Source organism: Orussus abietinus, unplaced genomic scaffold (genome assembly GCF_000612105.2).
Source record: "Orussus abietinus isolate OABI.00-Male unplaced genomic scaffold, Oabi_2.0 scaffold109, whole genome shotgun sequence".
Taxonomy (NCBI): domain Eukaryota; kingdom Metazoa; phylum Arthropoda; class Insecta; order Hymenoptera; family Orussidae; genus Orussus; species Orussus abietinus.
Window position 1 is genome coordinate 242,058 of NW_019395023.1, and position 72,089 is coordinate 314,146.

The 72,089-nt window shown below is 43.2% G+C and overlaps 1 protein-coding gene across 1 annotated transcript; it reads right to left on the bottom strand.

The window, feature by feature from the left end:
• Positions 1 to 20,690: 20,690 nt before the first annotated feature.
• Positions 20,691 to 58,558, bottom strand: LOC105704517 (protein vestigial; the record flags this gene model as incomplete). Its single annotated transcript, XM_023433605.1, has 5 exons — positions 20,691 to 21,389; positions 48,225 to 48,451; positions 48,977 to 49,097; positions 57,523 to 57,681; positions 58,348 to 58,558. Coding segments are annotated over 5 exons (765 nt in total), but the record flags the coding sequence as incomplete, so codon positions are not given.
• Positions 58,559 to 72,089: the final 13,531 nt, after the last annotated feature.

Genomic DNA, 72,089 nt, shown 5'->3' on the forward strand with positions numbered 1-72,089 from the left:
ACCTGCTGGACTCTGTTCGCAACTCGCGTTTCTTGGACCTGGCGAACGCGCAAAGTTGGCAACGACCCGTTGCATACCGCCGGCCGAAGTAGTACGAACAGAAGCTGAAGTGCAGAACGCCAGGCACGCTACTTGCGCGACGAATGCAGCCAGAGAGAACTGGAGCACCGCGTAGGGGGCGAAGATGGAGCGCGGTTGGTCCCGAGGACGAGCGAGGCCATCCTGGACGAGGACGCCGCATCGACACCGGATCCTGATCCAGGACCACCGGATGCCTTATGCTGGATGGGTTATGCGATGCTCGGATGCCGCCGACTGGACCCAACGATCCATCGCACTTGGATTCCAAGAGCGGGGATTTCTGGCCTCCGATAAACGGTGACCATCGGCGGTTCCATTGTTCGCCGTGCATTTTGGGCTAGGTACAAGGAGACGCGTCCAATTAATCGAATGTCTCTTGATAAGGCAAAGGACCAAGAGAAACGAAAGCTGCAATCCCTATCCCCGACTTACTGCAGATATAAATCTAGACACCGAATTAAGGTGAAGTGAAACATCCTTCAAATCAGTCGATTCGAATACAACACTTTTTTTTAAGGGTAGTAGACCAAACTGTCCGAAACTTTGACATATCACTCCTGATCATCTAAGAATTGTCCTGACACATTGAAAATTTGGATTTTTCAAAAAAAATTTTTAACTCAGTCCAGACCAGAACCAAAATGGCGTCGAGCTCTGATATTTCGATCAATATACAATTATCGAAGGCTCTGATATGAGAATCGAAAGGGTCAGGACAATTTTACAACAATTTAGAACACTCTGGTAATCGATAAACTCGCATTTGAACGGGATAAAGGCAAAAAAAGTGTTGTATGCGCTTCTATGCTAAAACGATGGGAATACGAGGTCTCGGAGTGAAAATTTAATTGACCTGGAAATCACAGATGGCGCAGGGGGTCCCTCCGCAGTCAATTAGGGCCCCAGAAGGCATGAATCCAGAGGATTTCTGGAGTTTTACTTCGATTTCTTTATAATTATTGTACGAAAACGGCAGGTGGAATATGCCATTTGGTACAATACCCAATATAATTCGACCCAGCTGTCAATATAAAAACGAACGTCGGCAACGTAGGCATTTAGAAAAATCTTCTTTATCGACGTTGATCAAGTTCCTCGACGTGTTTCACTTCACCTTAATAGGCTTCCTCGTTTTGCCTACACTTTTACGAAAACCGTACACTTTGACGATCGTTTTGACGGAAATTACGCAGACTAGTGATGGGAGTGATACGACCCTAGTAGCACAAAACATTTGTCCTATATTCTCTATATATTTAACGAATATCGTACATTGTCTAAATATTTACCAGTCATTTGAAATATTTGCAAAACGTTTACTTTAGAATATTATCCCTATAATATTGATATAATATTAGTTCCACGTGTTTTCATAATATTTTTCTACCAGATATTCAAAACATTTCGTTTCATTTTAATACAAGTGATTTTTCAATATTATACACCGAATACATTGTAAACGTTTTAAAAATACTTAAAATCAGAATCACACGTTTTCCTCCCGTAATGAAATTGCGGAACGAAAATATTAGAATAATATCTCGTGTTTTCTTCATACCAAATGAAGTGTCCGATAATACTCGTGAAGTAAAAAAAATGTATTTTTACTACGTGTTGATAAATGAAAAAATATAATTTCCATATATGTTTATAAATTATTGATACTAAATATGTCATTGAGGTTTTCAAGAAATATTTCAGGTATCTTCGAATGAGATTCTGCAAGAAATCTTAACGAAATCTGTCGCTCGAGATACTTGGCAAAGATTACAAAGAATTATTTAGAAATGATTCCATGCTACTAGGGTGCAGACAACGCGAACAAACCTAATGTTCCCCTCATCAACCATGAAGCTCTTGGAGCTGATAAGAAACTTGGGGTATCGCCGTTCCCAGGGGCAATTTACCTCGATAGACCTCGATTAATCCATCTTTTTTTAGATTTTTATAGCCCCAGTGGAAATCAAAGTTGCAAAGACCGGCTCGAAAAACGGCTCAACGAAGCTCTGGAAGCCGGAGGATGGGGAATCCTGGAACCGGGTCCAAACCAGGTCCGGGACCTGACTCCGGGCAACCAGAATAAGCCGATAAAACGGAAGCTCCGCCGTCGATTCAACACGCGGAGAGCGGCTGTTGCCGATTCTATCGGGCTTAATCGGCAACTGATCGCATGCAAATCCACGCCCTTGCTCGCCGTCCTGGCTCGCGAGGGAGAAGAGGACCCGACTTTCGTCCCAGGAGTCGCGCGATCGGCCGCGATAAAATCTCAATTCGAGGCCTGTCCCCGATCCTCGTTGCGAGTCGCAATCTCAATATCCGGTTATCCGCGGCGCATCTCCGCCGGGGCCGCTTTGGTGGACGCCTCGAGAAGCCGCCGAAGTCCACCGGCATTAAATTCGACCAGGATTTCCTCCCCGGCCCCGAGTTTCGGGATACGTGCTGGGGTAAAGAGTGGCGCAAGACCTGCGTTAAATTTCCAGCAATGCTTTCGAGAAATGCCGGTACGGTTAGTGTTAAGGTGAAGTGAAACACGTCGAGGAACTTGATCAACGTCGATGAAGACGATTTTTCTAAATGCCTACGTTGTCGACGTTCGTTTTTATATTGACAGCTGGGTCGAATTATATTGGGTATTGTACGAAATGGCATATTCCACCTGTCGTTTTCGTACAATAATTATAAAGAAATCGAAGTAAAACTCCAGAAATCCTCTGGATTCATGCCTTCTGGGCCCTAATTGACTGCGGAGGGACCCTCTGCGCCATCTGTGATTTCCAGGTCAATTAAATTTTCACTCCGAGACCTCGTATTACCATCGTTTTAGCAAAGAAGCGCATACAACACTTTTTTTGCCTTTATCCCGTTCAAATGCGAGTTTATCGATTACTAGAGTGTTCTAAATTGTCGTAAAATTGTCCTGACCCTTTCGATTCTCATATCAGAGCCTTCGATAATTGTACATTGATCGAAATATAAAAGCTCGACGCCATTTTGGTTCTGATCTGGACTGAGTTAAGATATTTTTTTGAAAAATCCAAATTTTTAATGTGTCAGGACAATTCTTAGATGATCAGGAGTGATGTGTCAAAGTTTCGGGCAGTTTGGTCTAATACCCTTAAAAAAAAGTGTTCGAATCGACTGATTTGAAGGATGTTTCACTTCACCTTAAGGTGATATGGGAGTGGCCTCAGAAAGGTCTCCTTTATGAAACTTTTTCTCGAACTGAGCGTTCATAATCGTTTAAGAATTTCCAACGTGAATATGGAGGCTGTAAGGAAGGTTCCGATACCCATGAAATTTCAGTTATTATGTAAACTTGTTTACAGTACGTTCAAAACATGAAGATTCAGTTCTTATGTAAATTTGTTTACAGTACGTTTGAAACATAAAATTTCAGTTCTTATGTAAATTTGTTTACAGTACTTTTAAAACTTTGTATGAAAATTGGAATTTCATTTCCGTGTTCATGTTATAAAGTTTGAAATGACTTGGACACCCAGATCGAAGAAACGTTTCATGAACGATTGACTCTTCGGATGTCATTTTCACGTCCTCTTATAGTGTACTCTTCTTGCTTAAATAAATTTATTAATAAATGGGATTTATTAACGAGTATCGTTAATACATGGAATTTATTAACGAATAACATTAATAAATTGAATTTATTAACGAATATATTAATGGAAATGCCGGTACAATTAGTGTTAAGGCGATATGGGAGTGGCGTCAAACAGGTCTCTTTTATGAAACTTTTTCCCGAACTGAGTTTTCCGAATCGTTTAAGACTTCCCAAAGTGAATATGGAGGCTAAAATAAAGATCCTGATACCCATAAAATTTCAATTCTGACGTAAATTTGTTTTCAGTACTTTTAAACTTTTTATGAAAATTGGAATTTCATTTCCGTGTTCATGTTATAAAGTTTGAAATTACTTGGTACACCCAGGTCGAAGAAACGTTTCATGAACGATTGACTCCTCGGATGTCATTTCCACGTCCTCTTATAGAGTACTCTTCTTGCTTAAATATATGCGTTAATAAATTCCATTTATTAACGATAAATTCCATTTATTAACGAATCTTATTAACGTTCTGATACCCATGAAATTTCAATTCTTACGTAAATTTGTTTTCAGTACTTTTAAACTTTTTATGAAAATTGGAATTTCATTTCCGTGTTCATGTTATAAAGTTTGAAATGATTTAGTACACCCAGGTCGAAGAAACGTTTCATGAACGATTGACTCCTCAGATGTCATTTTCACGTCCCCTTATAGAGTACTCTTCTTGCTTAAATATATTCGTTAATAAATGGAATTTATTAACGAATCTTATTAACGTTCTGATACCCATGAAATTTCAGTTCTTACGTAAATTTGTTTTCAGTACTTTTAAACTTTTTATGAAAATTGGAATTTCATTTCCGTGTTCGTGTTATAAAGTTTGAAATGATTTGGTACACCCAGGTCGAAGAAACGTTTCATGAACGATTGACTCCTCAGATGTCATTTTCACGTCCTCTTATAGAGTACTCTTCTTGCTTAAATATATTCGTTAATAAATGGAATTTATACAAAGAGAGGTTAGGATGGAATTTATGATTTCGAGAAAAAAGTAGGAGTTTATCCTCGATGGAGTAGGTTACGCTTCGAGTTTACTCGGCAATCATGATAGAAATCCCAGCGAACCGTAAATCTTCTGACATTGACTTATACTCATAGGGAAATCGATTTATTGTTAACGGAGGGTTATAGGGAGTAGGTAAACCAACAAGTGTGCGATGTGACGCAGATGTTAATTAATTTCAGGGAATCCAATAATGGCAACTATGTACAGATTGAAGTGTGAATAGCCTGAACTATGCTACCCCGCGCTAGAAACTCTACACCTGCGTAATTAATAGAACTCGCCACGTGCAAAAGAAACCTTTATCCCGGTGCACGTGCGATCTAGCTTGAGAATTTTCCAGATTTATTTCGCTCCGCTTGGGAGAAGGGAAAAAAGAGGGAATTTCTTCCTTCGACGGTGGAAACAAGATGGCCGACTTCGCGGACCGACGCGTCCGTTTCACCTAACTCGGTTAATTCTAATTCCAATGTATTTCGACTTCTAGAAACTTTTAGGATGATTTGTTACCGTCCTTTCGATCGTTATCAATATCTTCGTCCATTACCTAACGTCCGATGGCATCCGATCCGTCATTCTTTCTAAATGCTGCCATACTTTGTTTGGAGCAACGCCAATGCACGTTGAACATTCCCGAAGGATGTACTCTCTACACGATCACAAAATATGTTGTCCCAGCTGAACCGTTCTTGTCTCGTGGACGTCAGTGATACATGAGTCGGCTTTCCTTAAATTAATATAGGCTTTCTCCTGATGATATTTACGTGTCCGATACCGATCGGTGTCAAAGCTCGGAGTGAATGCATATCGGACAATCTGGTGTTCTTATCTTACTCGTAAGATTGAACTGGCCATTTCTCTTCCTTAAATAAGAGCGCATTGCGTAGAATAAAATATCCTATCAAGACTGGATCATACAAATAACCAGTAAACATTCCTTTCAGAAGCCTACAGGTATTTAGGTATAAAAATATTCTTCCTACATATCATAAGACAAATTCAGATTTTTGTGGAAAAAAAAAGAATAAAAATACGTTCGTCACGGATTTCAGATTCAGGATTCCTAATCACGGCGTACCTATAATCAAAATTCCAGATCATAATTTTGCTCTTAGGCTACCACGTTAATTATAAAAAAAATTACCACGCGCAATTTGATCGCGATTAACGAAGCTCGTTGGTGTATTTAAAAAAAAGCAGATAAAACGCTCTGAGAACCGCTTGGAGGCGGTTTTTTTTATCCGCCGAGTACGCGAAATTTCCAAATTCCATTCAAAACTTGTTGAGCGTAACCGAGCTTATTTTAGACCATTGTCACCATACGCTGGATAAACGAATAGTAATGGACTACTCGATCGAGGATATCTATCTTTTGTTCTGCCAATGGGAGAACAGACATTTTATTGCTCGTTACAATTCTGAAGTCGGGCTCGCGGAATCGTTCGGCGGCGCTCCAGTTATTTACTGTTTGTACAGGTGCATGCCATGCGAAAACAGCGCGTATAAAGGAAGGCCTTAATTAAAAAACGAGGCATTCAGTTTTGCTTCGTCTCAGTGGAAAGATAACGATCGCTTCGCGGCTATCCACCATGTTGAGAGTAAGTAACTGAAAATTAATTTCTCTTAACCGATTTCGTTCGTTACAAACGATAATAGTTATTAACCACTGATATCAGTCGCGTACTAGAGCAGATCCCGATTATTCCAAAACTCAAAGTTATTTGAACTGAAAAATTTGAAAGAATCGAACAAACTTCTGCGCAAAACTTTCAACAAAATTGACTCGTTCGAAAGTGACAAAGGACTTATGTTGAAATTAAATAATTTCTAGCCTATTTACCTACATTTACACTTTTTGGTGGGTTTCTGTGTCAATGACGCAATTGAACCTCGATATTACCATGAAATTATCTCGCTCGATAAATTGCATGCTTATTTCCGGGAAGAGATTATAATTTTGGGTTGCGGTATTCAAATGTGGATTAATTCGGAAAAATTGATTGTATAGAAATGTAATTGATCGCATGTAATGGCAAAGGACCTTCCTTCAAATTCCATTAATACCCTGGACAATCTTTAAAAATAATTCCGTACATTTTAATAACCTTGATAATTCGCAAAAAGAAAAAAAGGATAACCGAAAACTAATCGTTGGGGGCAATTTTGGCAAACATCCTCATCCTGCTGGGGATGATAATCGGTCTGCAGGGAGCGGTATTCGAAAGTTGATTAATTCGGAAAAATCAATTGTATAGAGACATAATTAAGGTGAAGTGAAACCCCCTTCAAATTAGTCGATTCGAATACAACGCTTTTTTTTAAGGGTATTAGACCAAACTGTCCGAAACTTTAACACGTCACTCCTAATCATCTAAGAATTGTCCTGACATATTCAAAATTTGGATTTTTGGAAAAAATTTGTAACTTAGCCCAGACCAGAACCAAAATGGCGTCGAGGTCTCATATTTCGATCAGTATACAATTATCGAAGGCTCTGATATCAGAAACGAAAGGGTCAGGTCAATTTTACGACAATTTAGAACACTCTGGTAATCGATGAACTCGCATTTGAACGGGATAAAGGCAAAAAAAGTGTTGTATGCGCTTCTGTGCTAAAACGATGGGAATACGAGGTCTCGGAGTGAAAATTTAATTGACCTGGAAATCACAGATGGCGCAGGGTGTCCCTCTGCAGGCAATTAGGGCCCCAGAAAGCATGAATTCAGAGGATTTCTGGACATTTACTTCGTTTTCTTCATATTTATTGTACGAAAACAACAGGTGGATTATGCCATTTGGTACAATATCCAATATAATTCGATACAGCTGTCAATATAAAAACGAACGTCGGCAACGTAGGCATTTAGAAAGATCTTCTTTATCGACGTCAATCAAGTTCCTCAACGTGTTTCACTTCACCTTAATCGCATCTAAAGAACATTCCTTAGAATTCCATTAAAAGCCTGGAAGATGTTTAAAAATTACTCCGTACATTTCAATAATTCCGATGTTAATTCACCGAAGGAAAAAACGACTGACTGAAATTTAAACCTTTCAGGCAATTTTGGCAAAAACCCTGATCCTGTTGGCGATGATAATCGCTCTGCAGCAAAATGACAAGGACCACAATTACACCCCCTCGAAGCTGTGAGGCCCGAGGGGCTCGTCGCTCCACTTAATACCGTAACACCAATGTACTCTGGGATGAGAACCGAATAAATAGCTAGAGCAATAGTGGGCGAGGTACATGGAGCTTCTCGTTACTCTTCCCGTGGTCCCGGAAACGCTCCCAGGGAAGTCGCAGGCCCTGGGCGAAACAGGAAACCCCCTGTTCCGCCGTTTCACGTCTTGCGAAATGTCATCCACCGTCGAGGAGACAAGACGGAATGCACCGGACCCCGGACATTCTAGTTTCGGACACGCACGGGCAGACGGCGCTCGTCTCATTGTATGCATATCAGACAGCTGGACAACGGGAGGAAGCGAGGAAACATCGCTCATAGTCGGCCCTCCTTGCACCTCTCGAGACCCACGGCCGAAAAAGCCGTCTCTGGATTTACGACCCACCTGCGACGGTCGGGAAGGACTCGAACCTCGCTTTTCCGCGAGGGCGGCCATCTTGGATCGCGGACCCCTTCGGAGGAATTCCCAAGTACTCGATAAAGGAAACATTACCTCCTACTCGCGAGTTTCGCGTTCAACTGGCTTCATGGATTCGAGGAATTGCCTTTGGTTCATGTACTCTCGACCACTTTGCGCTCTGCTATGACCTGTTATCAAAAGTTCTGTACGTTGGATTTGTCACGTTGCGCTGTAGGTACTCTGATTGAAGAGTTAACGGGTAGTCAAATTATGTTTGGTACAAATGTCAGGAATAAACTACGCAGGTTTCGATAATCCTGGAGTACTTTTTATTATTCCTCTTAAGAGATATTCCGGATTTTCCTGAAAAAGTAATCGTAGGTCATTATGCACCGTACTGACCTTAGCAACAAATGTTCACCATCTTGTCTTAGACCGTTTGTTCTTAAGATGTGAAAGTGGCATCTGAGGAGTCAATCCTTCATGAAACTTTCCTCTTAACTGGGGACCGAATTGTTTCAAACTTTACTACGTGAACATGGAGGTTACAAAAAAGATCCTGAAACATCCATGAGAACTCAGCTTTTTAAAAATTTCTTTATACGCGTTTTTTAAATATTTTATAAAAAATGAAATTCCCTGCGGGTCAGGACCTTCCTTATAGCATCCATATTCGCGTTGTGAAGTTTAAAACGACTCCATACACCCTATTCGGAGAAAAGTTTCATAAACGGGACCACTTTGACATCGCCTTAAATGTGGATTTAATCTCCTGTTTTGTCATCATCATTAACACTGTCTTTTCGTGTATATCGTCCTTGATAATTCTTCCAACAATTTTAAATTGGTGCGATTTAACCTCGGGTTTGTACCTTCCTAACAATTCCCAGATTCAGCGATCAATCTTTATTTCCATTATCATGTTAAACAAGATTTAGAGCCACCTCGTCCCGGTAGCGTCCATGATTGTACCGGGGAAATGTAATTAATTTATTCGTCCTTGATAATTCTTCCAACAATTTTAAATGGTGCGATTTAACCTCGGGTTTGTACCTTCCTAACAATTCCCAGATTCAGCGATCAATCTTTATTTCCATTATCATGTTAAACAAGATTTAGAGCCACCTCGTCCCGGTAGCGTCCATGATTGTACCGGGGAAATGTTATTAATTTATAAGGACCTCGACACGAAGGAATGCTCGCATCATCAGCATCATGCTGCTTAATGTCCACGATGGGAAGAATCGAGCCGCACCATTGGTCCTGACTTGCCGTCAGACGGCGTATCTATGGGTTTATCTATGGGTTATCTACGACGGGGCGCGCGTCGCGTTGAGGTTATGTAATCCAGTAGGGGGTAGAACGGATTCCACCTGCGGGTCCCGGACTCACCTCGGACCCGCTTGGGAGTCATAAATCGACCTCGTGGGAGAGTGCGTCCACCTTGCGTGGGGTCCTCTCCAAGATGAAGGTTACGACGAGCCCAGGACCAGGGAGAAAGGAAGGATAACGAAGAAATGACTGTTCGATTTTGGCAAGGGAGGTGAAACTCATCCCAAACGGGCTACACTTGATGGAGGATTTAAGTGGAATTCCCATAACGCGCACATCATGTATTATCATGAAAAATTACATGAAGACTCGATATAAACCTCGAGGAAAGTCGCAGAAAGAGTATCGACTGCAGCTTAAAAAAAAAAGTTTAAAAAAGTGTGCCATTATTGTTAAGGAATAATTTGTAACGCAATAAAAGGCTGCAAAATCTGGGTTTTTATTTCATTACGAACACAAAAATCTAAAAAATTGGAGTGTACATTTTTTCGATGGATTTGAAGGTCTGCCTGATCCTTCGGGATTCGCCGATCGGGATTCCCTCCTTGACGAGAACTTTGGTCCATGCAAGTGCAGAGGTGTATGAACCTAAAAGCGGTTTTCCACCCTCACGCCTGGATAGTATCGGAGCAAATTAAACGTGAATCCCCTCGTGAAGGTGCACCCAAACTTAGCTAATATATCCACTAACCTTCTCTACTTATACCCCAACGCATATAAATATTTAAATTCCGATAAATAAGAGAATTCGAATTAGTTTCATCGCCGTCAAACGCGACGGAGGGACAAAGATAGGTTGTCCGAGTTTGCGTCCCAACCCGACGAATTAGGAACCATCTCGGCCGGACCAATGACAGACATGCCGATGACAATTGAAATCCAGACTCCCTTTTAACGAGCCGGTCGACTCGGTCGAGCGATCCCGATCGATCAGGTCTCTCTAAGTTGTGCGATCCTATCTGGCGGCGCGCCCGCGGACGCGAACAATTGATCTTGATCCGGCGACCGAAGAACCGGAGGGTTTGTTATGACACGCGAGGGATGGCCCGCTAAAAAAGTCCGCGGCCGCGTCGAACGGTCTGGCCCGCAAAAGCGCACCTCGTTGCGTTTTTGCTCTGCATAAACGATGAGCCCGGGTATTTTAATGAAGACATTCCACGGCTGCTTGCCGGCTCCTTGGCGCGCGACGAGACGAGGAAAGGCCGAGCTTTGCCCGAATAGACGAACCCAGCGTCCTCTCTCGACCCCTCCGCAAGCTACTCGCAGCTACCAACTACTCACTGGCAAGGGATATTTCCAGCTGGAACGGGGGAAAGGACTCAGATTTTCTGAAAACGTGACCAATCTTAGATATTTGCGAGCATTTTATAATCATTTTCAATATGTCGTGTTGATTAGATTAGAGAAAATCGAATAGACGAACCCAATGTCTTCTCTCGACCCCTCCGCCAGCTACTCGCAGCTACCAACTACTCACTGGCAAGGGATATATCCAGCTGGAACGGGGGAAAGGACTCAAATTTTCTGAAAACGTGTCCAATCTTAGATTATTGCGAGCATTTTATATTCATTTTCAATATGCCGTGTTGATTAGATTAGAGAAAATCGAATAGACGAACCTAACGTCCTCTTTCGACCCCTCCGCCAGCTACTCGCAGCTACCAACAACTCACTGAGAAGGGATATATCCAGCTGGAACGGTGGAAAGTACTCAAATTTTCTGAAAACGTGATCAATCTTAGATATTTGCGAGCATTTTTTATTCATTTTCAATATGCCGTGTTGATTAGATTAGATAAAATCGAATAGACGAACCCAATGTCTTCTCTCGACCCCTTCGCCAGCTACTCGCAGCTACCAACTACTCACTGCCAGGGGATATTTCCAGCTGGAACGGGGGAAAGAACTCGAATTTTCTGAAAACGTGTCAATTTTAGATTTTTTAATGCATTTTATAATAATTTTCAATATGTTGCGTTAATTAGATCAGAGAAAATCTAACGAATAAACCCAAGCGTTCTCTTTTGTACCCTCAGTCAGCTACTCGCAGCTACCAACTACTCACTGGAAAGGGACATATCCAGTTGGAACGTGGGAAAGGACCCAAATTTTCTGAAAACGTGTAAATTTTAGATTTTCTCACGCATTTTATAATAATTTTCAATATGTTGCGTTAATTAGATCAGAGAAAATCTAACGAATAAACCCAAGCATTCTCTTTTCAGCTTCTTGCAGCTACCAACTACTCCCTGGAAAGGGACATATCCAGTTGGAACGGGGGAAAGGACTCGAATTTTCTGAAAACGTGTCAATTTTAGATTTTTTAATGTATTTTATAATAATTTTCAATGTTTCGCGTTGATTAGATCACAGGAAATTTAATGGCCGAACTCAACGCCTGCTCTTAAACTCTCCGTCAACTACTTGCAGTACCAGCTACTCGCTGGAAAATAATGAGCCAAGTTGCATCGTGGGAAAACTCGATTTTCAAAAAGATTCTTAATCTTGGATTTTTCAAGCAATTCCTACGAATTTCCAATGAGTTCTGATATGCTGATCAGACTAGAAAAAATGTAATTCGCTTCTTCAGGAGAGGTCTTGAGTGAATAACGAGGCGGACGGGCCAACACTATGACGTACCGATTTATTTAATAGAAAGAGGACGACAAATTCACCCACGAACCCCGCTCATAAATAATCCGCCTGGTCACGTTTTATTAGTCAAATTCGCTGCTGCAAGGACCCGGGGTGATATAAAACGAGTCCACACCCTGCAGGTGCAACGAAAAGCGCGAAGCACAGGGGTGACGTTCGTCCGTGCGGAAAGTCGGTGTAGAATTGCTTTGTGTGACTGACAATAGGAGATCGAAGGATTTACGAGATCAGCTTGACATAAAAAAAAAATATGCAAACGTGAACCCAGAACTTTAATTCCTAGATACGAAACATTAGACGTTGAAAGTACCTTTAAGGTGACATGAAAGTGGCGTCCGAGGGGTCTCGTTTGTGAAACTTTTCTCCAAACTAGACATATCGAATCAGCTGAAGTTCTGCAATATTAATTTTCGTCAATTCGTTTATTAACATCTTTTTAACTTTATACAAAAAAAAAGGGCAATTTCACGAGTATCAGGACCTCCCGCGCGGTCTCGTTACTCACTTGGACCAAATTTCAAAGAATTCGGTGCATTCAGTTCATAGAAAGCTTTCATGAACGATCTACCTTTAAGTTTCCACTTTCGTATCCCCTTAAACTGTCGAAAATAACGTCCCTAAAGATCCGCTCCTCGGAATTCGGGTTTCCGGGAAGAACTCCCAGGATCCTGGGCAGAGGCCGGAAGCTGCGCTCGAGAAGCCGGATGGGTAAATCGCAACCGGAAGCGTCGATCGGGGAATCGGTGTACCAGGGGATGTCGGAGTATTCCGAATGGCCGAGCCGGCGAGTGCAAAAAAGTGGTAGGCAGATGGAGAGGAGGAGCGAGAAGGTGGAGGACGTGTTCCGGGGATCCAGGGACATCGTACGTCAGAGGTTCGAGCCCGTGGGAACAAGAGGTGGACGCCGGTGGACGCCAGTGGACGCCGAAAGGATGCCGGAGGACGCCGGTGGATGCCGGGACTCGTCCCGGCTGCAGGTAGACTTCCTTTTATCCAGGTAGACTTCGGCCAGGACGGAGGTGGAGGCTCCCGAGGAGGACCGAGGACGCTGGACCTCTGAGGTGACACCGCCGAAATATGCCCGTCGGCATTCCTAGACGTTTTTTCCCCCTTTGTCGAGCGCGGCGTCACTGTGTCATCGAGGCCGACCAGACGCGATCGGGGGACCTGGAAATCTAACCTGGAACGGTTCGGCATGATGCGATGATTCCTCGACGGTGGATGAAAAACCATTCCTCTGGGATGGACCCCTTCCCCGTGGTCCGCCGGCGCTACTCGTTGTCGCTGATCTTCCGCCCACTTGACAGAGTCCATCGGGAGGAAGTTTTAGCGACTATTTCTATACACAATTGCTATAAAGAATTCCCATATCGAGAGCAACCAATTAATAAGTTGAAACGACTATTTCTGTACACAATTACTATAAAGAATTTGCTTATCGAGAGCAACCAATTAATGATTCTCCCTTTTCGATGATTCGTCGCCGTTGATCTTCCGCCCACTTGGGAGGGTCGAGCGAAGAGAGTTTAGCGACTATTTTAACAAAAGAGTCCACCAAGAACTCGCACATTGAGAGCAACCAATTAATAAGTTTCAGCGACTATTTCTGTACGCAATTACTATAAAGAATTGGCATCTCGAGAGCAAACAATTAATGATTCTCCCTTTTCGATGATTCGCCGACGCTTCTCGTCGCCGCTGATCTTCCGCCTACTTGGGGGGGTCGAGCGAAAAAAGTTTAACGACTATTTTAACAAAAGAGTCCACCAAGAACTCGCACATTGAGAGCAACCAATTAATAAGTTTCAGTGACTATTTCTATACACAATTACTATAAAGAATTGGCATCTCGAGAGCAACCAATGATTCTCCCTTCTTGATGATTCGCCGACGCTTCTCGTCGGCGCTGATCTTGCGCCCACTTGGGGGGGTCAAGCGAAAAAAGTTTAGCGACTATTTTAACAAAAGAGTCCACCAAGAACTCACACATTGAGAGCAACCAATTAATAAGTTTCATCGAATATTTCTATACACAATTCCTATAAAGAATTTGCTTATCGAGAGCAAACAATTAATGATTCTCCCTTTTCGATGATTCGCCGACGCTTCTTGTCGCCACTGATCTTCCGCCCACTTGGGAGGGTCGAGCGAAAAAAGTTTAGCGACTATTTTAACAAAAGAGTCCACCAAGAACTCGCACATTGAGGACAACTTTAACGATCGTCTTAGATCAAACATAGGAAATATTGTAGTTCGGTGGATGACAAATCGCTACTCTAGGATAAACCCTTTGCTGATGGTCCGTCGACGCTACTCGTTGCCGCTAATCTTCCGTCTACTTGACATGGTCCAAGGAAAAGAGTTTAGCGACTATTTTTGTATAAGATGTCAATACGAATTCACACCCTGAGCGCAACATCAATGATCTTCCTAGATTAATCATAGGAAAAATTATGATTCGAAGGATCTCGCCATGAATGTTGCTCGAAGTACCATCGATGGTTGATGCCGATGATTATAGGTTCAGTTTCTAGGAGGACAGTCATGAATCCTTGTCCACTTTCCGTGCCCAAAGTGAGCGGTAATCCGTTTTATAGCGATCGGAATGAATTTGGAGGTTACGTCGGTACGAAAAAATAGGGTTGGAATAGTTACAGCAGCTCCCGATGGCTATTACCGTCAGGATGTGACTAAGGACAAATGGTGTCTTGGACTCCGGACGAGAATAGCTGGGAAGAAAAATTAATATTCATATTCACGGTTGGATCATTCGTTCCCCTGGTGCAATATCAATAACCTGACCCCAACCGCGTCGAGTCAGGGGTTGTCGGAGACGAAAGTATCGCGAATCGAGGGGTGCGGACAGCCCCACGTGCTTGGTATTTAATTAGCGAAAATCGAGGGGTGTTCCCGACGCGAGTGCCCAACTAGAAGGGTGGGGAAACTATTTCACCTGTGGGCAACCTGTACTCGAAAACGCACGATAAACTCCCCCCTTAACGTTTACAAAATTCCCGTAGCTTTTTAATCAAATCTAACATGGAAAATCGTGCAAACAAAATTCGTCTAGGATCGCTTTTGGGGATGATCCTCAAGATCCTCCTAAAGTCCTCTCAAAGATTCATCGCTGCTATAGGAGGCGTCCTAATGAACGCTTTGGAATTGGTCGCATCATTTTTGCCTGATATGTTAATACATTCGCGACCGCTGACGTGAATTCGCGTCATTTTAAATTCTATTCCTGATTGCCGCTGACGTGGAATCACGTCCATGACGATACACGATACAAGTTTGCGTTGACGTGAATTCACGTCTTTTCAAGTTCTATTCCTGGTTGCTGCTGACGTGAATTCACGTCATTTTAAATTCCATTCCTGATTGCCGCCGACGTGAATTCACGTCTTTTCAAGTTCTATTCCTGGTTGCCGCTGACGTGAATTCACGTCATTTTAAATTCTATTCCTGATTGCCGCTGACGTGAATTCACGTCATTTTAAATTCTATTCCTGGTTGCCGCTGACGTGAATTCACGTCATTTTAAATTCTATTCCTGATTGCCGCTGACGTGAATCACGTCCATGACGATACACGATACAAATTTGCGGCAACCAGTTTTAGAATTTCATTATTTCCCCCGGTACTCAGTATTTGAAACGGAAAAAATTTGCCGGTCGCGAATGTGTTAAAAGGTTTATTTAAAAAGAAAAATCAGGTAAATAGGATCGAAGGATCGTTCAATGACCAAACCGGAAGGACGGGATCCCCGATCCTGGCAAGAGTTTCTCAAGGGTGCTCAGAACCAGGAAGTCTGCCACGTTCTATCGTTCTTCGAAGACGACACGTGGCCCTCACGTGGCTTCCTGTCTAGTTTTTCCACGTCTAGCCAGCACATGCGCGATTGCGTAACAAAACACACAAATCATACGCACACCAGAAGAAACAGAACAGACTGATTTATGCCCAAGGAGCAATGCCCTATTTCCATCTTCTCGTGTCGCGGACTCGCGAAACGGAAGGTACTCCTTCTAAACCAAACGATTATAATTTTCTTAATCATACTTTTAAGTACGTTCATTTTAAACATCAGCGTTGCGTAAGGAAATAATGATTACCTGGTATAGGAGACATTAAAAAGAAAAATAGGTGAAAGCGATGCCCTAGGCTACCATAATCGTACCTGAAGCTACTTTGTTACAAATAAAATGAAACGATCACTAAACGATGCAATTCACAAGACACGTACTAGTCATTGTCCGATAACTAGACGTCTAGTAACATATCCCACTTTCCCCTGATTTGCATAAGACAACCACATAAAGGCACCGTATCTTGAAAGAAAACCCCTTTTTTCGTCGTAATCGCATAATTCGTTTCTTGGCGTATCTTACATTTCAATTTATCTGCAAAATTATTAAATCATCATTCGCCGTGGAAATTAAATATGTGTCTTAAACATTTAAGTTAACTGCGTTTATCTCTCTGTTTACGCGCAATGAGGCCTAAACTGAATATTAACCGATTATTGATGTTCGACACAAGTATGTTAACCTACCAGAATTGATCTGCATAAATTAATTAATAAAGATTACCAGATTAGAAAGTCTGCGAAATGATGCACTTTACAATGCAGCAAATCCCGCAGGACATGTTTCGACGTTTCATGCAAATTTTGTTATTAATCTATAGTATGTCGAACTAATTTACGCCGATGGAAGAGAGAAGTTCCGGAACCACACAATCGCGAGGCCGAAATCGGCCGTTCGAGTGAGCGGCGAGCGCGTCCTCGGTTAGGTGGANTTTGTTATTAATCTATAGTATGTCGAACTAATTTACGCCGATGGAAGAGAGAAGTTCCGGAACCACACAATCGCGAGGCCGAAATCGGCCGTTCGAGTGAGCGGCGAGCGCGTCCTCGGTTAGGTGGAAGAGCGCGTTAAAAAGCAAAAAGAAAATAGAGAGAAATAAAAGGCAGGATGAAGGATGCGTATGCATTCGAAAGCGCGATGTCGGACTAACCGCTCGGAGGGAAGAAAAAGGATTTCGGTAATTACAAGAGGGTGAGAGGACGCAGGGCGTCGGGGCGCCTAGTAAATCTTGCGGGCCGCTTCTCTTCCTCCTTATCCGAGCATCGACTCCGAGGCCACCCCCGGCCCGCCCCCTGGCCGAAGATTTATTTTATTATTTGTTGGATTTACTGCCGGCTACCGTTTATTGGAATCCCGCGTCGATCGGAGATTATGAGGGCCGCGGGCCGAAAATGAATTCCTAGGCCGCGAGACACCCACCAAACAAGCAATTACCTGGACCCGGACTACATCCTGGGACAGGTGTTTGACAAAGGACCAAAAAGGACGACAGATGTACCGATCGAGTCGAACCGATCCCCGGGATGCCTGGAAATTCGGCGAAATCTCCCACCGAATTACGCGACGAATCTCGAGGGGAAGAGTCAACCACTGGGAACGTTCCGCCATTTTCCGGGAGGCTATTTCGCAAACCTTCTGGAACGTGTTCTCAAGGAATCGGGCCGTATCGAGTGACCACGTGTCTTACACATGTCGAGATAACGCGGCTCCACACTCGGCCGAATGGCTTCCCCTTAAGGTGTCGAAGTTAATTGCCAGTTTTCTCATCTCGTTAGCGTCCGTTCCCGTGACGTTTGCCCCCGTCACTTAAGAGTACCGGCCGGCCACGTGTGAGGGAAATCGGCCGCCATCTTGGATCCCAGATGGGCTCTTATATGGGGTGCCTTTATAGCTTGTATTCTCGTATTTCTGGTCGGCCACGACCACGAGATACATAACTAAATGCCTCGCCTTTCCCTGGAAGCAATTTCCCAATAACCACAAAGTACTGCGATTCACGTATCGTAAAATTAGTGTAAATAGGGTGGCAGGTGTAAAAGTTAAACATTTACCTCGATGTTTTCTCTACGTTTAATGTAGATTTATAAGAGACGTTGATTGTACGTGTTAAGTCTTCGATGCGTTTATCCCCAGTCGAGAAGAAAGGTGTACTTCATTGTAATGTTTTACCGTCATTTCAACGCATAGTAAACGATTATGTTAAGTACAGACTACGTTTAAAAGACGTTCATATTACACGAGTAAACGATAGGTTAATGAACCCGTGACATCAAAATAACCAATGGTTATGTAAATTTACATGGGCCTTTTTATCAGTATATACCCTGTTTGCAGTATACGCGTCAAGTACGTATGAAAATGAAAGGAATAAGAAATAGAAGTTCCTCCATGCACAAAGGTTTTCAACGCGATATCTCTACCTTGAAGGTAGAGATGAATAGAAAGTTTCCTGCATTTTGATAACGATACGTATGTAATAATTGGAGTATCAACACGTGCGCAATCCCCGTCCACCGACGTCTCTTCGCGTCGACGTGCACGTGCCTTACCTTCCATTCTCTGACGGATCAACGAGGTATCCCAACCTCGTTAAAATTACCGATATTCCCGGCTTTTTAACCGCGGCGTGTACGCGACGGAATTATTTATCGCCCGCGCGTATGTCGCGCCCGGGTAATTATACCGCGGAATGTTTGCAGTCGAGCTCACATCGCAAGAGCCCCACTCTCTGGGAAAACACTTCAGCTATGATGATAGATTACATAGATACGGGATTCGTAAATTCGGTAAACGTGTTAATTAAAACGTCACGCCGAATAACTATCCGCCGCCGCGGCGCCTCCTACTGGTATCCGCAAAAGCGCGGCCATTTTGGCGAACCCAGTAAATCCATCCTAAAATCCCGTATAAATTCCAGGGCGCTTAAACGCTGTCTTTTAATTCCCACTTTAATTCCAATAATAATCCTTCAATTAATTAACCGATAATGGAATCTATCCAGAGGTCTTCGACATTTATGACCGAGCCACGCCGCGGCGCCTCCTACTGGTATCCGCAAAAGCGCGGCCATTTTGGCGAACCCAATAAATCCATCCCAAAATCCCGTATAAATTCCAGGGCGCTTAAACGCTGCCTTTTAATTCCCACTTTAATTCCAATAATAATCCTTCAATTAATTAACCGATAATGGAATCTATCCAGAGGTCTTCGACATTTATGACCGAGCTACGACCGAACGGAATTCCTCCTCTGGGTGCAGAAAGCACGGATCGCACCCATTAAAACACCCCACAAGGCCTGTTAACTACTTCCCGGAGTCCTTTGAGATTACTTAAATAGTTTTGCGAAACCAGGCTACTTTCCTTCCTGGCTGAAAGACGCGAGAAAGTAACCGGTCACTTGTGCCGGTAAATCGGGGAAAATTCGCGTCCGACGATCAGCTTCTCGACTGTTAAGGTGAAAATACTCCCATCCACGATCTCAGCTGATTAGGTTGCCATTTATTGAACGTGTTCGATGATAACATGATAGGTTCGGGATGCATATTTACGTGCGCTAAGCGTGCTGCGATACGGAGGAAATAAACCCGTGTACTTGTGGAAATGAAAACGATCTCTGTCGGTCATTCTGCTCTTTAATCGTGATCCTGGGTGTCGAATTTTTCTCTTTTCTTTATCCGGCGCCTTATTACGGTACAGTAGTTATAGTAATATATGGCAAGATCATTGGTCAATAAATACTTCTCTTCCGGCGGCTAGATTTACCAAATAATTACCTCGCGAGCATCGCCCGCCTACGATTAACGCCCTAATTCATTAATCTTCCTTCCCGTTCTCCTTATTATCATTAACTTAATAACACATTCTGAGATTATCACGTCTCGAGGATATTTTACCTATTTTAAAGAATTTACAGAGTGTCTCGGTTTCTCATGGCGAGGATTCCTGCAGGACGCATCGCATTAAGGCGGGTCAGTAATAACGCCTAATCGCCGTTAACCTAAGTCTCGGGTAAAAGGATATTACTTTGAGACGATTTATATCGACGCATCCTGGAGAAAAATCCTAGACGTCATCTGGCGGTGTGCTCTTAACAAAGTATACGTACATGTACATCCTAGAGAACTTTGTCATCGACAGACGCTTTAGGAATACGCTGTAAAAAATTCACTGCTATGCATTGACATACCTCGTGGACTTATATACACTTTTAGTTAAATCGGTGTTAATTAAACGCCATCAAATGGTACCTTTACATTCGCATAACACGATCTCCTGTCTACATAAGACCACGCAGTCGATTTTAACAACGTACGAGAGAGCGTTTTTTCATTACACCGAAATTTATCCGTGCCTCTTAAACTCTTCGAGCGGCCATCTTGGGTTGTGTTCCGAAATATACCATCGTTATTAACAAGCACTGGAAGTAAAGGAGTATTCAAAATACATACACATCGTCCTAGTATTTTCTAAACGCGTTTGCAGTAAAATTCATCCGTACAAAGAACTCCCTCAGGCGTCATGAAAATGATGAATAACTTGGTGAAAAATACAGACAGGCTGACTGTTTAATAATCTTTGAAAAATTTCTCTGCTCGTTTCAGATGCACGAACGCAGCTCGATGACTCTGATGCCAATCGGTTAAGGCGAGCGAACAGTAATGGGTAATTGATAATCGACTAATCGCTAATAGTAATGAAAGCTGATCTCGTAATTATTTGGAAAAAATAGACACCCTTTAAGTCTATGTCCTACTCGCTATGAACTAGAGGTTTCTTTCAGCATCGGCCAGCAGTCACTAAGGTAATAGTGCGCGCGGATTCTAACGCTAGTTTATCACTAACAGTAGACCCTTAAAAGATTTAGGTAACACTATGTACACTTCAACACTCGTCCAATGATTACTCTCATTATTATTCAACAGTATAACAAAGTTTCGTCAGGTTTCACCGGGACTCGCCCTCGGGATGCCCCACCGCGGCCACCTAGGAACCAAATTCGAAATTCGACGTTTCCGCAGCCTCCGCACTCTGCCGATTGTCCGTCGGTCCTTCGAGGACGAGCTCGAGATCCTTTTTCGAGTTTCTTCTCTTCTCCTTCCTTCATAGGACCGACTTATTGCGAGGCAATCGCGGATCCGCTAATCCGCGGAATTCGCAGGTCGCCAATCAGTTTGGCCAACGAGGTTGCGGGATCCGCTTCTAGAACCAGAACATGTCTTTGGAGTCTTGGACCTGCGATTCCAAACCTGGAACAGAAAGATTTACCGGATTAGCGATTAACCATCAGCGTTTTGCATCTTTTAAATGAGCCGCTCAGTGCACACATCGACTAACTCCACTTTTTGAAAAATCTTAAATTTAGGTGTCGAAGCACTTGGTATAGTCATAACTTTTTATATTTATAATATCTTTCCTCATTAATAGAGATTAACACCATTAAACGGCAAGATTTTTTTGGGCATTGAATAATAAGTAATTTATTTCAGAAGCCATTTTGATTAACTCCATACTCTAGTGTAAATCGTAGACGAATACCTGGCAGTATAGTATTATTGGATTATCTGTTGCGGCCGTACATCGACGCTTTTTTTTTTAAACAGCCGAAGATGCTTTCCCCCTTTCAACAATATGAGTAATAAAATCGCATCAGCTAACAGATAGAAAGAAGCGCAATGCAGACGGTAGTTGGTATAACAGGGATCTCTCACGCTGAATGTTACCGTATACTTCACCAATATTACACGGACTACATATTTTTTGGTCTTTTCAACGTTACTCCCTGATTGTTTTTAAGGAACTAAATATCATACCGTTATAATCAAGATGAGTGAAACTAATAACAATGTGGATGTGGAAAGCAGGGATGATTCTTCAATACGATTTATCAGCAGAAAGTCTGGTGCTAGAAGACGTTTATCGTGTTTCTCGGATTCATCTGATTGCAACGGTACAAATTCCCCAACAAACACATCGATTGGGAGGAAAAGAAGTCGTAATCCTGATAAATGGGCACGAAATTTACAAAAGCGTAACAGAACAAAAGGTTTGGCATACAGGAATAGGGGAGGAAATTTAATACCTGCAAAAACATTTGTCGATATAAAATGCAGACGATTATTTTTTGGCTATTCTTTCTTATTAATTTTATATATCGTTAGATGAAAACTATAACTGTATTTATGTATTCTACATTATATATTTGAAGTTATATTATAATAGGAATTTTAAAAAAGAATCTACATTACTTCATTGCATTTCTCAACTTTTTGTTTTATGGAGTTAATCAATGTGTGCACTGAGCAGCTCAAATATTTATTCACCGTTCGATATATAGTACTAGGGACGAACGATGAGGACAGACACATAGACTAAATGACGAGGGGCCATTCGCATCAGTGAAAACGATTTCCTTATTATATATTCGAAAACCGATTACCTTCGATTTTATATCACGTACAACAATGCGATTCGGTAACAAGTGACGTTCGGCCTTGAAATTCTGGCAATATTTCGGTGATATCCAACGATTTCCAATATTAAATCTGTGATTCCCTGAAGGAATAACCCCTCGCTCAGCGACCACTTTTTCCTCTATAAAGTGCAAGTAATAGCTGCACTGTATGGAAATTATGCCTTTCAGATAACTTTTAAGGGTTTTAGTAACAGAAGATAATTAATAAATAGTGTGGAGAAATTTTATTAATATAGAGTATGATAGGGTGCGAGGGGTTATCCCCTCGCACCAGGAAATCATATGGAAATCAGCTGGAAACTGCAAGCAGATATAACTGACCGAATTACATTGTTGTTTGTCATGTTAAGGCGATATGAAAGGGCCTTTCTTACAAAACATCAAAATATGTATAAAACTTTTCTCAAAACTGGGTGCGCCGAATCATTTGAAACTTTAACACGTGATTATAGAAGCTCTAAGGAAGAACTCGATGTTCGTGAAATTTCATTTTTCATAACAAAAAACGTGATTTTGGTTCTAGTCNCATTTAGCAGAGGGAAATGTCGTCACAAATAGGATAGTTTTACCGCGTGCGTGCGTGCGTGCGTGTTTGTGTGTGTGTCAGGTGGCAGCTTTCGGGACATTTTCAGATACCTATCGTATACTAGTGGGACACTTGGTGTCTTTCAGGACCGTCTTGAAAGATTTGTTTATCAATCGTTTATTATCAGGACAGTCCTGAAAATGACCATTACGAATGAAACAGTTGTTTCAATACCGTAGTATGGACTTACGTAGTAAAAAAGCATTTCTTTTTCTATAATAATTTCTAAAGAATACAAATTCTGGCACTTGAATGATTACATGTAATAATATTTCGATTTTCTTAAGCATTGTGGGCTTTCAGGACACTTTTTTTTATCATTCGTTCATTATCAGGACAGTCCTGACAATGACCAGTAAATAGGAAGGACGTATTATATTACGCGTAATGTACTTAAAAACGGTCCTTAAATTGTAACAAAACCTTGAAATCCGTAACGAAGAAATCATTCTAGTCTCGGACTGGTTATAATTTTATTCCATGAATAACTTTGGAAAATTTAAGACCATGCTCTCGTATGCTGAAATAATAAAGTTGCTTTTTTTTATAATGTTAGACCCGTTTTAATAAAGAACACTTGGTAATTACATGTCGTGCCAAATCCCAAGGAAAATGGAAGGGTAGAATATGTGTTTAAAAATAGATAAGATAAGCGTTTTGAATGGTGACGAAAGAAAAATCTGTTATTATCCTATAAGATGTCGCGACGTCTCGCTTGGTGGAGAAATCATGAGCTGAATGTTGTTTGGAATTATGTATATGGATTTTAGGTAACGATAGTTGTACTTTTGTGGTCCTCAGCGAACGCCCTACGCGGACGTTCGACACTGGTAGGTTCTAAAGGAGATGAAGGAGAAACTAGAGGAAGAACGAATGAAACGAAAGAAAGATTTTGAATTCACAATGTAAGGAAGTTCACTCAAAAAACCTGTCGAAGGTTACAAAAAGAATAGGCAAGAGTTCGAGAAAGAGAAATACTGCTCGCGAGTTGTGCGTATGTGCGGTGTGATTAGACAACTACCTTGGGCGTTGGTCAGTTGAATGTATCAGTATTGGGAACGTATTGAACTGATAGTATTAAAACTAATGTCCTTGCATTCGTATCACCGTATCGTTGAAATTTCTACGTACGATATATTTATTTACATTTCTAGAGTATATAGGTATAACACGTATAAAACTTAAGAGCATCATTTACATCCTTTTTTGCACCACCTATCAGTGTCAATTTTAAATACAAAAACCGTAATTCTAAACTCAGTAAATGTATAACGTACAGATGCAAGTATATTGGAGACTAACGCATGTACCTTTTTTTTTCATCACATACATGCAACAGATGTAGTCATTTTGTGTTGATCAATGTACATATATGGTACATATTTGTACTATATACATGTACATGTACAGTACGTACTTGTACCATATATGTAATTATATTATAAATCGTGTGTTTTCAGGACTGTCCTTTTTGCTAATAGGTAGTAATCAGGACAGTCCTGAAAATGACCGATTAATAGGAAATACTGGTTATGTCATTCCATATACCCAAATGTGACGCTCACAATCAGTGAGTATCATTGCCGAATATTACCAACAGATAATGACCACTTGAGCTTTTAAATCTGTTTTTTGAATTTCAACAATTCCTACACGTGTGTAGAGAGTCTAAACTTTATTCTTCTGGCACGAAGGCTATTGAAGCTCTGATTCATTTTATTCCATTGTCCTACACACAACCTATGGTATGCGTGTACAACAATCTCATGATCTTGACCGGTCCACTGTAACACATTGTTGACCGGCAATTTTACAACGCGTCATTCCGGCAAGAGTTAACTCGTGACCGGTTAACAACGTGTTAATCACTTACAAATAATTACTGATCAGTCTCAACAAAAAATGGCAAAGGAACTTTCAATCGCAAATTATTATCCCTGCCTGTCCTCTGATGGTTAGATGGTGGTTCTTGTATAACCATATTTCAAGGTTCATCACATTATTAAACGATTAAGATGATATGAAAGTAACATCCGAGGGGGCAATGGTTCATGAAACATTTCGGTACACTCGATGTATCGAATCATTCGAAACTTTATCCCAAAAATGTAGACACCCTAAGGAAAATCCTGGCAATCGTACAATTTAATTTATTATAAAAAGTGTTAAAAATATCTATAGACATTTTTTTAACTCCTTAAGTAGGGCAGAATCGGATGCGGAGATGTGCCACCTGTACGGAGAGCTTTTCCGCGGAGTGCCCATTTTTTATATGAAGACGATATTCATTTATCGCTTTGAATTCGTGGGAATAAAGGGAGCCGCTATAATGGCGGTTTGGCATTAAAGGGTCAAATTAAAATTCCATTGATGTCCTTCCTTAGGACCTTGATATTCTCACGAGGTAAAGTTTGAAACGATTCGGTAGATCCAGGTCGGAGAAAAGTTCCATAAACAAGCTTCTCCGATGCCACGTTCATGTGAACATTTTAATTCACATATCCATTTTTATTGTGTTTAGTCCTAGAACAAAATGTTCGGAGAAACTTATAGAGTTTATGATGATCAAAATATTTATTGAGCAACAATCATGGATAAGTGCCCCATCTCACGATAATGTTTTGAAATCTATCAATACATGTGAAGACCTGAAAAACACCTATCGCTCCAGAACGTCCTAGAAACTGCCAATACTTTAATAGTCCTGAAAGCTACCGGTAGGGCTAAATTCTTTCATATATTTCTGTTCTCAGGTAATGAAACAAAAAAAAACTTATGAAACTTATTCGAGTTTGAGTTGTTAAACTTAAATGTCGAATATTCAAAACATTTAATGAGCCAAATTGTAGATACCCGTTCTATTTCACTACATGTCCTGAAATCTACCAATACGCTTGTAGACCCGAAAGACACCTATCGCTCCAAAACGTCCTGGAAACAGCCAATACCTAAATGGTCCTGAAAGCTACCGGTAGGGCTTTATTCTGTTATATATTTTTGTTCTCAGGAAATATAACAAAAAAACCTTATGAAACTTATTTGTATTAANAAAAGCAAACGATTCTCAATGAAAGAAATAGTTTTTACTAAGTTAGCCCCTCGATGGGGTGTATGGCAAAATTCATCTAGGTTTGTAGAACCAAATCGTCTGCAATTATATATTAAAATATGCTTCATCTAAGGAAATACCCGGAATAATAAATAAATAATACTTGTTCACGGGTTTATCCATGGGTCTTTTTCTTTCGATTTTTGTTTTTCGTCTAAAGTTCTCCGAGCACCTCTCGAGAGTCTCTTGGAGGATCGAAGGCTCCTCGAATCGAGGATATCGAAGTGCTCCTTTTCCCTTCCTCCCTGGCGGGCTGACGAACCTCGTCATTTATTTAAATTATTTATCGTCTCGATGCAGTAAAAGAAGAGGCCCAGTTTGACGGATGTGAGGGTGCAGACCTGGTGATGGCACCCGCTGGGCAACACGGATGGACGGTCTTCGGATGATGTCACGAGATCGGCCAGTTAAGATCTCATGTCCCTTACCGGCGGGATTTATCTTCGATCTACGCGGCCTTCGATCCTTCCGAGAGCAGCCCCGGAGATCGTCGCGATCGATACCGCGTATTTAGGGGGATTCAAATTAGAAAGTGGAATCGCGAGGCGAGAAACACCCGAGACCCTCGACTCTCGGTTTAAGGTGAAGTGAAACCCCCTTCAAATCAATCGATTCCAATACAACACTTTTTTTTAAGGGTATTAGACCAAACTGTCCGAAACTTTGACACATCACTCCTGATCATCTACGAATTGTCCTGACACATTAAAAATTTGGATTTTTCAAAAAAATTTGTTAACTCAGTCCAGACCAGAACCAAAATGGCGTCCAGCTCTCATATTTCGATCAATATACAATTATCGAAGGCTCTGATATGAGAATCGAAAGGGTCAGGACAATTTTACGATAATTTAGAACACTCTGGTAATCGATAAACTCGCATTTGAACGGGATAAAGGCAAAAAAAAGTGTTGTATGCGCTTCTATGCTAAAACGATGGGAATACGAGGTCTCGGAGTGAAAATTTAATTGACCTGGAAATCAGAGATGGCGCATGGGGTCCCTCCGCAGTCAATTAGGGCCCCAGAAGACATAAATACAGAGGATTTCTGGAGTTTTACTTCGATTTCTTTATAATTATTGTACGAAAACGACAGGTGGAGTATGCCATTTGGTACAATACCCAATATAATTCGACCCAGCTGTCAATATAAAAACGAACGTCGGCAACGTAGGCATTTAGAAAAATCTTCTTTATCGACGTCGATCAAGTTCCTCGACGTGTTTCACTTCACCTTAATCCTCTCTGGGAGCAGGATCCTCGAGGAAATACCAAACCAGGTCCTTCGTGACTCAGGACGGATCGATGACACGACTGGAATCCCGAGGAACGTTTCCTTAGATCAGTCTCGATCAATCCTTAGAAAAACCTCCATCAAATTTCATTACACTGCCCATTGAAATGTAAAGACACTCGGAAAAGGATACCACTAAAGAGGGCTTCGGAAAATCGCTATCAATTGACTCTACAAAGTCCTGTCGTACCCGTAAATCCTAAACATCCTCATGACTTCGAAAACGATTTAAAAAGGTTTCTTCGATTAGTTTCAATCGACCCTTACAGAAATCTACATCCAATTTCATTGTACTTTCGATGCCACTAAGGATGTACTCAGGAGAGGAAACTATTAACGAGGACGAATCGAAGACACATCGAAAGATCACTATCGTTTAACTATCCAATTAGACGAATACTTTGTAAAATTCAGATAACCCCCCCCCCCCCCTGAGGTAAAGAAATTCATTAAACCATTGAAATATTTCGCAAAGGACAATTATTTAACGTAAATAAACTGAAATAAATTGACGTCAATCCGAAGAAATGCTGCATCAAATTTATTCAAGTTTATTTGAGACAAATCATTATTCTTTGAATTAAGAAACTATTTCTTCGAGACTATTCAATGAAATATCTCTCTGGTTCGATAAACTCTTTTTTTCTCAGGGCATAGACTTTAAAAATTCAATGATTTTCGTAAAGGATCGAAAATGTGGCCATTTTAAAAACACCCTTTTAATCGTTCATGTTAAAGTAACGAAGGAAACTATAAAGAGTATCTGCAAGGTTAACTCCAATTAAACAATAGATCTTGATCGAGAGCCTAGATCTCCAATCTGTTGCTATCAGACGATATTAAACTCGTATCTCCGACACACGTGTCGACGCGTGGCTTTACCTGCTGGAAAGTCACACGGGTGGGTGTGTAGTGCGTAAGGGTGGAATGGGACACAAAAGATTTGATCACGAGTGACGTCATGTGCGAGGAACAGGACGTGTGGTGCAATGGAGTTCCACCGATGCAAGAAATTTCCCAAAGTGATATCTCGAGTAACGAGAGTAATTCGATTCCGCTTTTCGAGAGCCCTCTAGACGCAATGAGATGGAAACGAATCCCTATCGTTTTCGTATCCTTTTTTTACATCCCAACAACCCCAAAGAGCACCAGAACATTTTTCCTTTGTTTATTGCAATATGTCCTAATGTTTCTGCACATCCATCGGAGGCCTTTTCGTGATCCTTTGATTTTACAGGAATTGAAAAAAAAAAGAAAATGAGCTTGCTTGGAAAGTTCAAACTCGGCGCGAAGGAAAAGAAACAAAAGGTAACAGAATATAAGATTCAAGACACCGATACACTTCGTCTCTTTTTTGCGCCAACTTCAAACTTTCCAAGCAAGAAATACTTAATGTTCCACTCTAGTTAGTAGATAAACAGTTTGTACATAATTACTTTTTACTTTGTAGTGCCTTTTTCGAGGTCGTTCCTTTTTATTAAAAAGTTTCTCCAGCTATTGAGTCGGTCTTCCCAAAATTTAGTGGAAAATTGATTGATACGTAATGTGCAAAAAGAGTCATTGAATGGCAGTAGATAGTGCACGGATAATTTGCGCGCTTTTAAAACAGGACTCAAAGAGAGTACTACGCGTACGGAATGTTTGTTAAATTGCAATTCGGAGTTCGATTGAACTCACTCTAAAACCGTGTTGATTGAACGCATTGCAAAAATCCCGTATTCGTAAAAAAACATGGGAAAGGAATTTTCTCAAGGAAGAGACTACAGAATTTCGTTTTTTAAATAATTAAGAGGTTCCACACAGAAAGCGGCTGTTTTCCTTCCAAGGGTGGTTCGGAAAGGGGAAGAAGTTTAATTTCAATTAATAATTATTCTCGCAAAGATCCGCTCGCAGTGCAATTGGAGCGATGTTAAAGAGGCGAAGACGCAACAAGACAGGTACATAAAGTACGACTAGGTACCCCGTAAAGAGTTATCTTTGAAGCGAGTCGCGAAATTACGGCTTTGTGTCCGTTTTCTCCAAGTTCCCGAATATCTTTGCCTAGGTCGGGGTAGGATCCCGAGGAAACACCCTCCGGCAACATTTAGCAGAGCTCTTTGATATCGCGATATTGAAGTCTTGATACTCATAACGGACCTCTCGATGCGTTCGCGAGCTTTGAGCCTCGCAAACGGCGCGTGGTCGTTCGCCGTTTGCGCGAAAGACCGAACCTTTGTGCGGATTTCCCTTTGATGCGGATCTCCCTTCCCATCCCGTTCAATTCCACTGTTCGGCAAAACCATTCGGTTAGCATTTCGCGTTAGCCTTAATAATTAGCCTTTTTATCCCCCTTAAATTTGTCTCCAACGAATTACTCCCGAGAGAAATCGGTGCACTTAATTCAAGGGATGAAATTACCCCAAAGCATGTAAATACCGAAAATCTAATATTCGAGATATATCTATACCATAACATCCACCAAAACATACCGATCCATCGGATCAAATATTATTTATTTATTTCAATTTTTATTATGCGTTTATATCCGACCTTATCATAACAGAAGAGGACGATTTTACCCATCTGATGATACGATTTACCAAATGAGCCGTTTAAATCATATCGTTAAAGGAATATTTTACTTCAATGTCTACCGTGTTAAATAGCATTTATGTACTTGCATGTGTCTATGTTACCGTCAATGACCGAAATTGGAGAATGTCGACTTTCACCGGTGAATGTCAACAGATACCAAATACGTCGGTGAAAGATCGAATATTTCATTACATTGTTGTACATTCGGACCCTCTCCAGTGTGTGTCGACAATCACAGATATTAGTGCAAGGTGAATGTCAACATTTACCGGTGTAAGTCAGAAATAAGGGTATTTAGCAAATATTTCGGACATACACGAAGCGACTATATGAATGTTGACATTCACCGGTGAAAGTCGACATTCTCCAGATTTCGGTGTTTCACTGTAACATCTACACTGCATGCAGAATTCCACAGGTAAATGGAATATGAATTCGCACTTAATTCAAGGGATGAAATTACCCCAAAGCATGTAAATACCGAAAATCTAATATTCGAGATATATCATATACCATAACATCCACAAAACCATTCAATTGGATCTCTAAAATTTCTGCGGTTTCGGCCATGGAACATGCACATTCTTCAATTAATAACATTTGATCCATCGGATCAAATATTAATGCAAATCAAGTCGAACATTAAAGTAATTCGATGCGTTTATATCCGACCTTATTATAACGGAAGAGGACGATTTACCTGATGAGCCGTTTAAATTCTACCGTTGTAAGGAATATTTTATTTCAATGTCTACCGCATTAAATAGCATTTATGTACTTGCATGTGTCTACATGCAGAATTTCACAGGTACCTGAAATATAAATTCGTTTACTAAAACATCCCTCCAAAAACGTTTCTATTGGTATTTTTGTAAACCCGATACAATTTACCCAACTTTACCCTAGGTCAGGTATAATTATTAAATATGGAATATCTTTCCATGTTTATACCTATATATGACCGTGCAGGGGCCCCTTGAAAACTGCTAGCCCCTTATTTCGGAATTGCCGGTTCTCACCAGCCGCAACTAATCTTCCTGGGACCGGGGCCCAAATTCTAATCCAATATATCGTCCTCTGGCGCATATTACATGCCAAAAGTGTTACCCACCGGCGAGTTATGTACGATACATACGTAGGTACGCATAATGCCTCCGCGCGGGCAAGTATGTGGGGCATTATGCTCGGACAAAATGGACGAGGGTCCCTCGGGGGTGGAGATGTCGGTGTGACCCGAACAATATTGCTACTGTTTGCCGAGTCACAGGAGTCGCTCTTGTGTTTGCGAAAGAGGGCACCCCGGGAATGGGTCGCAGCCTCCCGAAGTACCCCCTTTCGGCTCTGTTAATCGGTTCGCACTACCCCTGCTCGTCTATTTGTCACTACCCTGGCAATTTAGAATTTTCACAAAGACGTTCGCCAATCTCTCCAACCGACGTGGAAAATGATTTTAATTAAAAGTAAGGCAAAATGTACGCGTGTTCGTATTTATGACGATGATTGGGATTTATAAAACTGAGCGCTTGATTAAAGAAAAAAAGATAAAGTGCAGATATAACGTTTAAATGGTACGTAGAATGTTGGTATTAGGATGTTCATAAAGTTATTGCGATTTTTAACACTTAATTAATAATTAATGGTACATGGAAATGCCGTCCGAGGAGTCTCGTTCACTTTTCGTTTAAGGTGAAGTGAAACACGTCGAGGAACTTGATCAACGTCGATAAAGCAGATTTTTCTAAATGCCTACGTTGCCGACGTTCGTTTTTATATTGACAGCTGGGTCGAATTATATTGGGTATTGTACCAAATGGCATACTCCACCTGTCGTTTTCGTACAATAATTATAAAGAAATCGAAGTAAAACTCCAGAAATCCTCTGGATTTATGCTTTCGGGGGCCCTAATTGACTGCAGAGGAACACCCTGCGCCATCTGTGATTTCCAGGTCAATTAAATTTTCACTCCGAGACCTCGTATTCCCATCGTTTTAGCAAAGAAGTGCATACAACACATTTTTTGCCTTTATTCCGTTCAAATGCGAGTTTATCGATTACCAGAGTGTTCTAAATTGTCGTAAAATTGTCCTGACCTTTTCGATTCTCATATCGGAGCCTTCGATAATTGTATATTGATCGAAATATGAGAGCTCGACGCCATTTTGGTTCTGTTCTGGACTGAGTTAAAACATTTTGTTGAAAAATCCAAATTTTGAATGTGTCAGGACAATTCTTAGATGATCAGGAGTGATGTGTCAAAGTTTCGGACAGTTTGGTCTAATACCCTTAAAAAAAAGTGTTGTATTCGAATCGACTGATTTGAAGGATGTTTCACTTCACCTTAACTGAATGTAGCAAATCGGTTGAAATTTTTCCACGTAAATTTGGAGACCCTGAGAAACGACCCAAGAAATTTCATTCTTTTCTTTAATTTATTTAGAAATATTGTTTATTTTTGTGTAAAAGAAAATGAAGTCTCATGGGCATCGGGGCCACAGAAAATTCAGAGGTTTATAAAAGAGTGGGTCCTCAAATGTTACTTTCATATAACCTCAAAACGACGATAACGTTCTGGACAACCGAATGGGTTGAGAAAAAAAGAATCAAATGATTCGGTGACTTTGAATTTCGGGACCGTATGAGGAGCTCGCTCGATGTCGTTATCGTTCGCAATTAGAGCAGGACACGGTTAGGGGATGGAGAGAGATGGGGAGCGACCACGTGGCAGTCAGGTCCTAAAGCAAGAATCAAATATTGAAGTTAAATTAAATCGAGCGTCTGCCTGAGAAGTGGTCCCACCCCTTACTGACCACCCTTAGGCAGGGGCTGCATACGGAAAGCATTGTGATGACCCTTATCAATGGGGTCAGACCCTCCCAGGGTGGAATCCAATATACCCGCCGGTAAAGGAGAGTCCCTACCCCGGGAGATCATTCTCCCCGCGGAAAACGTTGTACATAGTGAGCCGGTCATTAATTAGAAATTAAGCCGCCAAATCTTCCGGCCACTCCGCACTCCCGTGACATGTCACTTGGACGCTCTCGCCAATAATGGTGATCGGATCATTCTTTGCGAAGGTCACGTGGCACTGCAGTTTATGAAATTTGGAATGACTTTTGGAATCCTGCAGATATATTGCAGATTAGCGACTTGGGGGTATTTGTAAATGGGAGACCAGAGACCGAAGTCGTCTCATTTGTGATGGATTTTTCTGATAGATCTGCCAAGGAAAATCGTGATGGTTCTGTCCATCGCTGAAAGAAAAATAGATCTATTTCCCCGTTAATTATCCAATTTCTCAAATTAGTGCATCTACTTAAACAGCGTCCAACATTTTACTTATTTAATAGAAAATCGATCTATTTCCCTGTTCAATAGCCCGCTCCAAAAATCAATCCATTTCCTTGTTAATTATCCAGCTTTTCAAGTCAGTGCATCTACTTAAACAGCGTTTAACATTTGACTTATTTAATAAAAAATCGATCCATTTCCCCGTTCAATATCCCGCGTAAAAAATCAATCCATTTTCCCGTTAATTATCCAGCTTTTCAAATTAGTACATTTACTTGAACAACGTCCAACATTTTACTTATTTAATAAAAAATCGATCCATTTCGCCGTTAAAAATCCAGCTTATCAAATTAGTGCATCTACTTAAATAGCGTCTAATATTTTACTTATTTAATTGAAAATCGATCCATTTCGTTGTTCAATATCCCGCGTCAAAAATCAATCCATTTCCTCGTTAATTATCCAGCTTTTCAAATTAGTGCATCTACTTAAACAGCGTTTAATATTTTTCTTATTTACTAAAAAAATCGATCCATTTCCTCGTTCAATATCCCGCTTCAAAAATCAATCCATTTCCCTGTTAATTATCCAGCTTTTCAAATTAGTGCATGTACTTAAACAGCGCCTAATATTTTTCTTATTTAATAAAAAAATCGATCCATTTTCTCCTTCAATATCCCGCTTGAAAAATCAATCCATTTCGCCGTTAATTATCCAGCTCTTCAAATTAGTGCATTTACTTAAACAGCGTCCAACATTTTACTTATTTAATAAAAAAATCGAACCATTTCGTCGTTCAATATCCCGCGTCAAAAATCAATCCATTTAGCCGTTAATTATACAGCTATTCAAATTAGTGTATGTACTTAAACAGCGTTTAACATTTCACTTATTTAATAGAAAATCGATCCATTTCGCCGTTAAAAATCCAGCTTTTCAAATTAGTGCATCTACTTAAACAGCGTCCAACATTTTACTTATATAATAAAAAATCGATCCATTTCCTCCTTCAATATCCCGCGTCAAAAATCAATCCATTTCGCCGTTAATTATACAGCTATTCAAATTAGTGTATGTACTTAAAGAGCGTTTAATATTTTTCTTATTTACTAAAAAAATCGATCCATTTCCTCGTTCAATATCCCGCTTCAAAAATCAATCCATTTCCCTGTTAATTATCCAGCTTCAAAAATCAATCCATTTCCCTGTTAATTATCCAGCTCTTCAAATTGCATTTACTTAAACAGCGTCCAACATTTTACTTATTTAATAAAAAAATCGATCCATTTCGTCGTTCAATATCCCGCGTCAAAAATCAATCCATTACGCCGTTAATTATACAGCTATTCAAATTAGTGTATGTACTTAAACAGCGTCCAACATTTTACTTATATAATAAAAAATCGATCCATTTCCTCCTTCAATATCCCGCTTGAAAAATCAATCCATTTCGCCGTTAATTATCCAGCTTTTCAAATCAGCGCATCTACGCGAAAAGCGTCTAATATCCCACAGAACACCGTATCCATCTGTCGCAATGCACGGTAGATTGGTTTTTCTGGTCGCAGCTCCCGCGTCGGCGGCCGCGACGGTTCGCCGATCCAGCGGGCTCTGGCCCTCGGGCCGTGTCGGCGGTATCTCTCCGGTTCGAGAGATCGATGTAGCTGGCCGGCGACCACTCCCTCCATCCGCGGGACTGACCAATCGAGGCGGCGTTGACCATCCCCGGTCAGCGCGCGTCTTTCCGTCCTCCTATTCGCACCGGCATTCAACCGAGCATTACGTGACGTCAGTGGGACGCCATTTTCGAGGCGCGTGCCAGGACGCCGTGTCGAGCCCGCTTTCGGTGCCGAAGAATTCCGATCTTTTCTCCCTCCCCCGAGAGCGAACACCACCGGGACTAGTCTTTTCCGTCCGTCTAGGACCGACCGCAAGAATCGAGACGCCGTCTTCCGGTCCGCCATATCGATTTAAATTAAACGGAAACCTGACGCCGCCATCTTGCCCCGCGCGACTACGTCGTATAAGACGATATCCATGGCTTCGATAAAAACACCGACGTCTCTCGAACATTCCTTGACTTTCTTTAATTACTATTCCGAATTTAGGGAAAGCCTGGTATTCCAGGAAATTGCAATTCTCCGAGGATTCGGTGAAATAACGGAATGGGTAGTTTATGGATATCGTCGATGACGCCCGTTCGTTTTCCCGATTAAACGCGCTAATTCTCTGATGGTCGAATCAGCATTCGTTCGATCGAGCACCGACGTCGACCGATATGTAATTATTTGTTTTAACCCGCTATATGGAGACTCCTGAATTTTAAGGATCATTAATCCTGATTTGGCCGAATCGATCCGTTCGATATATATGGGTGGATTTTTATCTAGGACACGTGGGGATTTCTGCTGTACGTATATTGTCAAGTAAGGGTTATTTTACTTTAATGTCAGATCGGGATAATGTTTTTATGCGCTATCATTTTTACATTTCTTCCCATGCAGATCTGAACGAATAACAGGAATAACAAATTTCGCGGCAAAAGCCCGAAGACCTCGAAGACTCGTCATCCCTCGAAACGTCTACACGGTTGCGGAATGCAGGCAGCCCCGAAAGAAAGCGTCGCTGGTTTTTTCGGGGACAGCCATGAGATCATAAAGGATCGCATCGAGTCCGAAAAGAATCGCATTAAAATCTATATAAGTGGTCCAGAACGGAACATGCGCGCTTGCGCCCGCTTTTTCGGCCGGCCCTCATATATCATTCATGGCGGCGCGCCTATCCAGGAATCTTCTCCGAATATATAAAGAATATATACAAGATATACAAAATGGACGTAATAAATATATATTATATATATTGGAATATATTTTACTCATTCATAAGTATTTCCGGAACCACTGATACCCTCTCGACAAGGTCCTCTCGTGATATACTGTTAAAAAAATGCATACACTTTTAGTACATAAGATTGCAGTGAAATTATAAATTTGACTTCTTAACAGTGAATTAGTATACATTTATTATGAAATTCTAAGTAAATTTACTATTTTATAACACCGTATTGTAACTTTGGGAAATCCCGGGGAAAAATTATAAATTTCATATTCGATAGTCATTTAGTACGCATTGTTTACACATTTTTTAGATCAGTTTAAAAATAAACAAATTTATTGAATTAGTGAACACTTAGGCATGAGTGTTTCCCAACAATTGGAATCTTTCATTTCTCTATGCGTATCTATAATATCTACATAAAACGTATATACGCAATGTATGAAACCTAGTAAACGGAGCATTTATATATATTATTNGACGTGAATTCACGTCAGTGGCAACCAGGAATAAAACTTGAAAACACGTGAATTCACGTCAGCGGCAATCGGGACTAGAATTTAAAACGACGTGAATTCACGTCAGTGGCAACCAGGAATAGAACATGAAAAGACGTGAATTCACGTGAGTGGCAACCAACAATAGATCTTAAAAAGACGTGAGTTCACGTCAGCGGCAATTAGGACTAGAATTTAAAACGACGTGAATTCACGTCAGTGGCAACCAGGAATAGAACTTGATAAGACGTGAATTCACGTCAGCGGCAATCAGGACTAGAATTTAAAACGACGTGAATTCACGTCAGTGGCAACCAGGAATAGAACTTGAAAAGACGTGAATTCACGTCAGCGGCAATCAGGACTAGTGTTTAAAACTACGTGAATTCACGTCAGCGTTCGCGAATGTGTTAATACCACTATCCATAAATATTTGTAGGCCCATTGGAACCCTCTTCTCCCTGCAATCGGTCTCTCGATATCTCGGGTGGTGTTCCTCCGCTTTGGACGCGAATCCCTTTGACCGTAAATTCGGTGCGTCGCTCGCGACTCGCAATTCGCATCCGAATAAATCACCCCGCTCGACGGAGTGTACCCCGAGTTTGGCTGGAATCAAGAAGTCGCGCCGTAATGACCCGAAACTCTGTAATTTTAGTCACCGAAAGAGGGAGGGAGCGCGTACCCACACCAACGATGGACTGTTGTCTTTGCGATGTGTTGCGTTTGCGATATATACGTGTATAAGGTATAAAACGACTCCGAGTTCAATGCACTCGTTTCTAGCTATACTGTTTATAAACAAAGAAAAACCCTAAACTCGGCTAAATTAAAAATCAAAGGAACAAACGTCTCTTCGAATTGTTCAAACATGGCGCCCATTGCGTCGACCGCGAAGGAATACCGTAAATATAAATCACCCCCCTACAAGATATCATTCCTATTATCTTCATGAAATACCTTCGTACCTTCAACAATGTCCTACTATTTTATAATTAAACCCGGGAAAATCTAAATATAAATTGTTAAACATTAGACATAAAACTCTTTCCTCGGGGATACCAACGAATGAAATGAAAAACCGCTTATAAATGTCAGGAATCATTATCGTCATGAAATACCTCCATACGATGTGAAATGAACTCTAGAGAATTGAAATGAAATTGTCAAACATACGTTATAAAATGCATTCTTTGCTGGTACCATTGAATGAATTAAATAAGCAATTGTAAATATCAGGAATGATTGTCTTCGCGTGGACTTTGTACCTATCGATTAAATCCGGGAAAATTGAAATTGAATTGTTAAAGATTAGTTATTAAATTCTTTCCTTACGGATAGAAATGTGCTCACGAAGGCCGGTTAACACATTCGCGAGCGGCAAATTTTTTCCGTTTCAAATACTGAGTACCGGGGAAAATAATGAAATTCTGCAACTGGTTGCCGCAAACTTGTATCGTGTATCGTCATGGACGTGATTCACGTCAGCGGCAATCAAGACTAGAATTTAAAATGACGTGAATTTACGTCAGCGGCAACCAGAAATAGAACTTGAAAAGACGTGAATTCACGTCAGCGGCAATTAGGACTAGAATTTAAAATGACGTGAATTCACGTCAGCGGCAACCAAGAATAGAACTTGAAAAGACGTGAATTTACGTCAGCGGTCGCGAATGTGTTAAGAGTCACGATCGATCGCGGAGACAGTAATCGATCCGCTATCGGTGAGAAGGGGAATCTAGCTGGAATTCGTCAATCTTGGGGTCGGCTAAGCTGTAAATTAATGTTTTTCGCGGATTGCAAAAGAATCACGAGGAGCCGAGGCCCAAGTGGCCGACGGTGACCATCTAGAGCGGCGACTCCACCGGTCGGCCGTCGGTAAACGCGATTTATTTCTCTTAATCGCGCTTAAACGCCGGCCGATTTATGCCTCGGAGTTAATTTACGCAATTAAATAATTACCCCGAGCCCGCGAACGCGGTCTGCCTAAACGGGCTCGAGCGTAATGACGGCGCGTTCTCCTTCTGGAAAGAAACCAGCGATTTCGCTCGTCCAGATAGTAGTTACGCGTGTCGTTAACTCTTGTTCTTACTCGGGCTCCCATTCCCAAAGAAAAGATCCTTATTATCGTACTGAAACTATTTTCAAGACTCGCCAGATTCTCCGAGAGAATAAAAAAAAGAAAAAACCCGCACCCGGTAATCGAGGATTTACCCCGCGGCGATAAGTACTAACGAGGCAGACAGATATTAAACATTTCGCTCCTTGCAAAAAAATCTGATAGCCGTATAATAACGGCTAAAAATCCAGCCATGCTCGAATGAATTACGGTAGAAAGTAATGAGCCGTGGCAGCGATCGAAAATTTTATTTATCTCGTGATAGCGACTTTTGCGGGAATTTAATTTCTCTCGCGCGCTCGCAATTAATTCGATTAAAATCCCTGGAGTTAAAAATGCCGGACTGATTTAAATTGTTATTAGCGGGAATACTGGTTAAGTTTGTAGATTTATGTCTAACATGTATTAATGAAGGATATACCTACTAGACTTGACATCGGGTCTTTATTGCTCGAACACCGTGCATTGCATTTTCCTCGATGATTTTATACCGTGTTGGAATGTTATCGCCTTAGAATCGCGCATCTAATAATTGCTATCGTAAAGATAGATGCGATAGGAGATTATTGTGATAACGTATGGCTGATTCCGGGGAAACTCGAGTCTTTAATGAATCTTGCGAGAAATTGAGGGAACGCGAAAAAACGAGTGGTAATTATTACGACAGTACATGCCGACTGGAAAAGTGAACCCGTCGGCATTTCTTCTGAGGAAATCCTTAGGAACCCGTTTTATCGTTTCTATCCAATCTTCGAAACCGATAAAACAAAAAAAATTGAATTCTAATTGAAAATTTAAATTCATTCCCATTATCCGGATTTTGCACTAATCAACAAAGCCGCCCTTAACGAAGATGCTAAGACTATCCCAGCAAACCTTTCACTGTATGTAAAACTTTGATTAATAGAAACCATACAAGACAAATGTCTCATTTGCACGATAACTGTTTAAAACAATGTAGGTACAGATATAAAGCAAATACTGTATATAGAATTCTTAATTAAATACTGTTAAATTAAATGAATAAGGGCGGCGATATTATTCTTGCACCTGTGTGGCCAACGATCCTGATAAGGGTAACGATCCTGGAAGGGGGAAGATTTCATCGAGCGACGAGGATTTTTTTTAATTACTTCGGCGCGTCGCATCACGTCGAAAAGTTAAGGGAAAGCGACCGGGAATTTCAGGGAAACTCGAAAATGACAGTGGCATCGACGAGGGAGCTCGATAAAGATGATTAGAGGGTTAGGTTGGGTTCAGCCGCGGCGTTAGATTCGCTGGGTTCTGGAGAGAGGGTTGAAGGAATGGCTGCCAACCGAGGGTTGGATCAGTGACATCCGGAGGCACGGGAGAGAGAGGGAGAGGAACTCTGGTATCGATTTCCGACCCTCGGCTCTGCCCGAGGGTTGCGCCATGCTTGCGAAAGGGACCTCTACGAGTGACGTCCTCGGCCACAGGTGGAAATCATTCGGTTCATCTTTCCCTACAAAACTAGAACTAAAACATAAAAAATTCCCATTTAGAAATTTTTCCTTCTGTCGAACAGGAAAAAAAAATCCACTCGCCGCGGACCATTCCTGCGAAAGAAATCTCTATGAGTGACGTCTTCGGCGATAGGTGGAAATTATTCGGTTTATCTTTCCCTACAAAACTAGAACCAAAACTCAAAAAATTCCTATTTACTAATTTTCATTCTGTCGAACACGAAAAAAAAGATCCACTCGCCGCGAACCATTCTTGCGAAAGAAATCTCTACGAGTGACGTCTTCGGCGATAGGTGGAAATCATTCGGTTCTTCTTTCCCTACAAAACTAGAACTAAAACTTAAAAAATTCCCATTTAGTAATTTTTCCTTCTGTCGAACAGGAAAAAAGAGGATCCACTCGCCGCGAACCATTCTTGCGAAAGAAATCTCTACGAGTGACGTCCTCGGCCACAGGTGGAAATCATTCGGTTCATCTTTCCCTACAAAACTAGAACTAAAACTTAAAAAATTCCCATTTAGTAATTTTTCCTTCTGTTGAACAGGAAAAAAAAGATCCACTCGCAGCGAACCATTCCTGCGAAATAAATCTCTACGAGTGACGTCTTCGGCGATAGGTGGAAATTATTCGGTTCATCTTTCCATACAAAATACTAGAACCAAAACTCAAAAAATGCTCGTTTACTAATTTTTCCTTCTGTCGAACAGAAAAAAAAAGATCCACTCGCCGCGAACCATTCCTGCGAAAGAAATCTCTATGAGTGACGTCTTCGGCGATAGGTGGAAATTATTCGGTTCATCTTTCCCTACAAAACTAGAACTAAAACATAAAAAATTCCCATTTACTAATTTTTCCTTCTGTTGAACAGGAAAAAAAAGATCTACTCGCGGTGAACCATTCCTGCAAAAGAAATCTCTACGAGTGACGTCCTCGGCGACAGGTGGAAATTATTCGATTCATCTTTCCCTACAAAATACTAGAACCAAAACTCAAAAAATGCTCGTTTACTAATTTTTCCTTCTGTCGAACAGAAAAAAAAAGATCCACTCGCCGCGAACCATTCCTGCAAAAGAAATCTCTACGAGTGACGTCCTCGGCCACAGGTGGAAATTATTCGGTTCATGTTTCCCTACAAAACTAGAACCAAAATTCAGAAAATTGCTATTTACTAATTTTCATTCTGTCAAACAGGAAAAAAAAGATACACTCGCCGCGAACCATTCCTGCGAAAGAAATCTCTATGAGTGACGTCTTCGGCGACAGGTGGAAATCATTCGGTTCATCTTTCCCTACAAAACTAGAACCAAAACTCGAAAAATTCCTATTTACTAATTTTCATTCTGTCGAACAGGAAAAAAAAGATCCACTGGCCGCGAACCATTCCTGCGAAAGAAATCTCTACGAGTGACGTCCTCGGCGATAGGTGAAAATTATTCAGTTCACCTTTCCCCACAAGACGATAGAACCAAAACTGAAAAAATGCCCTTTTACTAATTTTTTCTTGTGTTGAACAGGAAAAAAAAGATCCACTCGCCGCGAACCATTCCTGCGAAAGAAATTTCTACGAGTGACATTTTCGGCCACAGGTGGAAATCATTCGGTTCATCTTTCCCTACAAAACTAGAACAAAAATTCAAAAAATTCCTATTTACTAATTTTCATTCTGTCGAACAGGAAAAAAAAAAGATCCACTCGTCACGAACCATTCTTGCGAAAAAAATCTCTACGTGTGACGTCCTCAGCGACAGGTGGAAATTATTCGATTCATCTTTCCCTACAAAATACTAGAACCAAAACTCAAAAAATGCTCGTTTACTAACTTTTCCTTCTGTCTAACAGGAAAAAAGAAGATCCACTCGCCGTGAACCATTCCTGCGAAAGAAATCTCTACGAGTAAACGTCCTCGGCCACAGGTGGAAATTATTCGGTTCATGTTTCCCTACAAAACTAGAACCAAAATTCAGAAAATTGCTATTTACTAATTTTCATTCTGTCAAACAGGAAAAAAAAGATACACTCGCCGCGAACCATTCCTGCGAAAGAAATTTCTACGTGTGACATCTTCGGCCACAGGTTAAAATTATTCGGTTCATCTTCCCCAGAAGACGGTAGAACCAAAATTGAAAAAATGCCCTTTTACTAATTTTCCCTTCTGCCAAACAGGAAAAAAGGTCCACTCGCCGCGAACCCGTGAAGAGCCCCTACGTGAATCCATCAATTAACTACAAAAATTCGTATCGTTTGAATCAAGGTGCCGAAAAATCCACCAAAATGACAGGCACTAGAAAACGTCAAACATAGGTTCACGATGAATTCCCATAAGTAACAAATAACATTCATCAAATTAAGTTGCCGAAGTTCGGCGAAAAGTACTCGGTGCCGTTCGCGCATGCTTTGTAGAATGTATTTGGCGCGAAATTCTGCCAAGGTCCCGGGTAGAGAAGAATCTCGAAACTGCCGGAATTTTCATGGATCCCCGATAATACTCATTTCCTCGTCCTTAATTGGCGTCATCATCCACGGGCGAATGATTATTAGAAATTTAACGACGTCATCAACGGGCGGAAATCCAGGCTCGACAACGGAGGACTGACATGTCACTCCGCCAGTCACGCGGTAAGACAATGTCCTCCTCCAAGAGTATCCCCTGTTTTGCTGTCAGCTATCGTCTGCCGATCGTATCTCCGACGTCGACAAGCTATCCAGGGGAATAAAAGAAAAGAGACGCGAGAGGAAACTCGCGAATCAATTCTAAGAACGACGCGACCCTCGCCGAGGAATCGGCGATTAAGGTGATATGAAAGAGTCAGCATATCTGAGAAGTCAAATCCTTGGGGTAAGTATTCTCCGAATTGGGTGTACCGATTCGTTTGAAATTATACCACGGGAATATGGAGGCCCTAAAGTAGGTCCTGAAACTCATGAAATTTAATTTTTTAATTAAAAATATATTTATTTATCATGGATTGGAACCAACATTGCGTGGTCCGTGGACGTTTTCGATGTTTTACGCTTCCCTGCGAAGTCAAATTATTCCCCGAATTGGGTATACCGATTCGTTTCAAATTTTTGGCACGTGAATATGGAGGCCCTAAAGTAGGTCCTGAAACTCATGAAATTTGATTTTTCATCAAAAATTTATTTACTTATGCACTAGAACCAACATGGCGTAGTCCTTGGACGTTTTGGATGTTTTACGCTTCCCTGCGAAATCAAATCGTTGGGGAAAGTATTCCCCGAATTGGGTGTACCGATTCGTTTCAAATTTTACCACGTGAATATGGAGGCCCTAAAGTAGGTCCTGAAACTCATGAAATTTGATTTTTCATCCAAAATTTATTTAATTATGCACTAGAACCAACATGGCGTGGTCCGTACACGTTTTCGATGTTTTACGCTTCTTGGAGGGTTAGAATCGAAAATGAAGAATTTCAGGACCTAGCTCGAACAATTAAGAATACCGTAGAAATGGAATATTATAGACTCAGGTAGGAAAATGTGGGAAATACTTTCCCGAACGATACGTGTTTTTAGAGTAAAAATTTAGTTGCAACTAAACGTCACAGGTGGCGACGTTGGTTCATCAAAATATAAAAGAGTCATGAATTCATGGGATGTCGGTAGCTTTACATCGATCTTTTTATCATTACTTTACCGAGATGACATATGGAACCCTCCAGTTTGTATAATTCTCAACGTCGACTGTAAAAGACTTCGGTTTGGCTCGGGGCTAACACGTATTTTGAGAGCAAAAATTTAGTTCCAGCTAAACGTCACAGATGGCGACGTTGATCCGTTAAAATACTAACAGTCATGAATTCACGGGATTTCAGTAGTTTTACGTCGATGTCTTCACCATTACTTTACCGAAATAACATATGTAACCCTTCAGTTGGTATAATTCTGAACATGGACTGTAAAAGACCAACATAAACATAAATTTCGCTAATGAAACGCGGCAGCTTATGTTCCCACTTGAGTATTTAAAACGACGTTTCCATCAAAAAGGGTATAGATGAGTTTTAATTTATCGCCGTCGATTAAATTTCTCAGCACCTTTCATATCGTCTTAAGGACTCGTAACTTGGCAGCGCTAATTATGAATTGGCAGCCTTCGTCCCCAAACCCGCAAGACCGTCACGAAACATAGCGTGACCAGCAAACCGACTGCAAAGCGAAGGGCGGAGTGTTGGATGCAACCAAGTGCAGCCAAATGGGAGTGGTCTCCAATCACGAGGGGCGTGGTGTACGTTCTGCGTGTCGCCGCCACGTCTTATCCCGACTTGCGCCACGCCGGCCGTGACGAATTACGCCACGCGAGCGTGGATGCGTGAAAAACGTGCACGCACTCTCCACCCACCTTGCGGCTCCGTCGACCGCCTATGATCTATCGCGACGTGTACACTGTTGGTCATGAATGGCTTCCTCGTGTATAAGGCGCCGCCAGGTGGCGGGGTCGACCTGCTTGTACCCGCTCGTACACGCTTCTACGTCTTTCTACGACATTGTACTGATTTTTTGGCACCTGCTTTCACTGCAGTTCGACGGGGAAGGTACATCCCTTCAAATTGGTTAATCAAACGAGGGATTGGGATTTTTTTTCAGGGGAGATACACGGATTTGAAGCGATTTTCGAGAGGGTCCATGACGTTTTCAACCCGTTCTCGGGCTGCCCTGTCCCTGATGAATTTTTTCCGCACCTGCAATCTCTTCAGCCCGACGAGGAAGATTTTTCCCTTCAAATTGATCTTCGGCGCGAGCGGCTGGGATTTTTTTTCAGGGGAAATTCAGGGATTTGAAGCGATTTTCTTGGGGGTTCATGACGTTTTCTGCCCGTTTTCGGGCTGCCCTGTCCCTGATGAATTTTTTCCGCACTTGTAATCTCTTCAGCCCGACGAGGAAGATTTTTCCCTTCAAATTGATCTTCGGCGCGAGCGGCTGGGATTTTTTTCAGGGGAGATTCAGGGGTTTAAAGCGATTTTCGAGAGGGTCCATGACGTTTTCAGCCTGTTTTCGGGCTACCCTGTCCCTGATGAATTTTTTCCGCACTTGTAATCTCTTCAGCCCGACGAGGAAGATTTTTCCCTTCAAATTGATCTTCGGCGCGAACGGCTGGGATTTTTTTCAGGGGAAATTCAGGAATTTGAAGCGATTTTCGAGGGGGTCCATGACGTTTTCCGCCCGTTTTCCGGCTGCCCTGTCCCTGATGAATTTTCTCCGCACCTGCAATCTCTTAAGCCCGACGAGGAAGATTTTTCTCTTCAAATTGATCTTCGGCGCGAGCGGCTAGGATTTTTTTTCAGGGGAAATTCAGGGGTATGAAGCGATTTTCGAGAGGGTCCATGATGTTTTCAGTCCGTTTTCCCCAACGATTTGACATCTCAGATATATTTATATAGGCTGACTCTTTCATACCTTCTTAAGGGGACATGAAAGTGGTACCTGAAGAATCAACCGTTCGTGAAACTTTTCTTCGAACTGGGTCTACCGAATCGTTTCAAATTTGACAGCGAGAATATAAAGGCGATAAGAAAGGTCCTGACCCCCAGAAAATTTCAATTTTATACAAAATTGTAAAAATGTCTATTAACAAATTGTATAAAAACTTGAAACTTGTGGGGATCATGATTTTCCTTATAGTTTCCATATTCACGATGTAAGATTTGAAATCACTTGGTACACCCAGTTCGGAGAAGAGTTTCATAAACGAGACCTCTTTAACGCCACCTTAAGGAAGTAATTTATGAAAAAGTGAAGGTGAGGGTAACAAGATGGATTCCTTATGAATTTTTTTTATCCGTGTTTTTTTGACATCCCATCGAGAACGGGGTTACCGGCGACGACCCTTGGGTACTATTTGTTGAAATTTGACAAAACTTTGCTTTGCAATGGTCTGGGTGGCGCAATTGATCTGGCAGAAAATCCAGTCGGCAAGATTGGCGGGATCCTACTTGGAGGATCTTTCTGTGGCTTTTTGCGCTTTTTTCTTTTTGTGCGCACCTCGAAGAGCGCCGCGAAGGATCTGGGAGGAAGCGGGAGAGAGATGTTTTACGGCCCACCCCTGTCTTTTTGTCGCGCGATGATTTCGGTGGGAGAGAAAGACGGCAAAGGGAGAGAAAGAGGGCCGACAGAGGCGGAGGAGAGGACGGTTGGACGCTATCGGCCGCGGCCCCATTAAGCTCTTATTAATTGCGCAGATCTAAAGGGACCGACCGCCTTTCTTGCGCTACCTGCGCGCCATTCCGTCCCACGAAGGACTGGGACCGACCCAAGGGAACCTGGAACCTGGAACGGACTCCTCTAGACCGCGGCTTTGCCCACTTGGACACGGAAACGATACCTAGGGATCCTTCCCAGATCCCTGACTTCAGACTCTCGCAAATCCACTCCGTTCCACACATGACTGGGAAAAAAAATCCAGACGGCAAAATTTCTGGACGAATTCAGACATTTTTAGGACAGGATCATCAATGTCAAGAACAAGGACGAGATTAGAACGGGTAATTTAAATTAGACCTAATAGTTTGTAAGCACGTTGAGATGCTGATGATCTGGGGTGAATTCCATTTAGGTCGCCTTGATCGTGGGTGAACGATGTGAATGTTGAAAATATGACGTAAACGATATTTTTAGGACAGGATCATCAACGTCAAGAATAAAAACGAGATTAGGACGGGTTATTTAAATTAGACCTAATAGCTTGTAAGCACGTTGAGATGTTGATGATCTGAGGTGAATTCCATTTAGGTCACCTTGGTTATGGTTGATCAATTATTTGACAGGTGTAGTGGTTTTTGTATCGGGAGGTCCTATCGCCGTTCCGATAGGGACATTTTCACTTAATCTCGTTTCCTCGGTCGGAAGATCCGGATCCAGTTCCCTGTCTCGATCGTTCCCCCTATCGCTCGATCAGGCTTGTCAGGACCAATTAGGGAGATCCAGAGTACGTCTTAGGAACGGCAATAATAGACGGATTCCCGTTTCTTTCATCAAGGAACCCGCTCCTCCGCGAGTCACCCAGTAGTCGTCGAAGGATCCTGGAGGGGTTCGAGGGAGGGATGGGACCAACACAATCCCACGGGCTCGGAGCAATCAAACCGTTGTTCTGTCTTAATCACTTTATTATAAATAAGCTCGTTACAAATGAACAGTTCCGCAATCCGCACACTTCCGTTCGACCCTGGGATGGTGTTGGCAGGAACCCCTTAGAGCCTCTCCAAAGTCGCACAAGTACGAAGCGAGCGAATGTTCATACTTCCCAACATTTTTAAGTAATGACAAATTTAATCAGATTAAATTCTCTAATCTCTCAGAAGCGTTAGATTACTTTTTACCACCCGACCGTATCGTTTATTCAAAGTCTGCCTAAAATTAAAACGATCTCTTCAGCGACCGGCCAGTTCCCCAACATTTTTCCATCTTAACACCTTGAACATCCCACATTCGCTGAACCTCGTAAATTCGTCCTCGATTGGACGGAAATCTCCACCCTGGAGGATCTACTCCATCAACCAGGGTGCTCCAAAATAAGTGTGGTCTTCGCGTTCGTACTTGGGACTTCCTCCCACCAGAGGACCACCCCCGATGTAGAACGGACACCAACCCCATGGTTCGATCGCCCCCTGGGATTCCCCACCCTAGGCGAACGTCGTTCTAGCCATCGGGAAAGGAACACGGTCCTACATCACCCCATATCACCCTATATCACCCCACATCACCCCACGTCCCACACCACCGAGTTGTGCTGGGCATCGGTCGCCATCCAAATCGTTCCACCGCCTCTTAGGGGGCTCGGGGGTGGCTTAATTCAGGTCCAGTACTCACCGGACAGGGGTGCGTAGGAACCGTGGGGGTAGGGGGGCGCCGAGGACGCGTCGACGAGGGATTGCGACGGCGTCGCCGACGTCCAATCCTTGTAGGAGGCCGCGGCGTGCGCATGGTGGGCCGCGTGGTGGGATGTGTGGTGTCCTAGGCTCCTGGCACCACCCAACAACAGACCACCGTAACTCGCTGCGGCCGCCATGTTGTGGTGGTGGTACTCGTGCACAGCTCTGCGAACATGGAGGACGGTCCGGATTAGAAGTGGCTGATAGATATACCACACATACGGATCAATTCTACGTTAATGTCCAAAGAGACCGTGTGTACAATGATTAATATTGGAATCTCGAGATTCGCGCTCCGATGTTGGGATCAGAATTTGGAAACAGCTCAAGAGACCGAATGAAAAGGAACAAGGCTTTAAAACCACCAGTGTTACATCCTGGGAAACGAATCCTTTTGTTTTTAGGGAATTCTTTGAATGGTAAGCTTCGGTAATTCATTTCTGCATCCTGTAAATGAACAACCCAAACTTCCCGATTTCTGTGTTTAGCTGGGAATGAAATATATGTCTGAACGAGGGTGAGATATGTGTGTGGGTCGAAATGATAAAGGAGGTGCGTAGAACGTGTTGGTCATCTTGAGACACGGTAAGACGCCATCCATGAGGAGAGGATTTGTAGTGGGAGGATGTCTGGTCACCTTGCCTTCGCGAGACTTGATAAGCAATTGGACAATTAAATTTTGGGATTTACCTGTGATGGTACGGCGGGTAGTGCGAGTGCCAGGGATCCGAGGAATAGTCGTAAACGTCGCTCGGGTGGCTGTTCCAGAAGGACGGGGGAAAGTTCCTCGTAGACATCGGGGAGATGTTCTCTGCAACAGAGACGGTTTACGGCTTAACGATAGCTTCTCGATGGTTGATCTCGTCGCCTCCTGGAGAGGGATCGACGCGCGGACGAACGTATCGGAGATTTAGGAAGCATTTCTGGGATTCTGGCGCGTTCCCGCCGCGCGAAGAATTCGGTAAGCGGACGCCGACGTTGCGTACAGGTGATCCATCCCGGAATTCATGGGCGGGATTCTTCGTGCGAGAGCGGGGCGCCAGAATTTCCAGCAACGCGTGCTAAATTCTCTTCCGAGGTCCCTATGAATAGTCCGGAGTGCGCCAACTTCTCTATTACTCCGTCCCGCGCGAAGGAAACGGCGCCAGCTGGCGGAAGGATTTTCCAAGCTCGAAGGATCCCCAGCCTAGACTCCTGCTTTTGGACCCAAGAATTGGTAAAGACATCCCTTTCGGTTATACTAAAATAATATAGGCAAAGGATTGCCACTCTGTGACCATTTAGGTGCAACACCTGACGACGCGACGCGGACGCAGTCGCGCGTCTCCCTTAACTGGCTCTAACAAGGAAGGTACCTGAGGTGTCCCCCTCCGATTTTGTTCATTTTTAAATATGTTATAGAGGACTAAAATCTAAGGGACCCGTGTTTTTTTTTATCGGCGGATAAACACTTTTAGGGGGTGAAATCAGGCTTCAAAGTTGGCCGTGCAAGGGGGTGAGTTGGCTGTTTCATATAGAAGCACTCGACCGATTTTCATGAAACAACCGTCAAAATGTAGGGAATGAAGAATTATGAAACATGCATTTGGAATTTTTCGAAAAAATTCATTTTTAAGGGGTGAGCCACCCCTTTGAATACTTCCTTTACCCCTTACGCGAGCAGTAATTGTTCTATCCAAATGAAACTTTTTTTGTATTGTTCTGGTCTGTAAATTAACCAAGTTTCATTTGGATAGAGCAATTACTGCTCGCGTAAGGGGTAAAAGAAGTATTCAAAGGGGTGGCTCACCCCTTAAAAACGAATTTTTTCGAAAAATTCCAAATGCATGTTTCATAATTCTTCATTCCCTACATTTTGACAGTTGTTTCATGAAAATCGGTCGAGTGCTTCTACATGAAACAGCCAACTTATCCCCTTGCAGGGCCAACCTTGAAGCCTGATTTCACCCCCTAAAAGTGTTTATCCGCCGATAAAAAAAAACACGGGTCCCTTAGATTTTAGTTCCCTATAACATATTTAAAAATGAACAAAATCGGAGGGGGACACCTCAGGTACCTTCCTTGTAAGAGCTCACAAGAAACTAATAATTATCCCGTTCTAATAATTCACGAAAACAATTGTTCTCAATTTGTCAAATTACCACACCTAATGAACAAAAAAAAAGGACATTCACCCTCTTAATCGCATTTACGGGAAAAATGATTGCAGAAGTACCAGCCGAGAATGCAACCAAACAATACCTTCCTCTAGGAAACATAGTATCTAAATCAGGTAATACATTTTTAAGTAAACCAAAAGTATTCTCGTTGCCATTCAATAGAACTAACGACGTGCAGTTTGTTGTTGCTAGGAAAGAACGTTGCCCTCAAAAATAGTTTTGTGCATTTTTCACGTTATCTTCCTGCGTGGATCAATTATCGGTTGGATGGTAAGGCCCATGATCGACGAATGAATGCGACAACGCGCTATTGGGCGTTCCATCATGTGCGAATCTCTTATCCGACCCTATCGGTCCCAATTCGACGATGATCGGCACCCATGTTCGACGAATAAATGCAACAACGCGCTATCTGGCGTTTGACCATGTGCGAATCTCTTGTACAACCCTATCGGTCCCAATTCGACGATGATCGACCCATGATCGATGAAAGAATGAGACAACGCGCTATCGGGCGTTTGACCATGTGCGAATCTCTTATACAACCCTATCGGTCCCAATTCGACGATGATCGACTTCCATGTTCGACGAATGAATGCAACAACGCGCTATCGGGCGTTTGACCATGTGCGAATCTCTTATACAACCCTATCGGTCCCAATTCGACGATGACCGACACCCATGATCGACCCATGATCGACGAATAAATGCAACAACGCGCTATCTGGCGTTTGACCATGTGCGAATCTCTTATCTGACCCTATCGGTCCCAATTCGACGGTGATCGACACCCATGATCGACCCATGATCGACGAATAAATGCAACAACGCACTATCGGATGTTCCACCATGTGCGAATTTCTTATCCGACCCTATCGGTCCCAATTCCTCCGAGATCCCGGATGAGAAAGCCGGCAGGGAATCGATCTCGGGCCCAAGATTCGATATTGTAATTCGGTCGCGCGCATCGGGCCCGTCCCACGGAGCCACCCGCGACACGGGGCCGCATAAAGAAGCCAGTCCGCATTGTTTCCCACGCGCGGAATGCCGCGCTCCGAGGTTTCGCCGTCGAGGAGGTGGCGGCCGGGGGGCCTTACACCCTCCTACCAGGCCGCGTGCGTAAAATATGCTTCTCGGCCGCGTCGACGGCCGCGGAGCCACGGATTGGCTCAGCGGTGTCATCCTGCCGGGCCGGGACTAACTATCGCGTTAAATATTGCGATTTGCTTGCGAGAGATGCGAGATAGGGCCCCGTCCCCTTTCCAGGCGGCGTCCTGCGGCCGCTTCGATTCCCTGCTCTCTCTCTCTCTCTCTTTCTCTCTCTCCTGCCCCGGCTTGGCTGGCCCAGCCGGACCTGGCCCCGAGGCTGGGCCCGGTCCCCTGGTCCGGCGTCCTTTATTTATTAACGCAATTAAAGAAACAGAGTGTCGGCCTGCGCGCGCGGTCGGCTTTCTTCTGTGCCCGATGTGCCGCCGATGCGTGCCCCGTGGACGCTGCCCGATGCTCCCAAACTGGGGAACCTCCGCGAACTTTCAACCTCCGATCGCTTTATCGACAACCGCGTCTCCGGCAATGTCGCCGGAAGTTATTTCGAACCTCTGCGAGACTTTGGCCGTGAATCGCGGCGATTTTAAGGTGAAGTGAAACACGTCGAGGAACTTGATCAACGTCGATAAAGAAGATTTTTCTAAATGCCTACGTTGCCGACGTTCGTTTTTATATTGACAGCTGGGTCGAATTATATTGGATATTGTACCAAATGGCATACTCCACCTGTCGTTTTCGTACAATAATTATAAAGAAATCGAAGTAAAACTCCAGAAATCCTCTGGATTCGTGCCTTCTGGGGCCCTAATTGACTGCGGAGGCACCCCCTGCGCCATCTGTGATTTCCAGGTCAATTAAATTTTCACTCCGAGACCTCGTATTACTATCGTTTTAGCAAAGAAGCGCATACAACACTTTTTTTGCCTTTATCCCGTTCAAATGCGAGTTTATCGATTACCAGAGTGTTCCAAATTGTCGTAAAATTGTCCTGACCCTTTCGATTCTCATATCAGAGCCTTCGATAATTGTATATTGATCGAAATATGAGAGCTCGACGCCATTTTCGTTCTGGTCTGGACTGAGTTAAAACATTTTTTTGAAAAATCCAAATTTTTAATGTGTCAGGACAATTCTTAGATGATCAGGAGTAATGTGTCAAAGTTTCGGACAGTTTGGTCTAATACCCTTAAAAAAAAGTGTTGTATTCGAATCGACTGATTTGAAGGATGTTTCACTTCACCTTAAGAGGATATGAAAAAGTCAGCCTATGTATATCTCGGAGAAGTCAAATCGTTGGGGAAAATATTCCCCGAATTGGGTGTACCGATTCGTTTCATATTTTACCACGGGAATGTGGAGGCCCTAAAGTAGGTCCTGAAACTCATGAAATTTGATTTTTCATCAAAAATTTATTTACTTATCATGCACTAGAACCAACATGGCGTGGTCCGTGGACGTTTTCGATGTTTTACGCTTCTTGGAGGGTTAGAATCGAAAATGAAGAGTTTCAGGACCTAGCTCGAACAATTAACAATTAATATGAAAGTAACGGCCGAGGGATCGTTTGTAATATTTTTCATCGAGATGGTTGTAGCGAATTTTTTGAAATTTTACCTCAGGGGGGCCCCCGTGACGTTTTAATTTTTTTGAAATTATTTATAAACGTTTACCAGGTTTCTAATATAAAAAGAAAACTTTCTTGGGGCCTTCGGGTTCAAGTGATAAAATTTGAAACGATTCGATAGACCCAGATTGGAGAAAAGTTTCATTAATTACTGAAACCTCGGATGCCACTTTCGTGTCACCTTAAGCTTCCGATCGAGGACCGTCATGGATTTGGGTGTGGTGGAACTTGAGTTGCGAGTGGACGATTTTGCCGGGGAAACCACACTAGTGTCCGATGGACACCACTTTAGCGGAGAAACACACATCCGACAAAATGGACAACGCAGGGAAAGGGCGATCTGATAAGTCCACGGATTTACAGCCTCGCAGTTTTCGACAACAAAACTATCTGCCGTGTCCATCCACCTATCCTTAGACAACGATCTTAGGCCATGGGACAAATGCCCAAACGCTCTACCGATTGGGCGTCTAAGGTGAACATTTGCTTTGGTGTCGTTGCTTTGGTTTGAATGGTGTCCAAGTCCTGGAGAACGTAGATTTCGAAGAAGTGGATGATGTTAAAGTCACCGTGAATGCCTTGCTTAACCGCAACATGAACCTAAGAATCGGTCAGTCAAACCCAGGTAACGATAAATTATTGCGAAATCTCTGTGTAAACCAATTTATACAGAGGTGACTGCCGTATGGACGCTAAAAAAGAGCTGGATTTGTCTGCACGGACCACGAATCGCTACGATTTATCGTCACTCGTGTACCGTTTATCGTGACGTTTAGAAGTCTTATTACGCAAAGGATCCGAGATCCTAGCAACCACTAGAATGCTGAGCCCTGCAGTTTAGGTTTTCACCAAGTATTTATACAGGTGGAACAGTATCAGGAGGTGTTTCCACGAGTAGATTCCCAGTTCTTCCCGTACCTTTACGCTTACTGTTACACAAGGTATTTGAGAAGTCCTTAAGGTGGTGCAACACCCTTCAAATCAGTTGATTCGAATACAACACTTTTTCTTGAGGGTATTCCAAACTCTCCGAAACTTTGACACATCACTCCTGATCATCTAAGAATTGTCCTGACACATTCAAAATTTGGATTTTTTAAAAAAACTTTTTAACTCAGCCCTGACCAGAACCAAAATGGCGTCGAGCTCTCATATTTCGATCAATATACAATTATCGACGGCTCTGATATGGGAATCGAAAGGGTCAGGACAATTCTACGACAATTTAGAACCCTCTGGTAATCGATAAACTCGCATTTGGACGGGATAAAGGCAAAAAAAGTGTTGTATGTGCTTGTATGGTAATACGACGTCTCGGAGTAAAGATTTAATGAACCTGGAAATCACAGATGGCGCAGGGGGTACCACTGCAGTCAATTAGGGCCCCAGAAAGCATGAATCCAGAGGATTTCTGGCGTTTTACTTCGATTTCTTTATAATTATTGTACGAAAACGACAGGTGGAGTATGCCATTTGGTATAAAACCCAATATAATTCGACACGGCTGTCAATATAACAACGAACGTCGGCAACGTAGGCATTTAGAAAAATCGTCTCTATCGACGTCGATCAAGTTCCTCGACGTGTTTCACTTCACCTTAACACCCACTCCAATACTGGGATATACGGTCTAGGTTTGCCCCAACTACACGTACAGGTGTAAGCACATCAGCGAGTGCTCCCGCAAGATGGACAAGCCTTGTCGCGTCTTCTTGTCGACGACTTCTCTGCCTTAATCCGGTGCGGTATAGACACGTCGCTCGACGTCGGATGCCTCGATTCGTCAAGACGTAAGCCGGCCTGGATTGATGTCGCCGCGGCGCCGGATGGCTTGTTATTCCGATTTAGAGCACTCCCTCGCCGCTCTTTGAAGACGCCGGGCGTCGTGTCAAGTAATTGCGACGCTGTTGCTGCGAGAGCACCAGCAGCGACTCCAGGCAGGCGTTAATTTGACGCCACCGCGCGGAACGACTCGCTCAATTTCCCGGCTTCAACGTTATTACCGATGGCGACCCCGACCGCGACTTTATGCTCCGGTGAGATGCACTTGGATGCATCCTACCGTGCCACGAATTTGGCACGGCGGTTTCCTCGCGATCCTGATCACGAATCTTGGTTCCCGAATGACTGGACCCACCTCGATCGGCAAAATCTACCGATTCCAAAGTTCTCTGCCAATCGACCACCTTTGTAGTGCCGATCGCCACATGAACGGTTACCTCGCCTAGAGTCCACTCTGTATTCGATCCACCCCCAATAGTCTCCTCCTCGTCGACTCTTTATCTACCCCAAATCCAAAATCGTTTCATCCCCCATTTCTCTATTCCTCAGAGACCCTTCATCGTTGCACATCTCAGGGAGCCAGGGGAGCATTTCGGTTCTGGTGGACGTGCGTACTTCACCTTCTCTCAGATCCCAGCCTTCTGTATCAATTAACCAACTTTGTGGTGCCGATCAGCACATGGACCTGAACTCGCCTAGTCTCCTCTGGTTTCGATCCACGTTCGATCCACCCCCAATAGTCTCCTCCTCGTCGACTCTTCATCTACCCCAAACCCAAAATCATCTCATGGGACCCCCTAATTCCCTCCAGCCATCCAAACCCCGAACCAGTCTTTCCGATCCAGAAAGCTGCAATCTCGGAAGAACGTTGCACGTCCCAGGGAGCCAGGGCATTTCTGTCCTGGCGAATGTGCGTGCTTCACCTTCTCTCCTTGCGCGTTACCCGGCATTCCGGGGCTAAAACCGTCTGGCGTTTTCTCTGTCTCTCTCTGCCCGCTCCTCTCCTCCGTTGGGCGACGCGCTCCCTCGTTCTCCACTCTCTCCCTCCGTCTCTCCCAGGCATCTCTTTCCGCGAGTGCCCTCCACCTCTCTCCGTCGTTCCACCCCGGGGTCTCCTCGTCTCTCTTTCTCCGGCGAGCCTCTCCTCTCCTTCGCCAGGAGAGGAGCTCTTAATTTACCTCTCCTGCCCCACCGTGCACCAGCGGAGCGGCGAGGAAGAGGAGGCGGCGGAGGAGGCAGAAGGCACATAACAATTAGGTCGTGTTGTCTTGAATTCTAAGCAGGCTAGTGAACTGATCCTGAGTGGCGGTGGGATAAATGCGGCCTTAAACGACACCGATATAGCCGCTACGCTGATCGCTTGCCAAACCTCCTTGCGTCTCCTTTACCCTCCCCTCTAGCTGTCCTGCCCCTCTCCCTCTCCGCCGGTCGCGGCATCCCGGCCTTTAACTCGCGGACCCACGACGGCGGAACAATCGTTAGGGGCTTGTTAGCGTTGTCGGCCTAATGGCGCACTTTATTACTTCGACCGTCTCGGACGGTGCCGTCTGTCGGGATTTGGCTCCTTCGGGATAATCCTGCCGAGGTGAGGCCAACTCCGATCCGCGAATCCGTGAACCATCGCGACTGGGTGCTGATAAATGCGCGCTGAAGGTCCCTTTGGTCTTTAACTAGTACACTCGTCCAAGTGGTCTTGGCCGGCGACCCTTATGAGGAGTTTTATCTTCCCAATGTAAAGTGTTCGATTGCAAGAGGGCAGTTTAGCCTTATTCAGATGAAGTCCTTTGATTATATCCGCGGGAAAGTCCCACTCCTCGGGATGAAGGATACCGGGCTCCTTAGTACTCGTGGTAACGCGGCCTCACGCCGTAATGATTACAGCTGATCCAGCGATAAGTCGCCTTTGCGTTTCTTCAACATCCCGTGCCGCCGTTTATAAGTACATCTCCACTTATCGCAGTCTGAAGCACCCATTATTACTGTACCCTTCCTGGCCAGAAGCGCGTTGCTAGCATGTGTAGGTACCTTCGTCGAGGTTCTACTTACACCCTAAAACCTTGGGAACGCCTAACCCCCTCGGCATCAACCATAATGTCGAAGATCTGCTAGCTAAAAATGATTGGCTAAATTCTTTGCTAAGTCACAGGAGGTTATTACCTATCGCTATCGAAGATTTATTATAATCTTTATAGATTAGACATTACCACAACAAAGACTCATCTTAAAGGCCGTCCATCTAGAAATGCGTTGTTTATATTCTGTATTGGTGATTCTTCGTTTCCCAATTTTCTACTTGCGTCCCATAACCTCGATAACTCCGAACGCCTAACCTATTCAGCACCAACTATAAAGTCGAATATTTGCGAGGTGAAAAAAGAAAAGAATTGGTAAAACTCTTTGCTGAATTACAAGGCATCACCCGCCAGGGTGGAAGGGTTACTAAAACCTTCATAGACTAGACCCTACAACTCGGACGCGTCCTGGGAACAATTCTAGAGTGCAGTCCTTGAACCCGTTCGATTCTTGGCTTGCAGACCGCTTTCGCCATATTTGGAGCCGCCAATAGACTCGAAATAAGTCGCGAAGGTTGCCATTCGATTAAAGAGACGTGGAAAAAAATTCACCTTTGAGCTTGTCGTGAGCCAGGGCCCTCTGGAAGTGTTCCTCCACCTCGGATGCTGCATCCCCTCTGTAGTGGGTGAACACCACGCAGTTCGCGTTCACGTATTGGGCTCTGCTCTCTCCATCGTCCGAGTCCTCTGCCGCGGTACCAGCACCTGCGGCTACATGACAATGAGCCAAGAATCTACGATACTCTACGTCAGTAAGTAACAATGATAACGAAATACCCTATCAGGCTTTACCCTGTGTTTTTGTGTGATTTTTATTCTTTAGATTTGCCACATCACGCGTTTTTTCAAATCATGAATACGACACATGAGAACACTATTTCAGGAGAACCGAGCTTCAGTCAACCTTCATGTGCAGAAATTACCGGTAGACTACATATGTTCGATAGGTCTGAAGCTGCCCAACAATCGCGGACGAAATTAGAACACACCGCAACAATAGATCCTTAGACCGCTAGGCAAACACCCCGAGACACTCTTTGACACGCACTGATGACGGACAGGGTATATTTAACACAGTGTTGCGGCGTACTCTAAATGACAGACATACCATGATATATTCCCAAACTTCCTGACCATTGCTGATGTGACGGGGAATTTAAAAAAGGATGCCTTATACAGGGAAATTACTGCACATGGTGTTCCGTGTCCTGATTAAGGAATCGGGGATTTATCCCATTTAATGAAATCTCGTATTGGTTTAATCAGCTGGCATTTAGATCATTTAAACCGAGGTATATAATGTTTATTGTATAAATAACTTTTCATTACGACGTATTAGTAGGGTTATATCATATTAGATATTATCAGATGATTTACCGTCGGTGGATCGGTCGTCGTCTAAGGTTCTCGAAGGTTGCGACGTCGTCGTCGACAAGGGAGGTCTCGACTGTCCAGTAGGTCGAGGTGACGCCGGACTAGGTGCAGAACCTACGGAACCCGCACTGCTGGGTTGTCCCTGAGGAACACTGCTCCCAGCACCGCAAATCTCGAGACCCGCCGCTTCCAGGGACCTTTGGTGAATGTTCAACTGAAATGATAAAAATATTTATTCTCAACGTTTCAACGTAACTCGGCACCCTCCTTGCTCCGGAATATGAATAAAACTCGAGGGAATTTCATTAATGATATTTAAGGTGAAGTGAAACATCCTTCAAATCAGTCGATTCGAATACAACACTTTTTTTTAAGGGTATTAGATCAAACTGTCCGAAACTTTGACACATCACTCCTGATCATCTAAGAATTGTCCTGACACATTAAAAATTTGGATTTTTCAAAACAATTTTTTAACTCAGTCCAGATCAGAACCAAAATGGCGTCGAGCTCTGATATTTCGATCAATATACAATTATCGAAGGCTCTGATATGAGAATCGAAAGGGTCAGGACAATTTTACGACAATTTAGAACACTCTGGTAATCGATAAACTCGCATTTGAACGGGATAAAGGCAAAAAAAGTGTTGTATGCGCTTCTTTGCTAAAACGATGGTAATACGAGGTCTCGGAGTGAAAATTTAATTAACCTGGAAATCACAGATGACGGAGGGGGTCCCTCCGCAGTCAATTAGGGCCCCAGAAGGCATGAATCCAGAGGTTTTCTGGAGTTTTATTTCGATTTCTTTATAATTATTGTACGAAAACGACAGGTGGAGTATGCCATTTGGTATAAAACCCAATATAATTCGACACGGCTGTCAATATAAAAACGAATGACGGCAACGTAGGCATTTAGAAAAATCTTCTTTATCGACGTTGATCAAGTTCCTCGACGTGTTTCACTTCACCTTAAGGTGATATGAAAGAGTCAGCCTATATATGTATCTGCGAAGTTAAATCGCTGGGGTAAGTATTCTCCGAATTGGGTGTACCGATTCGTTTGAAATTTTACCACGGGAATATGGAGGCCCTAAAGTAGGTCCTGAAACTCATGAAATTTGATTTTTCTTCAAAAATTGATTTACTTATCATGGACTAGAACCAACACCGCGTGGTCCGTACACGTTTTCGATGTTTTACGCTTCTTGGGGGGTTAGAATCGAAAATGAAGAATTTCAGGACCTAGCTCGAACAATTAAGAATACCGTAGAAATGGAATATTACAGACTCAGATAGGAAAATGTGGGAAATACTTTCCCGAACGATACGTGTTTTTAGGATAAAAATTTAGTTGCAGCTAAATGTCACAGATGGCGACGTTGGTTCATCAAAATATAAAAGAGTCATGAATTCATGGGATTTCGGCAGTTTTACATCGATCTCTTCATCATTACATTACCGAGATGACAAATGGAACCCTTCAGTTCGCATAATTCTCATCGTAGACTGTAAAAGACTTCAACATAAATATAAATGTCACTAATGGGACGTGCCAGCTTATGTTACCACTTGAGTATTCAAAACGGCATTACCCCCAAAAAGGGTACAGATGAATTTTACTTTATCGACGTCGATTAAATTTCTTAGCGCCTCTCATATCCTCTTAAAGTGACAAACTTCACAGGGGTAGAACCTCGATGGGCGATTTCCACCAACCACGACCTGGATGGGGTAAATTCGGAGATTCATTGATTATCGTTTAAGATCCTGAGGTGGTCCAGGGTAAACTATGGCAGTATATCACGAGGGACACGCCGTTAAAGACAGGGAAGGCCCGAAACACCATAAACCTATAAAAGCACGAACGCTCCAGCAGGTCGCGAGGAATTCCTCTGATTTCGGCGCGCAACAATGGAATTTACGACGTGGGTCGTTACGGGAAAACTCATAAACCCAACTGTGCTAAACCCGACGAAACGTCGATGGCGTCTCCGCCGTTGCTCCAGAACCGTCGCGTATCCTGCTAAAACACCGAACTCGGGGGTGACTTCCTATTAAGGGGATGAAACGATCGTCACCAACCGCGGAATTTTCTAATCCGAGAACTTCTACGTACATCTTGAATTTATCCCGCAAATCCGGCGTTCGAGGCAACACTTTATTTATGAATCGCATCTTTTAGCAGCTTAACATTTCTACCGTAGAAATTTCTACTGTGGAAATACCACTTCTTTTTAAAGAGACTTGACCCTTTGCGATCGAAAAGTACCACTCAATCCCTACTAAATATATTATAACACAAATTTCGAATGCAAAGGGTTAAAATACCTCAACATGAATTAATTCCTACCGGTGAACCAACTCTCATAATACGTTTATACGTTATTGCGTTAAAAATTAGCATCTCTCTATGTGGTCTCCTAGGACAAACATATTTTATGGATAAAATAACCGGTGAGATGATGTGAAAGTGGCGTCAAAGAGGTCTCATTTGTGAAACTTTTCACCAAACTGGGTATACCGAATTCTTTTAAGCTTTACAGCGCAAATATGGAGGCCATAAGAAAGGTCTTGACACCCATGAAACGTCAATTTCTTTTTAAATAGACATTTATACATTTTATTATAAAAACTGAAATTTCGTCGATGTCAGGGTCTTCCTTATAGCCTCCATACCCAGGTTGAAAAACTTTAAACGATTCGGTACATCCAGTTCGAAGAAAAGCTTCATGAACGATTCATTCATCACCTTCACGAACGAAACATCGCAACCGGAAAATATTTTCCGTTTCAAATACTGAGTACCGACGAAAATAATGAAATTCTGAAACTGGTTGCCGCAAACTTGTATCGTGTATCGTCATGGACGTGATTCACGTCAGCGGCAATCAGGAATGGAATTTAAAAAGACGTGCATTCACGTCAGTGGCAACCAGGAATAGAACTTGAAAAGACGTGAATTCACGTCAGCGTAAATTAGGAATAGAACTTGAAAAGACGTGAATTCACGTCAGGGGAAATCAGGGATAGAATTTAAAACGACGTGAAGTCACGTCAATGACACCCAGGAATAGAATTTAAAACGACGTGAATTCACGTCAGTGGCAACCAGGGATAGAGCTTGAAAAGACGTGAATTCACGTCAGCTTAAATCAGGAATAGAACTTGAAAAGACGTGAATTCACGTCAGTGGAGATCAGGGATAGGATTTAAAACGACGTGAATTCACGTCAGTGACAACCAGGAATAGAATTTAGAATGACGTGAATTCACGTCAGTGGCAACCAGGATAGAACTTGGAAAGACGTGAATTCACGTCAGCGTAAATCAGGAATAGAACTTGAAAAGACGTGAATTCATGTCAGTGGAAATCAGGGATAGGATTTAAAACGACGTGAATTCACGTCAATGACAACCAGGAATAGAATTTAAAATGACGTGAATTCACGTCAGTGGCAACCAGGGATAGGATTTAAAACGGCGTGAATTCACGTCAATGACAACCAGGAATAGAATTTAAAATGACGTGAATTCACGTCAGTGGCAACCAGGGTTAGAGCTTGAAAAGACGTGAATTCACGTCAGCGCTCGCGAATGTGTTAACGACCTAATCTTCGTAGATTTGACAAAGAGATCCCTGAAGATATAAAATAGTAAATTTTCATTAAAAGAACCTATCTTATAAGTCAAGGATTCTTTCGCCAGCTCAAGAAGTCCAGAAACATTGTACTGAAACGTCTGACCCAGAAACGACGACGTTCTGAGACGCGCTTCCACCGCGGGGTGAAAATTCACAAAAGATTTGCCCGTGACCCCGTGGAGAACGGAAAAGGGGAAAAACGTCGAGGTGCCAAAAATCCTCGGTACGTCCAGAACGCGGAGTAGCATCCGCGAGGCGTCGGCCAGGTTCGCTTGTAATCTCCTCGCACTTGGAGCGATTAGCTGGCCGCGGTATTTGGCAATGGCGTCGCGAGGGCACCGCGCCGCCGACGTCCGCTGACAGGCCTACGTCGGGTTCAGCACCGGCGATTACGCCCGTGCGAGACAGAGGGAGCCCTCCATTGAGCACATAGCGACGCCGAGCGTCGGCGTCCATTGTGGGCCCTGCCGGCACTGCAAATAGCGCGAGGAGCTCGCTATGCGACTGCTCGCCAACGAATAGCTGGATCGAGAATTTTCATCCCCGCCACTTAAGGATAATTGTTTGTACATTGTCCGCCGTTTAATTCAGTTACTATTTAATTAATAAGTATAGGTTGGGATTGCATTAAAAGTCATTGTTTTACGTGGCGCATGATTTTTCAAAGGCGTGAAATTTGTTAGAATTCGGCTTATCAAAATTGCGATCGCTCGCGAGCGAATAGCTGGATCGAGAAGTTTCATCCCCGCCACTTAGGGATAATTATTTGTACACTGTACGCGGAGTAATTCTACCGGGCGAAAGATTTTACGAAGGCGCGAAATTCATCAGAATTCGCATTATCAAAATTGCGACCGGTCGCGAGCGAATAGCTGGATCGAGAAGTTTCATCCCCGCCACTTAGGGATAATTATTTGTACACTGTACGCGGTGTAATTCTACCGGGCGCAAGATTTTTTGAAGGCACGAAATTCATCAGAATTCGCCTTATCAAAATTGCGACCGCTCGTGAGCGAATAGCTGGACCGAGACGCTTCATCCCCGCCACTTAAGGATAATCATTTAGACATTGTCCGCGGTTTAATTCAATTACTATTTAATTAATACGTACAGGGTACGATTACATTGAAAGTCAACAAATGTGTAATTGCATTTATACCGAATACAAGATGGCTCGGTGACGAGAGATTTGCTAGAATTTGCTTCAACCAAACCGAGTACCGCGGATTAAGCAGAGCGAATAATTACATAAGTAATTCCTTTTGAATGCCTCAAATAAGAGGATAAAGTGATCCATTCGTATCTTGTTACAGAAGTCCAGCATTCGGAGCCTGCAGATAAGTGACGTTCTCTCGATTAACTCCGTTCGATAGGCCGTACATTAGCGCCGGTATGTAAAATAGACGAAGAAGAGTCGCTTATCAGGAGTACGATATGTGCCGGATATTCGCATTAAGGAAACCGTGTAAATAATTACGAAGGAGCAAATCGAGGGATTTTAATCGATGGAAAAATTGAGGCCTTTTATTGGTGTCTGTATTTGACTATTACGATTTTTTTTTAAATGTAGATGTGACAGTGAAACACCGAAATCTGGAGAATGTCGACTTTCACCGGTGAATATCAACATTCACATAGTCGCTTCGTGTATGTCCGAAATATTTGCTAAATACCCTTATTTCTGACTTACACCGGTAAATGTTGACATTCACCGGTGTGTGATTGTCGACACACACTGGAGAGGGTCCGAATGTACAACAATGTAATGAAATATTCGATCTTTCACCGACGTATTTGGTATCTGTTGACATCCACCGGTGAAAGTCGACATTCTCCAATTTCGGTCATTCACGGTAACATAGACATGTACCAATGATATTTAATTTCTATACACGTAGGAGACTCGCGGAATTCCGGTATTCCTTGTCCATCACGAGCTTGCATTCTGATGGTGGAAAGGAAACACCTGTTCTTCGAGGTCGAAGGATCCGCCATCTCGACCCCGGTTGTATCTCAGGCCTCCCTTCGAGTTAGCATCTCGGAATCTCCCTCAGCATCCCGGCACTCCTGCTCTCCGAGATCTCGAGCCCTAAGGATATCCCCAGGACAACGAATGCGTCTTCGCGTCCTCTTCCCAAGCTGCAAACCCTCCAAATGGAAAGAATTCCCCCACCTCGTTTAAAGGCCCCATCTTGTCTCGAATTCTCCAGGAAACTTTCCTCAACACCTCCGCGTGTACGAAGCTCGATAAAAAAAAAACTTGATTTTCAATCTTCACTTCGGCGCTTAAACATCTAAATAGACCTAAAATCGATAAACGAATGGCGGACCCCCGTCCTCTTCCCAAGGTGCAAACCCTCCAAATGGAGAGAATTCCCCCGCCTCGTATAAGGCCCCATCTTTTCTCGAATTCCCCAGTAAAGTTTCCTCGACCCCTCCGCGTCTACGAAGCTCGATAAAAAAAACTTGATTTTCAATCTTCACTTCGGCGCTTAAACATCTAAATAGATCTAAAACCGATAAACGAATGGCGAACCGGCGTCCTCTTCCCAAGGTGCAAACGCTCCAAGTGGAAAGAATTCCCCCGCCTCGTTTAAAGGCCCCATCTTTTCTCGAATTCCCCAGGAAAGTTTCCCCGACCCCTCCGCGTCTACGAAGCTCGATAAAAAAAAAGCTTGATTTTCAATCTTCACTTCAGCGCTTAAACATCTAAATCGATCTAAAACCGATAAACGAATGGCGGACCCCTGTCCTCTTCCCAAGCTGCAAACCCTCCAAATGGAAAGAATTCCCCCGCCTCGTTTAAAGGCCCCATCTTTTCTCGAATTCCCCAGTAAAGTTTCCTCGACCCCTCCGCGTCTACGAAGCTCGATAAAAAAAAACTCGATTTTCAATCTTCACTTCGGCGCTTAAACATCTAAAAAAACCTAAAACCGATAAACGAATGGCGAACCCTAGAAGGACCCACTCGACTCGAATCACCTTCTACAAGCAGAAGGTGCCAAGCGAATTGCGTGACCGAAATTCTTATACCACTCTATACTTCTCGATAAAGATAGTCCGAGTTCGAGGGTCAATCACGATCCCCGCGACGTGCAAGGCGAACCTAGTCCTTTTTTATAAGCCGCCGAAATAAACTCGAACCGCACGACCCGAGGACGCGCCATACTCAAAACGTCGCTCTCGGACGGCCAAAAGAAAAACCGTCCATCCCTCGGGGACTTGCCCCCGCTCTCGTAAAAGTCCGCGATAAGGCCGATAACGGCAGAGCGGATCCTCGGCGGCCATTGTTCCCTTCGGAAGGCATAAATCCATCCCACGGATGGGCGTGTATGAATTATAGGGCGAGTTCACCAATCCCTGGCTGGAGAGAGTCCCGACTAGTCGCCCGCCCTGCCCTTCGCCGGTAAATCTCCCTCGCCTCTCTCTCTCCCCCCCGAGGCGGCTGCATCGATCCGTCTCTCTCTGTCCAGCAGCCCGATGGAAGCGGCCCGATTGGGCCCGCCGCAAATGGGCCTTTCGCCGCATTAAATCGGCGCTGCCGCGCCACGCCGCCTGACCAATTGCACCCATACATCAGGACCCGGGGTGCACAGGGTGCACGGAAATAAGCTGACGGTGACGTATGTCCGCCAGCGGGGGTGCGAGACGAGTGGCGAGAAAACCCGGCTACGCCTCCGAGATGTTATCATTATCTGCTCTAATAAACCCGGGGCCGGCATTCCTCCGAGTAGTTCATCAACGCCGGGTCCTCAAAGCGCGCCGGGAATCGCGCTCGCAAGTATCGCCCTCGAGTGAGATCGCGGCTCTCCCCGGAGAGGAGGAAAGACATTCCGGATGCGTGAATGGGGATAGTTCTTGAAAATCATCCAATTCACTCGTAGAGATCTATATTCTCGTATTGGGCTTGCGAGCTTTCGCGTATGTGTGGGCGTTTCGGTGTGTAGTGGTACCATGGACGTGAAATACACGCACTGATAAAACTAACCTTGTTAATTTACATATTCAATGTTGGTTATTTCAATGCATGGATCAATTTATGTTTAATTACGTTGGCCCTGTAATATCATATTTGGCGTATGAGTTATGTTAAGGGAAATTATAATGTAATATTACATTTAAGTAGAAATACAGTAATACGGGAAATATACAATGTTAAAGGGTATTTATATATTTCCTTATTTGTAAGTTTTCCATTTTTCTATGTAAAAATTCAATTATAAGGTTGCATGAATGTATGTAAATTTCCATCGATTTTTATGTGACATTTAGACCTACATAGAAGCACGCCATGTTTCCTCTGCATTCTAATCTGTAATTTTTCTATGTAATACTTCAACTATAAGATTGCAAAAATGTACATAAATGTCCATCGATTTTTATCGGGACAATTCATAATAATCGACCCGCTGCCATATTACACTACGGTGACGTTTAGACCTCCATGTAAGCACGCCATGTTTCCTCTGCATTCTAATCTGTAATTTTTCCATTTTTCTATGTTATAACTTTAACCATAAAATTGCAAAAATGTACATAAATTTCATAATAATCGACCCTATGCCATATTACACTACAGTGACATTTAGACCTCGATGGAAGCACGCCATGTTTCCTCTGCATTCTAATCTGTAATTTTTCTATGTAATACTTCAACCATAAAATTGAAAAAATGTACATAAATTTCCATCAATTTTTACCGGGACAATTCATAATAATCGATCCGCTACATTACACTACGGTGACATTTAGACCTCCATGGAAGCACGCCATGTTTCCTCTGCATTCTAATCTGTAATTTTTCTATGTAATACTTCAACCATAAGATTGCAAAAATGTATATAAATTTCCATCAATTTTTATCGAGACAATTCATAATAATCGACCCGCTACATTACACTACGGCGACATTTAGACCTCCATGGAAGCATGCCATGTTTCCTCTGCATTCTAACCTATAATTTTTCCATTTCTCTATGTAATACTTCAACCATAAGATTACAAAAATGTACATAAACTTCATAATAATCGACCCTCTGCCATATTACACTACAGTGACATTTAGACCTCCATGGAAGTACGCCATGTTTCCTCTGCGTCATGATCGAGATGAAAGACTTCGTAAGCAAGCGAAGGGTAAGTTTATCCGCAAAGAGGCGAGATAAAATGGAGAAATTGCGCCCGTAAGATTTACTCTCGTAGCTATTGGGTAGCTCCTCTCGAGAAGCGACGTTAGGGATCGAGTTAAATCGAGAGGTGACGCGGCTCGCACAAAGCAAAGCCGCGCAGAAGGGTCTCGCGCTAGCTGTCGCCTCGCTCGCCCTCGACGAACTCGTTAGGGAACATCGGCGAGGCATACGCGAGACCAACGATCCCGTATCGAAATCCATCGGCGTCTCCGAGCGCGGCATCCCCGTCGCTCCCAGCGGTTCGAATCCGACCGTGCCTGCGAATTCCATTGATAGGAGAAAAAGCCGCGATAAGATTCCGCCATTGGTAGTCCATCCCGCGGCACGCGGATGTTGGCATCCGCGAATGCATCCCTAGGAGGGTTCCGCGGAATCCAATTACGATGACGGGAGCGCTGGTTCCAGGGATCGTTCATGCGGTTGGAAATATCGGAGATTAAATCAGGGAGCGGTTTGGTCCCCTTGGGGTCAGCCGAGAAGAACTCCGTCCGCGAACCAGCCGCGACGTCGTCCAATCACGGGACGTCATGCAGGGCGTACCCGAAGATTGTAACCGATACTCGATAACGTGATCTCTCCCCGGTCACGCGCGAAGGCGACAAAAACCCATTTCTCGACCGGCGACGTCCCGTTTCTCATCCCGAGATCGAAGATCTCTTCCCATCCGTCCATCTTCCGCCGAAACCGTCAACGTCCACCGGGTCGATGGATGGTCGCGCATCGCGCGGCGCCTTGGAGCACCCCGGCCCATGGTCGTACGTACGGATCCGAAAATTCCCATGGTGGGGAACGAGCAGTTTTCGGACACGATTTTCATGACACCTTTGCCCATTATTCAAGGTCCATGAAATGGGAATAGTAAAAACAATCGTCGCGATCTCAAATACAGAAACAAGGATTTCGAGGTTATGTTTGTAGGAACCTCACCGATCGCAGACCGATATACGGCATCCGCTAAGTTATAAACGTCTTCTGGTACGTATGTAAACATCTAAATATTTTTATTGGATAATGCATTAATTTGGCGATAACGTTTAAAATTTAAAAATAGAAGGGCGTGATATACTTCACGCTAGTGTAGAAAATTAGGGACGTATTATACGTTGTAATAGTATAAGCGTAGACTGTTAAAAAAATTCATACACTTTTAGTACATAAAGTTGTAGTAAAACTATACATTTCATGTCTTAACAATGGATCCGCTACATTACACTACGGTGACATTTAGACCTCCATGGAAGCACGCCATGTTTCCTCTGCATTCTAATCTGTAATTTATCACGAGCTTGCATTCTGATGGTGGAAAGGAAACACCTGTTCTTCGAGGTCGAAGGATCCGCCATCTCGACCCCGGTTGTATCTCAGGCCTCCCTTCGAGNGACCCTCTGCGCCATCTGTGATTTCCAGGTCAATTAAATTTTCACTCCAAGACCTCGTATTCCCATCGTTTTAGCACAGAAGCGCATACAACACTAAATTCATACACTTTTAGTACATAAAGTTGTAGTAAAACTATACATTTCATGTCTTAACAATGTATTAATATACATTTATTATAAAATTCTAAGTAAATTTATAATTTTATAACATCGTGTTGTAATTTTGTGAAATCGCGGAGAAGAATTATAAATTTGATATTCAAGAGTCGGTTAGTACGCATCGTTTACACATCTTTCAGATGAGTTTTCAATTTTACGATCGCTTACATAAGTTTATTCTTAAACAAATTTAATCGAGAGATGATAAGTATCGATGGTACTGTCGGAGAAGCATTGTAGCGACATTCTTGAGTCCGAAAAATATTAAAATAATATTTTTAAAAAAGTTCTTACGATCAATAGAAGAGTCCAGTAGCATCATGAGCAACATTGCTACTTTCCCGTGAGTTCCGGGTTCGAAACCCCAATAATTGCAAAAAGATTTCTTCGAAAGCACCCGGAACACATGTCAAATCTGTCTGTCTGCAGGAGCACTATTTAAAATCAAGTACCCAAATTGATAACATACATTATAAATTTATTACACATATCTACTAAATTTCTAATACACATGATACATTACATTTGAAAATACCTCATAAAATTAGTATACCATGTCTGAACGAAACATCCGACAAAAATATTAGAAAATCATTATACTTTCCTTTAAGACGTAAAAAACCACCTATATTACATCACCTATCATACCTAGCGAACCCTGGTGACGCATCCGCGAACCAAAAGAGAGCGCTCCTCCTAAGGATCACGCATCTCCCCCAGGGGTCGTCCTCGTCCATATCCAAGAGAATTCCATCCGCGGGGAGGAAAGCGCTCCCGCGGATTCCGCGTCCGCTCGCGCCGAGGTTCCGTGAAATTCAATTACGAGGACTGGCTCGGGGGGCCGTTTACGCGGTTAAAAATGCCGGAGATTAAATCGAGGAGCGGTACGGCCCCCGTAGGGTTACCGCGGAGGAACATCTAGCGTCGGCCGGACGACAATGTGGTAATTAATCGAGCTGCGAGCAGCCGAGCCGCGACCGGCTCCCGAGACGGCCGCGTCCTCGGCGCCCCCTCCCCCCGTCCCCCGCGCATCACCCCGGCATCACGCGGCATCCCCCCCCGACATCCCCCGGGGCCCGCATCCNTCGAGCTCTAGTCGAGGCTCGCTCGCGCGGCCTTTCAAAGCATTCCGAAGCGCGAGCGCGAGCGCTCCCCCCTCCCGGCCCCCCGCCCCACGGACCATGGCCCGCGTCTTTATTTCTTTCCCTTTTCTCTTATAGATCTCTGAATCTGCGCGTCCTCCTCCGGCTGCCGCGGCTCCCCGGCGTCCCATTAAAACACTTAATACCTCGGTGATTCGCGACGTTGATTTTGATTTACCGACGGGGGGGGGGATCGAACTTTGCGGGGGGAACAACCCTCCACGTAACTTCGTCGACCTCATCGGGAAAGAGGTGGATGGGAAATCGGGGTTTTGGGGACGGAGGAGGGACTTCGTTGGGGGATTTCATGGGATGTGGCTGAAGAGTGGAGGGATTAACCCCTTAACGCACAGATTTTGTTGAAAAAGAACTGGCCAAAGAGATCAATTTTTTTTATGTAAGAAAAGATACTAGAACGTTGTCTTGGGAAAAACAATAAAATTCTCGATTATATTCGAGGGGGAAAAATTACAGTAGCATAAAATACAATGCCGCTCGAATTATCTCGAGTGTGCACTGTTTGGCCTGTTTAGCGCGCTCGAATTAAATTGAACGCAAAGTTAAGGAGTTAACCCTTTCGTTACCTTGGACGAGATATCTCGTCCAAGGTAACGAAAGGGTTAAAGATGGTTCATGGGTTTTATAGAGATGATATGGGGTTGATAATGGGTCGAGGGGTGGTCCCATCGAAATTTGGTTCCTTGAAGAGACGGAAGAGAACGCGACGCCGCTGACGTCCACGTTCCGGCCATCCGTTTCTCGATGACGAAGTCAATTGTCTTCGGGGAGAGGGATTAGGAGAGAGGATGCCGGCGACTCCACCGGTTCCCACAGTTGTTTCGGCTACAAGGTCGCGACAAGATGGTGGATATTTAATGGCCCTTGGGATAAGACGGATGAGGCATCCCGATGAGCCCTAACATTGTTCCACCTTGTTCATTCAACGTTTCGTAACCACGGCTCCTGCCGTCCGAAAGGGACCTTCTCCATCCTGACCGACCGGCACTTCGAGTCACCTTTTGCCCGTTACTGCGAAAATCTATTAAGGTGAAGTGAAACACGTCGAGGAACTCGATCGACGTCGATAAAGATTTTTCTAAATGCGTACGTTGCCGACGTTCATTTTTATATTGACAGCTGTGTCGAATTATATTGGATATCTTACCAAATGGCATACTTCACCTGTCGTTTTTGTACAATAAACGACGTCGATAAAGATGATTTTTCTAAATGCCTACGTTGCCGATGTTCGTTTTTATATTGACAGCTGTGTCGAATTATATTGGATATTTTACCAAATGGCATGCTCCACCTGTCGGTTTTGTACAATAAATATCAAGGAATTGAAGTAAAACTCCAGGAATCCTCTGAATTCATGCTTTCTGGGGCCCTAATTGACTGCAGAGGGACCCTCTGCGCCATCTGTGATTTCCAGGTCAATTAAATTTTCACTCCAAGACCTCGTATTCCCATCGTTTTAGCACAGAAGCGCATACAACACTTTTTTTGCCTTTATCCCGTTCAATTGCGAGTTTATCGACTACCAGAGTGTTCTAAATTGTCGTAAAATTGCCCTGGCCCTTTCGTTTCTCATATCGGAGCCTTCGATAATTGTATATTGATCGAAATATGAGAGCTCAACACCATATTGGTTCTGGTCTCGGCTAAGTTAAATAATTTTTTCCAAAAACCCAAATTTTGAACCTGTCAGGACAATTCTTAGATGATCAGGAGTGATGTGTCAATGTTTCGGACAGTTTGGTCTAATACCCTTTAAAAAAAGTGTTGTATTCGAATCGACTGATTTTAGATCGATTATTTGGGACGTCAAAGATGGCGATCGAGGTGCGACGTTTCCTCGGTTGGGGGAGTCCTCGAAATTAGAGAGCTTTCCAGGGAGAGACGCAAGGGAGGAAGTGCAGATATATCAGAGGGAGGAAGAGTGGGTGGAGGATTCTCTTGTGGAAGGCGGGACTTGGAGGAGAGGGGCCTTGATCCCTGGTGGAAGGACCCGGAGATCGCGACGAGGTCCGAGCCCGATCGCGGCGAACCAAGGGTCAGGGTTACGGGAGGGGGAGAGATCGGTAACGAGCTACCATGTGAACGGAGTATCTCGCAATTTGTCTGGCCGACATGGCCATTCGTCGGCCGGGCTCTCCTATCTTCCTCGAAGACGGCGCAGCTTCGCACACGCTGACCCACGCTGGACCACGCTGGACGCGCCGGTCAAGG